This window comes from Neofelis nebulosa, chromosome X (genome assembly GCF_028018385.1).
Source record: "Neofelis nebulosa isolate mNeoNeb1 chromosome X, mNeoNeb1.pri, whole genome shotgun sequence".
NCBI lineage: Eukaryota > Metazoa > Chordata > Mammalia > Carnivora > Felidae > Neofelis > Neofelis nebulosa.
The window spans coordinates 127233321-127300713 of NC_080800.1; the positions used below are offsets into that span (position 1 = coordinate 127233321).

At 53.5% G+C, this 67393-nt stretch overlaps 7 protein-coding genes and 1 pseudogene across 12 annotated transcripts in view; 4 read left to right on the forward strand and 4 right to left on the reverse strand.

Moving 5' to 3' along the window:
- Positions 1-64, forward strand: part of LOC131502561 (EKC/KEOPS complex subunit LAGE3-like) — a 1589-nt gene extending 1525 nt beyond the window's left edge. For all 3 annotated transcript variants that reach the window (XM_058713374.1, XM_058713376.1, XM_058713375.1), the window contains exon 3: positions 1-64. This exon is cut by the window's left edge and continues 269 nt beyond it. The gene's annotated coding sequence lies outside the window, so the exon portion shown is untranslated.
- An 8571-nt stretch (positions 65-8635) lies between these two features.
- Positions 8636-10038, forward strand: LOC131502802 (cancer/testis antigen 1-like). Its single transcript, XM_058713823.1, has 3 exons — positions 8636-9015; positions 9342-9470; positions 9721-10038. Exons 1-3 carry the CDS (start codon positions 8753-8755, stop codon positions 9857-9859), a joined length of 531 nt encoding a protein of 176 aa, XP_058569806.1. The 5' UTR covers positions 8636-8752; the 3' UTR covers positions 9860-10038.
- A 1436-nt stretch (positions 10039-11474) lies between these two features.
- Positions 11475-12184, reverse strand: LOC131502911 (cytochrome c oxidase subunit 4 isoform 1, mitochondrial-like; annotated as a pseudogene).
- Positions 12185-18843: 6659 nt separating this feature from the next.
- On the reverse strand, positions 18844-20239 carry LOC131502207 (cancer/testis antigen 1-like). Its single transcript, XM_058712836.1, has 3 exons — positions 19861-20239; positions 19412-19540; positions 18844-19161 (listed from the first exon to the last, which is right to left on the reverse strand). Exons 1-3 carry the CDS (start codon positions 20121-20123, stop codon positions 19023-19025), a joined length of 531 nt encoding a protein of 176 aa, XP_058568819.1. The 5' UTR covers positions 20124-20239; the 3' UTR covers positions 18844-19022.
- Positions 20240-28876: 8637 nt separating this feature from the next.
- Positions 28877-30470, reverse strand: LOC131502569 (EKC/KEOPS complex subunit LAGE3-like). Of its 3 annotated transcripts, none has more exons than XM_058713395.1 (3): positions 29841-30470; positions 29407-29550; positions 28877-29209 (listed from the first exon to the last, which is right to left on the reverse strand). In XM_058713395.1, exons 1-3 carry the CDS (start codon positions 30218-30220, stop codon positions 29065-29067), a joined length of 669 nt encoding a protein of 222 aa, XP_058569378.1. In that variant the 5' UTR covers positions 30221-30470; the 3' UTR covers positions 28877-29064. The 3 variants fall into 3 exon arrangements, with proteins under 3 accessions (XP_058569378.1, XP_058569379.1, XP_058569380.1); XM_058713396.1 differs by having other exon boundaries at positions 29407-29547; positions 29841-30237; XM_058713397.1 differs by having other exon boundaries at positions 29422-29550; positions 29841-30237.
- Positions 30471-35963: 5493 nt separating this feature from the next.
- LOC131502488 (olfactory receptor 3A3-like) lies at positions 35964-44010 on the forward strand. The gene is given in 3 exon segments (XM_058713260.1): positions 35964-36670; positions 42240-42663; positions 42665-44010. Coding segments are annotated over 2 exon segments (993 nt in total). The 5' UTR covers positions 35964-36670; positions 42240-42399; the 3' UTR covers positions 43394-44010.
- A 3551-nt stretch (positions 44011-47561) lies between these two features.
- On the reverse strand, positions 47562-48947 carry LOC131502340 (cancer/testis antigen 1-like). 2 transcript variants are annotated; one of them, XM_058713065.1, is made up of 3 exons: positions 48563-48947; positions 48098-48203; positions 47562-47861 (listed from the first exon to the last, which is right to left on the reverse strand). In XM_058713065.1, the coding sequence occupies exons 1-3, from the start codon at positions 48850-48852 to the stop codon at positions 47805-47807; spliced, it is 453 nt and encodes a 150-aa protein (XP_058569048.1). In that variant the 5' UTR covers positions 48853-48947; the 3' UTR covers positions 47562-47804. The 2 variants fall into 2 exon arrangements, with proteins under 2 accessions (XP_058569048.1, XP_058569047.1); XM_058713064.1 differs by having other exon boundaries at positions 48075-48203; positions 48563-48938.
- A 3211-nt stretch (positions 48948-52158) lies between these two features.
- On the forward strand, positions 52159-53796 carry LOC131502183 (EKC/KEOPS complex subunit LAGE3-like). The gene is made up of 3 exons (XM_058712784.1): positions 52159-52485; positions 52799-52927; positions 53198-53796. The coding sequence occupies exons 1-3, from the start codon at positions 52226-52228 to the stop codon at positions 53334-53336; spliced, it is 528 nt and encodes a 175-aa protein (XP_058568767.1). The 5' UTR covers positions 52159-52225; the 3' UTR covers positions 53337-53796.
- Positions 53797-67393: the final 13597 nt, after the last annotated feature.

Genomic DNA, 67393 nt, shown 5'->3' on the forward strand with positions numbered 1-67393 from the left:
CCCTGCGCCTGGAGGGACGGGCGCTTACGTGTTTGTTACTGCACAACATGAAACTGAGCGACTCTTTTGTGTCCGAGTTTCTTCTCAGTTCCTGCGCCTCCACATTTTCTTACCTGTGTTCTGGTGTTGGAAGGGAGGTTCTGGGAATCGTAGTCCAGCAGCCCAAGCTTATCCAAGACGACTCAGGGAGAGGAAAATCGGGTCCTGTATTCAGCGGTAAAGACTGCTGACGTTTTGGAATACGTTCTTAGTTGTATTTACCCATTAAATGGATAACAACGTATAATGTATGCATTTTCCAGTTTAGCGTTAACTTTTCTCCGGATCCTTTTTTGTTTTGTTTTGTTTTTGTTTTTCCCCGTTGAACGTACTAGCTTTCCCACTCCCTAAGAACCCTTCAAAAACTGTTATCCAGGAGACACACAAATGTATTATTACATAATGTTGAGCAGTCCGGTCGTTCTCAGCTTTGCCCCTGTTATGGGTCGTGTGAGTCAATGGGATTCTTGAACAGAAGTCTTTGCGCGAACAGTTACTTCCTTCAGATCGTTTCCAAGAGGTAGAATTCCCGCGTTCTATAGCTTCTCGGCACACGAGTGCTCTCCAGAAAAGGCGCCCCGCCGCCACAAGTCTGGTCTCCCCGCACCACCAACCAGTAGGGTGGCTTCCTACCGAAGTAGAAGACTCCTTTTGTACCAGGGAAATAAGCACGGAAACACTAGAGTAGGAGTTTTGGGGCTTACTGGCCTTGTTTCCCATGAGCAAGGGAGTGGTGCCACAAGTGGCTACGGGTTTGGGGGCGGGGTGGGGGGTGGTTAGCTCCCTCTGAATAGCTTGTGTCTTGGAACCTCGCTAAACAGGAGTGCTAGCCTCACGAGGGTTCCCTCGGAGTTTCTACATGCATGGTCATGATCTCTGTAAGCAAACACGGTTTTGGTTCCTTCCTTTCCGGCCTTTCCGGGGCTACGGGGGCGGGGGGAAGGAACAGGCTGACACTGGACAGATGGGAAGCAAGAGCAGGAAGGCACATCGCAGAGAACCAAATCCTGGATCCAGCCATGCCTGAAGACAGAACTACCCGCCCCCCGCCCCCGCCACGATCGTTCAGTTACACACATCCAGAAACTCTCCCTTTGCTTAAGCCAACATGAATCCTTTTTTTCTTCTTTCTTTCTTTCTTTCTTTCTTTCTTTCTTTCTTTCTCTTTTTCTTTGAATGCTTTTATTTAGTTTTGAGAGCAAGACAGAGACAGCGTGAGCGGGGAAGGGGCAGAGAGACAGAGAGGGAGACACAGAATCTGAGGCAGACTGCAGGCTCTGAGCTGTCAGCACAGAGCTCGACGCAGGGCTCAAACCCACGAACTGTGAGATCGTGACCTGAGCCGAAGTCAGACCTTCAACCGACTGAGCCACCCAGGCACCCCCGTCGTGAATACTTTTTATTGCTTTTCTTTTTGTCTTTCTTCACTTGCAATAGAAAAGTCTTGTCCTTTGGGGCGCCTGGGTGGCTCAGTCGGTTAAGCGTCCGACTTCGGCTCAGGTCACGATCTCGCGGTCCGTGAGTTCGAGCCCCACGTCGGGCTCTGTGCTGACTGCTCAGAGCCTGGAGCCCGTTTCAGATTCTGTGTCTCCCTCTCTCTCTGCCCCTCCCCCGTTCATGCTCTGTCTCTCTCTGTCTCAAAAATAAATAAATGTTAAAAAAAATTTTTTTTTTAAAAAAAGAAAAGTCTTGTCCTTTATTGAATTGAGGAACCGTAGGTTTTCTTGTCACTTCACCTGAGAACGTGGCTCTCCTTTCTTTTAACAGAGAAACTGGGCTCTTTAAGTTCACAAAGGCATTGGCTCCTAGCTGGTAGGCCTTCAAGCCGTATGGTGGTAGAGTCTTCTGTGGGTAAGAGTCCAGAGAGGGAGGGGAGGGGCTGCAAGGGGCAGCTGGAGGAAAGGGACAAAGAGAAGGGGCACTGGGACCCACCCTTTCCGGATAGGGCTCCCAAGACTGGCCCGGAATTGTGGGGCCAGATCGTCAAGAGACCGGAACTTAGTGTGAGCCTCCCTCCCTCTCCCAGCAAAGCCCAGAGTTAGGCCACCGCCCTGGCCCCACAGACGGACTGCTGAAGGTGCCGGGCGGCCTTAACACGTCAGTCAGGTCACAAAACAAGTCGATTCCAACGCGTCCCCGGGCTCCCCTCCCAGAGACTAAGCCAGAGCCCTTCCCCGAGGCCCGCCGAGTCAGATGTGTTCCGGCCCGCATCTTCCACGGCCTCCTTCCCTCCCCTCTCCACCTTGCTCACTCGGATCCAGCCACACTGGCCTCCTCCCTTCTCTGAAACACACCAGGCCCAGGCCTGCCTCGGGACCCCTGCACTGCCTCTTCCCTGCCTGGAACTCTCTTCCCCCGGGGTTCCATCTGGCCCACTCAAATAGCATTCCTGGCCGCTCTCCTTAAGGTTGCGTCCCACGCTCTCCCCACCTGCATTACTTTCACAGGTGTCGGGGGGTAAGAAGCAGGTGGGCCCGTCAGCATGGAGGTGCACCTGCGGCAGCAAAGGGTCGTGGGACACGAAGGAAGGAGTTTGGGTGCCGTCGATGACCCTAGGGAGTCTTGAACGGAGCGGGACGGGATGCAACTTACGTCTTATCAGGTTCCCAGTGCCTGCTGCGCTGGGAAGGGGACGAGGGCAGGCAGGACAGAAGTGGGGAGACTGGCACGCAGGCGAGAGACCCCCAGGCTGCGGCCAGTGGAGGTGGGGAGAAGGGAACGGGTTCCGATTGGATCTTGACGGGAGAGCCACCGGGGTTTGCTGACACGGATCGGATCGGACGTGGCCCTGGACCTCCTCAGATGCGCGGGACCCCTGCAACGGGTCACCCTTCCTCCCACCAAGGGAGCCCAGCTCCTCCAGAGTCCTACAGCCTCCCCACCTGCTTCCCTGCTCGCCGACCACCCACCTGCCACACACTGCCACCGTTTTCCCGACGTTTAATTCAGAAACAAGGTTCCAGGAACAACGACAAAGAAGCTCATGCCAAAACAGAGGGGACAGCTGGGTTTCCGGGACCACGCGCCGGGGCCAGATTCCTCGGAGGGGGAAGAGGGAACAGAGGGGTAAGGCACTGCCGCCTCGGCCACTCGGGGCGGGCGCAGGACAGGGCAGCGGGGGTGAGGGGTCCGGGCCGAGCGGGCACCACGCCGAGGAAGCTGGGCGCTCGGGCCTGGAGAAGGAGACTTCCAGAGCCCCCAGGCCCACGTGGGGCCCTGGCACGAACCCGCTCATAGCTCCCCAGGTGCTGGGGACAGGGCGCCCGAGAAAGGTACGGTCCGACCCCCGAGAAGTCCGGAGGGGATGCCGGGACCCAGCCGCGGGGAGACCCCTGGGCGCAGCCACAGTCTGGGGATGGCTTCGCCGCATCACCCTGGGCGGCCCCCTCCTCGCCATCAAGTGCTGCTGGTGTCGGGGGCCCCTGCTCGGACCCGGCGGGGCCGGCCACGGCCAGGGGCAGGTGCCAGAGGCGAGGCTGAGGCTGACCGTGCCACCAAGGAGCCAGGACGACCCAAGGACAGAAGGGGCGTGAGGTTGTCCACATCCCAGAGAAGGGGCACGTGGTGACAGACGGACACGGTGAGGTGCAGATAAATTAAATCAATAGGTGGTTGGGGGTATAAACAGGAAGAGGGGGCAGGGGCTGGCACGACCCGGGGGCACGAGGGTAGGAGGGCGGGGATATTGCTGCTGCCAGGGTCAGGACCCTTGGTCCTGTCACCACCGCCCCCACGCAGGGCCCAAAGAAAGGCACTAATGAGGGGGCCCGGGTGTGCGCAGGGCACGAGAGACCGGTGACCACCCCATCCCCGCCCCCGTGCCACCCGATCCAGGGCTCGGCCCCGAGGTCACCTCAGGCCTGGGACGCCCCCTCCTCACCGGTTCCGCCACCCTTAGCTGTTGCCGCACACGAGGCTGATGGTCTGTTCCAGGTTTTGCCGCAACTTAGGCTTCCGACAGGAGGCGTCTCGGTCCAGAGCGGTGAGGACCTGGGGGAGGAGGGCCCCCCCGGAGCCGGGCTGGCGAGGAGGGGCCGCTCCCTCCCTTGCCAAGCCGTCCTCCCCTGCCTGAGCTCTTCTGTCCCTCCTGCGTCCACGCGCCCCGCTCTCTGCGGGTCCCCGGCACGTGGGAAGGGCTGCAGCCCCCCACCTCTGCACACGCTGCGACTTGGCCACCCCGAAGCCACCGCCTTCTCTGCTCGGCGGCCACAGTGCGGCCCTTCCCGGGAGTGGTTTGGACCCGCTGTCCCCAAACGCCCCGTCCCCTCCTGGCCCACACCCCACACCCCATCTCCCCAACCCCTCCTGAACCCCAACCCCGCACCTCATCTCCCCGACCCCTACTGACCCGGAATCTGCACCCAACCTCCAGGTCCCCTCCTGACCCCCACCCCGCACCTAATTCCCCAACCTCTCCTGATCCGGAATCTGGACCCAACCTCCAGGTCCCCTCCTGTACCCCACCCCGCACCCAATGTCGCCATCCCCTCCGGACCCCCATCTGCACCCCGCACCCGATCACCTTGTCCCATCCTGACCCCCACCCGCCACCCGAATTTCCCGGCCCCTCCTGACCCACTCTGCATCCAATCTCCACGTCCCCTCCTGACCCCCACCCCGAACCCCAAATCCCCATCCACTCCCGATCCGGAATCTGCACCCAACCTCCAGATCCCACCTGACCCCCACCCTGCACCCAATCTCGCCATCCCCTCCTGACTCCCACTGACACCCCGCACCCGATCACCTGGTCCCTTCCTTTCCCCCACCCGACACCCGAATTTCCCGGTCTGTCCTGACCCCACCCCGCACCCAAGCCCCATCCCCTCCTGAACCCCAACCCCACACCTGATCTCCCTATCTGCTACTGACTTGGAATCTGCACCCAACCTCTGCGTTCCCTCCTGACCCCCACTCCTGCCAAGCACCCGATCACTTCGTTCTCTCTTGTCCCCCACCGCCACCCTGCACCTGACTTCCCCGTCCCCTCCTGACTCTTACCCTGAACCCGATCTCCCTCTCACCCCCCGACCCCCACGCCACACCCGACCTCCCCATCCAATCCTGATCCCCACCCCTACCTGGCACCCGATCTCCATGACTCCTCCTCACACCCACCCCTCCACCCACCTTGCTGGACACTCGTGACTCCCACTCCACACCTGATATTCCTGTGTCCTCCTGACCCCCACCCTACCCCCCATCCAACCTCCTCCATCCTCTTGACCCCCACTGCCCACTCAACCTCCCCGCCCCACCTGTCCCCCACCCCACACCAAAACTCGTCATCCCCTCCTGACCCCAACCGCCACCCCGCACCCGATCACCTCGTCCCCTCCTGACCCCGATCCCATACCGCACCCGATGTCCCCATCCTTTCCTGACACCCACCCCGCACCAGACCTCCTTGTCTTCTCCTGACTCCCACCCAACCGAAACCCGAATTTCCCGGCCCCTCCTGACACCACCCCGCACCCAACCTCCCATCCCCTCCTGACCCCCACCCTGCACCCCAATTCCCCATTGACTCCTGACCCAGAATCTGCATCCATCCTCCACTTCCCCTCCTGACCCCTGCTCCTACCAAGCACCCGATCACTTTGTCCCCTCGTGTCCCCACTGCCAACCCGCACCCGACTTCCCCATCCCCTCCTGACACCCACCCCGCACCAGACCTCCTTGCCCTCCCTTGAGCCTTTTGATCCCTTCCTCTATACTAAAACGAGGTAGGTCCAGCATTTCTAACCTGTTCATGGTGAGCCGCCTTTAGGTCCATGTTGCAGCCAAACAAACAAACAAACAAACAAACCTTTAGAGACCTTTCTAATTCCTGGAGATGCAATATTAAATGAAGGATGTCTGCTTAGCGAGCCCACATCAATAAATTTGGCCCGATCCAACTTTATGTCCCTTCCACCATTGTCCCACACCCTCAGTATCTATTCCCACACGTGTTCCCCAGATTTCTGTCTGTATAAATTAGAAAAGTCAAGTCATTCTTTTGGAGTGGAACATACCTCCTCATGTGTCACCCTTTGTAACTTGCCTGTAGGGGCCTGCTGGGACTTGAGTCTACTTATAGGTCTAGAAGCAAAAAGGGGTGGTGGGGGTAGGTCCTGAAGAGAATCAGCATTATCTTGCATGGCAACTGCCTCGGGGAGGCCATTATGGTTTCCTTGGGCAATGTGTGGTTAGTCCCCTCAGAGGCGGGTGGAGAGGCCTATACCACTGTCAGCTAGGAGGCTGCTGCCACTGGGGGTAAATAGGCCACTTCTTCTGGGGATGGGGAGGCCATTTCCACTGGTAAAGAAGACTCATCAGAATTTAGGGGCCCAGTGGGGCACCTGGGTGGCTCAGTTGGTTAAGCGTCCGACTTCGGCTCAGGTCATGATCTCGCAGTCCGTGGGTTTGAGCCCCTCATCAGGCTCCGTGCTGACAGCTCAGAGCCTGGAGCCTGCTCCGGATTCTGTCTCCCTCTCTCTCTGCCCCTCCCCCGCTCACACTCTGTCATTCTCTCCCAAAAATAAATAAATAAATAAATAAATAAACAAACAAACATTAAAAAAAAAAAGAATTTAGGGGCTCAATGCCCCCAGCTTCAGCAGTGTCTTCATGTAGTCTCCATCTCAACTTAGAGGATCCCATTGTTTCCCAATCAATGGCCTCAGTTTCACAGCAGGCACGCTTCAAGTCTGGGAGTTCAACTTGCATTATAGTTCAGTTAGTTGCACTTAGGTTCTGCATTTGAATTTTCAGCAGTTTTGGCTCTGTGGCTACAGAACGTTAGGATTTCTTAAAGGGCACACATAGAAGCCCCTAGGCCAGTGATGTGGTGTTTGAGCTGGGAATTCAAATCTCTGAGCTCATCCTTCCATTTAACCACGTTCCCAAACCACATTAGGAGCTACCAACCAATGTCATTATATTTGTTAGTTTTCCAAAGAGGTTCAAAAGTATCATAGAAGAGTCACCCAGCTCCTTGTTTCTTATAAGTAGTTGATTAGGAGTAGCCAGTGCATGTATTTTGCATATCTCTATCAGCTTATGTCACAGGCTACCAGTGTTCTCTTTGCTACCAGAAACAGTCATGAGCATCTTTAAATCTAATCAGATTGGAGCCAATTCCAGAAACCTCGGAACCAATTCCGAGAACCCATCCTTAAAATTCTGTTCCTCTAGAACCACTCCTGGTACCAAATCTGTATTAGTCAGGGTTTTCCAGAGAAGCCAAGCCAACAGATAATTCATTCATTCAGATTAGATGATAGATAGATAGATGATAGATAGATAGATAGATAGATAGATAGGATAGATGAGAATGGAAGCTGAGTGGTCCCATGACCTGCTGCGGGCAAGCTGAGCGGGAGACCCGGCAAAGCTGATGGTGTAATTCAGCCTGAGTCTGAAGGTCTGAGAACCAAGGGAGCTGGTAGCAGTGTAAATGCCAGTCCCAGGGGGCAGGACAAGGTGAGATGTGATGTCACAGCTCAACAGTGAGGCAGAGGAAAGGCCTGGGGAAGAGACCAAATTCCTCCTTCATTCCTCCACTTTTTGTTTCATTCGGGCTCTCAGTGGATTGGACGATGCCTGCTCAACATTGGGGGTCTACTTTACTGAGTCCACAGAGTCAAACGCTCATCCCATCCGGAAGTACCCTTGCAGACACACCCAGAAATAACGTTCTGTCAGGGTACCCTATGCCCAGGCAAGCTGATACATAGAATTAGCCATCGAACCCAGTGAATGAGCTGCTTTTAGGAGCGTGACCTCAGCATGCATATAGTCACCACTCTTTGACACAGGTGACTGCCCAGTGGGACTGTGTACTGCACAGAGTATCTGCCTTTCTCTGTATAGAATGGGGGCCAAAACCATAAGTGACAAAGAAACCATCTATAACCGACTATGTCAAAATGTAAACGTTTTGTTCTGCAAACAGTACCAATCAAGAAAGTGAGAAGACAACCCATAAAATGGGCGAATGTATTTTAAAATCACGTTTGATAAGGGACTTCTATCCAGAACATATCAATAGCTCTTGCAACCGAGGAATGCCGTTATTCTTAGAAACGGGAAAGTTTGAGATTGGCAGACACTTTGTAAAACGATCCAACTTCCCTCAGCTTGCCACCCTCCACCCGCCATGTATCGATGGGGCAATTTAGACGCACCGAGGGACCGCAGGGATACCGGCAGATTCTTTCCCTCAGTGCACACTTCTCCAAGTCCTAACCATGGTGGCCAGTGTCCCCACAAAGCTAAGGCAGCCACGTCTTGACCGCATTACCCGTGCCACATTTGCCCCTTTTTCTGTCCCCCTTTGTTTGGCGTCACTCCACCTTCCGCCAACCCCACGCTCCTGCTCTAACCCTCCGTCCAGAATAGGAGGGGCCTGTTTGCCCAGGCGCGCGAGGGAGACTGAGTTGCGTCGCGTACTAGGGGCGGGGCTTCGTCAGGGAGCCCTGGCTCTCCAGCGCTGCCGACGACGACGACGGCGGGGTCTCCCTGGCGGCCCGTGGGCAGTCGGGCCAGCTTGGCGGGAACCAATCCCATGCCAGAAACCTCACCAGAGGTCTGTCTGCGCAGGCGCCCTGGGTATCCCCAGCAGCCTTGCGCACGGAGGGGCGGAGCTTCGTGAAGCAGTCCCAGCGCCTCAGCGGTCGGCGGGGCGCGCGGTTTAGCGGCGGCCTCTGAGCGGGCGGGTGTGGGGGCCATGCAGGCCCCGGGCGACGGCGCGGACGGCGCGGACGGCGCGGACGGCGCGCAGATCCTGGACGACGGCGCCGGTGGTGCGACGGGTAGTGCTGGCTCGTCCAGTGGCCCCGGAAATCCCGGAGGCCGGGACGGCACCGCGAGGTCGGGCACCGTGGCTGGGGAAGCTCCCCAGGTCGAGGGGGCATGGCCCGGCCCAAGGCAGGGGGAAGAGGCTTCGGCCTCGGCCTCCGGGGAAGCCTCAGAAAAGCAAGTGTTGGAATTGTATCCTTTCCAAGGAGCTCCCGAGGTCGGGGGGCAGTGGGGAATGGCCGGGAGGGGAGGCAGGTGGGGGCCCCGGTGGATGGGCGGGAGAGGTGTCGGGGACTTGCGGGGGCACAGAAGGGAGGTGGGGGTGGGGGTGGGGGTGGGGGGGCCGAGGGAGGCTGGAGGAGGCAGCTGGGGGTGCCGTGATGCACGTTTCCCGAAGGGGCGGCCGAGGTGGTCTTGGGTGGCCCTAAGGGCGGTCCGGGGGAAGGCGGGCCTCCGATGGGCAAGGAAGCCTCCTCCATGAGGTCCACCCAGATATGCCTTAACCGAATGTCCACCAGTGCCCTCACGGTGCCTTTCCTGTGTTACGTGGATGCGGAGCTGACCTACCAGTACCTGACCTCGAGTGCCGAATGCTACCACGAAGCGGTTCACACGGAGCTCACGGTGATTGGCAGTGACTTGTTTATGTAAGTTCTAGAAGGGGCTGGCGGGAGGCAGTGGGGAGCTGAGGTAACCTCTGCCCGACGGCCACTTCGGTTGGAGATGTGCAGACACCAAGGGCTTGGTCTAAGGAGGCACATGGGGCCCCGGGTCTGTGGCAGCCTCAGGGGTTGCTCTAAGGGAGACACGGAGGAGTAACCTTGAGGGGGGAGATTGGAGTGAGGAGGGCCAGGAGTTCTCAAATCTAAAGTGATTTCCTTTTCCCCTTACTTTTAGCCGACTAACTGCTGAAGACCCTGTCCTCCTGCAGATTTCCACCGCCTCCTTGCTCAACCAGCTTTCCATGGTGGTGCAGACCATGCAGCACTTGGTGCCCGCGATTTTTTCTAGGCCTCGGCCTGGAAAAGGGGGCTGAGTCCATGACAGTATCCAGTGGAAGGCCATGTGCCCTTCCCCAGGGGCATGACCTTTGCAGTAGTTGCCGCTTTATTTCTGGGGCTTAGTTATTTGCCTGTACTGGCCCGTGGGTGCTCTGTGCCCACTTGTTTTGATTGCTGCTTAAAGAATACAGATAATAAAACTGAGTTAATGTTCCGTATCTGAGTTTCTTTTCAGCACCCAGATTTTCTTCCACGTGTCCTCAGGTTGGAGGGGAGGTTCTGGTTCTAGTACTCTAGTACAAGGCAATCGAATACAATTGACGAAATGAAAGGAAATTAAGATTGCTTGGGTCCTGTCATTCAACATTGACAACTGTCAGGATTTCAGAATACTCTCGTAGCTTTAGGGTTGTAGGAATACGTTAAATGTGTAACAGTCGTAGCAAGGAGTAAGCTTCTTCAAGTTTAGCCTCAGTTTTTTTTTTTTCCCTGAAACATTTTTGGGCTTTCCCTCTGTCTAAAACTTCTTCAAAAATATCTTATTGCATGGATACGTACAAGATGTATTATGATGCATTTGTTCAACACTTCAGTTTTTCGCAAGTTTTTTCCTATTACACATAATGTTTTGGTGGGATTCTTGCATATAAGTCTCTGCGTGAATGGCTGTTTTCTTAAGATGGATTCCAAGAGGCAGATCTATCATACAGAATGGCTCTCCAGAAAATGTGCCAGAATTCTGGCACCAGCAGAATGGTGGTTTCCCCGCATCCCTGTCGTGGCTGGATCTGTTTTCTGCCACAAGAAGAAACTCAGTTTGGGTGCAGCCACTCTGGAAAACAGTGTGGAGGTTCCTCAGAAAATTAAAAATAGACCTACCCTATGACCCAGCGGTAGCACTGCTAGGAATTTACCCAAGGGATACGGGAATACTGATGCATAGGGGCCGTTGTACCCCAATGTTTATAGCAGCACTCTCAACAATAGCCAAAGTATGGAAAGAGCCTAAATGTCCATCAACTGATGAATGGATAAAGAAATTGTGGTTTGTGTACACAATGGAGTACTACGTGGCTCCATTGAGAAAGAATGAAAACTGGCCTTTTGTAGCAACGTGGATGGAACTGGAGAGTGTGATGCTAAGTGAAATAAGCCATACAGAGAAAGACAGATACCATATGGTTTCACTCTTATGTGGATCCTGAGAAACGTAACAGAAACCCATGGGGGAGGGGAAGGAAAAAAAAAAAGAGGTTAGGGTGGGAGGGAGCCAAAGCATAAGAGACTCTTCAAAACTGAGAACAAACTGAGGGTTGATGGGGGTGGGAGGGAGAGGAGGGTAGGTGATGGGTATTGAAGAGGGCATCTTTTGGGATGAGCACTGGGTGTTGCATGGAAACCAATTAGACAATAAATTTCATATATTAAAAAAAAACCTCAATTTGCATGAGCAAAGAACTTAGAAACACTAGAATAAGAACGTTGTGCTTTCCTGGCCTTGTTTCAAATCAGAGAAGACAAGTGCTGGGACAATTGGTCGGTCGGGGTGAGTGAGGCAGAGAGAGGCAGTGTAGCATAGTTTGGGGAAATATTTTTTGTCACGTAAACTGCTCACCTGTTAGCATCGGTGCTGCGACACAACAGTTCCCAGCAAGTACACCGAGCTGCGTGGAGGTTGCAGGACAAGGCGAGGCTCAGATGGCCGAGTGGCGGGCTACTGTTTCTTCCACGCGTTTTTGTCGTAGTCCCGCTTGACTGAGAAGCCCTGGATCGGGCTGGCCTTCCAAGTCGAGCATCCTCTCGGTCTGCTTGGCCACCCACTCCTCTTCAGAGGTTGCGGGATGGGGCCGTACACGCAGTGCTTCTCCCAGATCAGAACGAGAGCAGCGGCTGATGGAGAGCATGGTGGTGCCTACAACCGTCTTCTGCTTGTTTGTGCTCCTGTTCGTTTCAGCCAAGCTCTCGTTGAACTGGATGTGGCGCGATTCAGCTTTTTCGTCAGTGGAGAGGATGCTGCAGGAAGGCCTCTTCTCTTTCACGGCCTTCTGGCTGGCGGACGTTGTCGATGTGGGCCACGGCAGGCAGGGGATAGTCACGCCATTCGACATAACTCGAGAGAGCGTAGTTTTCACTCTTCATGACGCTTCCACGTGCTCCAACACTGAGGTGGAAATTCCTCACTTGCCAATTAGGCGAACCACTCTGGTAGCCAGAATTCTGCCACTAGTGCCTGCTGTGCTTGTGGTGACCACCCTGGGAAAATAGAATGAAATCAAAATCTTCTGTGTGCAGGCGCTACGCTACGCTCCCGACCCACATCGTCATGTGTAATTCTCAGGACAGCCTGGTGAGCTGGGTACTGTCGTCTCTACACCGGTTCTAGGTGAAGAATGGAGGCCGACAGAGGCCGGGTCTGTTTGATTCAAGCACCTACTGTCTTAGCCACCCTATCCCTCCAACCTCAGCACAGTTGAGTGGAGCCACCAGGAGACTGGGAGAGTGTTTTTCCTTCTTCCGGCTCCAGGGAACATCCATGTGACTAATGAAAAACGCAGAAATGGGCAAATGCAGGCAAAGTAGGTAAGAATTGAGGAGAACACGGGGCGCCTGGGTGACTCAGTCTGTTAAGCGGCTGACTTTGGCTCAGGTCACGATCTCACAGTTAGTGAGTTCCAGCACCTTGTCGGGCTCTGTGCTGACAGCTCAGAGGCTGGAGCCTGCTTCAGATTCTATGTCTCCCTCTGCCTCTCTGCCCCTCCCCTGCTCACGCTCTGTCTCTCTGTCTCTCTGTCTCTCTCTCTCAAAAATAAATAAACATTTTTAAAAAATTAGAAAGAATTGAGGAGAACATAAGGTTGATAAGAATCCCAATCCTGGCTTTGCAGTGGCTTCTCTATACTCCCAGGTCCTTTTGTACCTTGAAATCTTCATTTGGCCCTCTTTGAAATGGAGGGCACAATGGGGGTACCTGTTTCCCTCTTCCCCCTGCCCTCTTCCCTCGACTATGAAGAGGGCTCTTCTCAGGCATTTTTCCTAGCTGAGAAAAAAAATAGAACCAAATCATCTGCCAACCCAGAAAAAGTCTCCACAATTGTGGAAGCAAAACAGTTTTCTCATTGAGTAGGCATTGCACCAGAATGTGATGCGCATCACAGGCAATCTGCTAAGAGATTCCAAAGACAGGGAGCTTTCACCCTTTTGTATAGGTAAGCGGGTAGAGCTCATCACGTGTTCTCAACATCCACCACAAGTAGACCTCAAGTAAGAGGACGTGACGCCACCAGGCCCCGCACATAGTTCATCCTCAATTTCCCTGGGAACTGGGGTGGCCGTGTGTATTAGGTCGTGGCTGTTTCAGACGGCGCGTTTGTGTTCCCTCCCCCACATTAATATGCTGAAGCCCTAGACCCCGGTGTGGCTGTATTCGGAGATGGGACCTTTGAGGAAGTAAGTTTAAATGAGGTCACAAGAATGGGGCTCTGGTCCAATAAGACTGGTGTCCTTATAAGAGAGACACCAGAGAGCACCCCCCTCTTCCTCTCCCTCCCTCCCCGCCCCTACTCCCCCGCTCTCTCCTCACCTGCACTGAGGAGAGGCCGTGTGAGGACAGAGGAGAAGGTGGACCTCTACAAGCAAGGAAGCAAATTCTCACCAGAAGCTGAATTTGCTGGCACCTTGATCATGGACTTCTAGCATCCAGAACTGTGAGAAAATAAATTTCTGTTGTGTAAGCCACCCAGTGTGAGGTACTTTGCTATAGCAGCTTGAGCAGACTAATACAATTAATCGGCTTTATCCAAGGAAAAAATAAGCTTTTTCATATCTTTATGACAGGAGCTAGTTTTGCAGCTTGGAGCAAGGTGCCTACTGAAGTTAGGCTTCTACCCTCCCACAGCAACTGAAGATCAGGACACAATCTTGCTTGATGTTTACGTTCCAAAGAGATGTTTCCCAGGTCCTTGAAGAACACATTCCTGGGTTATAAAGATGGCAAGGGGCTCTTTTAGCCTTTTTTTCCTTAAATTTATTTATTTATTTATTTATTTATTTATTTATTCATTCATTCATTCAGAGAAGGAGTGGGGGAGGGGCAGAGAAAAAGGGAGACAGAGGATCTGAAGCGTGCTTTGTGCTGACAGCAACAGAGCCCGATGCAGGGCTCAAAGTCATGAGCCATGAGATCATGACCTGAGCTGAAGTCGGATACTCAAGCACTGAGCCACCCAGGCGCCTCTACCCTTTAAAAATACTACCTATTTTCAAAGAAACAAAGAAAGAACTTACAAGTCGTGTAAAGTAAATGCTTTAAGGAAGGGGAGGGGACCATCTCTTCCCATATTTTCAACAGGGAGAATGAAGCCTTTTACTTTATTCTTTTTTAATAAGCTCTATGCCCAATGTGGGGCTCTAACTCATGACCCCGAGATCAAAAGTCACATGTTCTATGGACTGAGCCAGCCAGGTGCCCCTAAGCCTCTTATTTTTTTTTTATTTTTTATTTTTTAATATATGAAATTTACTGTCAAATTGGTTTCCATACAACACCCAGTGCTCATCCCAAAAGGTGCCCTCCTCAAAACCCATCACCCACCCTGCCTTCCCTCCCACCCCCCATCAACCCTCAGTTTGTTCTCAGTTTTTAACAGTCTCTTATGCTTTGGCTCTCTCCCACTCTAACCTCTTTTTTTTTTTTTTCCCTTCCCCTCCCCCATGGGTTTCTGTTACGTTTCTCAGGATCCACATAAGAGTGAAACCATATGATATCTGTCTTTCTCTGTATGGCTTATTTCACTTAGCATCACACTCTCCAGTTCCATCCACGTTGCTACAAAAGGCCATATTTCATGTTTTCTCATTGCCACGTAGTATTCCATTGTGTATACAAACCACTGACACTCCCACTGACACCCCGCACCTGATCACCCGGTCCCTTCCTTTCCCCCACCCGACACCCGAATTTCCCGGCCCTTCCTGACCCACCCTGCATCCAACCTCCACGTCCCCTCCTGACCCCCACCCCGCACCCCAAATCCCCATCCACTCCCGATCCGGAATCTGCGCCCAGCCTCCGGGTCCCACCTGACCCCCACTCTGCACCCAACCTCCCATCCCCTCCTGACCCTCACCCCATACCCGACCTCCCTGTCCCGTCCTGACCCCTACTCCTCACCTGACCTCCTCATCCACTCTTGACCCCCAACCCTACCGAGCACCCGATCTCCCTGACTCCTCCTGACCCCCACCCCCCACCCAACTTCCTGGTCCCCTCCCGACTCCCACCCCGCACCTGACATTCCTGTGTCCTCCTGACACACGCCCCCACCCCGCACCCGACTTCCTTATCCCCTCCAGACCTCCAGCCCGCACCCTTTGCCAAATCTTCCCGTCTCCTCCTGACCCCCACCCTGCACCCCGTACCCCATCTCCTCATCGCCTCCTGACTCCACCTCACACCTGGTCTCCCCATCCTCTCTGGAACCACACCTCACATCCCATGTCCCTGTCCCCTCCCAAGTCCCACCCTGCACCTGACTTCCTCGACCCCTCCTGACCCGCGCCCCACACCGACCCTGTCTTTGCAGGTCTTCAGGATCTCGCTGTCAAACACAGTGAGCATTCTAGGGCCTCATCGCCCTTGACCATCAGCAGCACCCCGGGGAGAGGATCACTCTCTCCTCCCTCCTGACCACCTCCTTCCTGCCCCCAGTGTGTGTGTGGGTGTATGTGTGCGGGTGGGTGTGTGTGTGGGTGGGTGGGTAGGTGTGTGTGCGGGCGCGCACGTCTCACTCCTGTTCCAGGAGGCCACCCTGCAGTCTTAGGGTCCCTCCCTCCCCTCCTCAGTCTCTGCCGCCGGCTCCCTCTCTGCTCTGCCACCTCGGAGTGTCCCAGGACCCCAGGGCTCGGTGCGTGGGCCACTTGTCCCCCTATACCGGCTCTCGGCTGCCCGTGGCCAGCTCGTGCAGGCTCGGGGCTCTCTGGGCCTTGTCCTGGGCCCCAGATTTGTATCGTCATCGCAGACATTTGCCCACACTGCAGACTCCTGTATCCAGCTGCCAAGTAGACATCTCTATTCAGATTTGAGTAAGATAACTCAAATTTAACACGCAAAAAATGATGTCCACTCTTGCACTCTTGTTATGTTTAACCATAACAATAATAGTACTGAGTGAAATAGCCTAAGGGAAGCTACAGAAACCTGTAAAGAAGCCTTAAATATGCATTGGTCCACTGTTGTTAATAAATACTTGTGTTTTTTTTTTAACTTGTTGAGAATATCAAAGTTTTGTTATAATTGGAAAATACCTTTCCTTGCCATTTCTTCATTTTATCTTTGCTCCTGGTCTTTTGGTATAGAGTGGCTTAAAACCTTTTTGTTTACGTGATCCATTGTTTCAGTATAATTTGCGGTTTGCATTTCCTATGAAAGGCCTTCCTCAGTATAAAATTACAAAAATATTCACTGAGAACATCTTCTGGTACTTTAAAACTTTAACATCCTGGGAGGTAATTTTCGTGAGAAAGAACATTGGTATGTAAGTTTGTTTTCTTTCCAAAAAGTTTTAGTCAAGGTGTCCCAAACCACTTAGCGAATAATCTGTATTTCTCCCTTGAGGTGAAATGTCATCTTCAGCAAATTCTAAACCCCCCTTCAGTTTAATCTTGCACTTTTGTTGTTCCAGCTAATTTAGGTTGGGTGGGACAGGATGGCCTGTCTAGGGCAATGATCTGAAGGACATGGTCTGGAACATTGGGAGTGAAGGGAGGAAAGAGAGAGGAGGGGAGAGGAAAAGGAGGAGGAGGAGGAGGGGGAGAGTGAGTAGAAGAGAAGGGAGGGAGGAAGAGAGGAAAAAGGACAGAGGAGACATAGAGAAACTCTCCCAAGCAGAGGAAATTGGTTTCTTCTGGAATGCCAGGAGGCAAGCTCACAGAAGTGTCAGCCGGGTGACATTTCAGAGGGATTTGTGGTTCTCCAAGTCTTCCCAACAATGTCAGATATCCTCGTGACCACTGTGAGGAAGCCACTCTTTGGTGCTCTTGCATTAAGGACAGAGACGCGGGGAGGTTGGAGACCCAGCTACCATTGCAATGGCAATGTAACAACAACTCTCAGGACCTTTTCTGAGGTGGGTTTTCTTGTCGTCTCCACACTTTGGCTGCCTGTGCTAAGGGACCCCACCAGCAAGGTCAGAGAGAGGCCGGAAGGTTCCTTCTGGGTCTGGACGCAATCATGTCAAGATTGGAGTAGTGGTTCCCAGGCTCTGGGTTACCCGAGACCATCAGACGTGACTGTGTACCACGTGGTCACCTTTAAAAATGGCTTCCCGGCAGCGTGTACCCAAACTCTACCTAGAGTTTGCCTTCGGAGAACACATGGTCCAGGTTGAGCACTGGTGACAGTTGGGTTCTCTGCTTCCCTGTCCTGCGATGTGAATGGGAGTCTGTTGGCCTCCCCCAGTTTCACCCAGTAAGTCATTGCGGATCACCCAAATCACCCCGCATTTCCTGAGTCTGTTGCTTGAAACCCACTGACCGTTCTCATCTGTATGAGTTGGAGTACTTTGGTTCTAAGAGACAAAACGCAGCTCTAAGTGGGAAGGGAAGTGCTCATTGGTGAGACGCCCACGTATACACAGAGGGTCCTGCTGGAGTGTGCAGCACACCACTGATCAGCACAAGTGTGTGAGCAAACCATGTGAAGCCAGAGAAAGAACCATCTTAAAGGAGGAAAGGTAATTGTGCCGACCCCGCAAGCAGGACAGAGACTGGTGGCTATCCCCACTGGCAGGGAGGACAGACCTCATAATTCTGGAGGCCTTGGGCAGGGCACTCAGAAGGGTCTTGCCTCAGTAGTGTAGCGGGAAAAACGAATCCTCCACTGAGCTGTTCTGGTCCCACGCAGCAAATCTTCAAAAGCCAAGACTCAAAAGGAGCAATCTTTTCCCACTCACTTAACAGCATCCCTGAGCAAAGCTCATGACTATGTTTAGGAATACAAAGACATCCAAGGACACCTGGGTGGCTCAGTTGGTTGAGCGTCTGACTCTCGATTTTGGCTCAGGTCATGGCTCCAGGGTCGTGGGTTCGAGCCCGGAGTCGGGTTCTGTGCTGAGCGTGGAGCCTGCTCAAGATTCTCTCTCTCACCCTCTGCCCCTCTCCCCCGCTCTCTCTGTCTCCAAAATAAAAAGAGAAAATTCTAACCTTTAACACAGGAATACAAAAACATCCAGAACCCAAGGAAAAATCACACTGTCTGGCATCCAGCCCAACATTACCAGGCATGCAGAGAAGCAGGAGGATCCAACCCGTGAGGAGAAGACAAATCAAGCAATAACAGGCATCCAGATTGGCAAGAAAGAAGAAAAACCGCCCTCATTCTCAGACGTGATTACGTATATAGAAAATCTAGTGGCGGGGCGCCTGGGTGGCGCAGTCGGTTAAGCGTCCGACTTCAGCCAGGTCACGATCTCGCGGTCTGTGAGTTCGAGCCCCGCGTCAGGCTCTGGGCTGATGGCTCGGAGCCTGGAGCCTGTTTCCAATTCTGTGTGTCTCCCTCTCTCTCTGCCCCTTCCCCGTTCATGCTCTGTCTCTCTCTGTCCCAAAAATAAAAAAAAATAAAAAACGTTGAAAAAAAAAATTAAAAAAAAAAAAAAAAAGAAAATCTAGTGGCGTCTACAAAAGAGCTATCAGACTAATCAGGGACCTTAGCAAGTTTTCAGGATTCAGCATATTTTAGAGAGAGCTACTTTAAGAACATGTACACATTAAAAATAAGAGGTTTGGGGAAGATGGCGGCGTAGGAGGACGCTGGGCTCACCGCGCGTCCTGCTGATCACTCAGATTCCACCTACACCTGCCTAAAGAACCCAGAAAACCGCCAGAGGATTAGCAGAACGGAGTCTCCGGAGCCGAGCGCAGACGAGCGGCCCACGGAAGAGGGTAGGAAGGGCGGCGAGGCGGTGCGCGCTCCACGGACTGGCGGGAGGGAGCCGGGGCGGTGCTGAAAAGAAACTCAGATACGGAACATTAACTCAGTTTTATTATCTGTATTCTTTAAGCAGCAATCAAAACAAGTGGGCACAGAGCACCCACGGGCCAGTACAGGCAAATAACTAAGCCCCAGAAATAAAGCGGCAACTACTGCAAAGGTCATGCCCCTGGGGAAGGGCACATGGCCTTCCACTGGATACTGTCATGGACTCAGCCCCCTTTTCCAGGCCGAGGCCTAGAAAAAATCGCGGGCACCAAGTGCTGCATGGTCTGCACCACCATGGAAAGCTGGTTGAGCAAGGAGGCGGTGGAAATCTGCAGGAGGACAGGGTCTTCAGCAGTTAGTCGGCTAAAAGTAAGGGGAAAAGGAAATCACTTTAGATTTGAGAACTCCTGGCCCTCCTCACTCCAATCTCCCCCCTCAAGGTTACTCCTCCGTGTCTCCCTTAGAGCAACCCCTGAGGCTGCCACAGACCCGGGGCCCCATGTGCCTCCTTAGACCAAGCCCTTGGTGTCTGCACGTCTCCAACCGAAGTGGCCGTCGGGCAGAGGTTACCTCAGCTCCCCACTGCCTCCCGCCAGCCCCTTCTAGAACTTACATAAACAAGTCACTGCCAATCACCGTGAGCTCCGTGTGAACCGCTTCGTGGTAGCATTCGGCACTCGAGGTCAGGTACTGGTAGGTCAGCTCCGCATCCACGTAACACAGGAAAGGCACCGTGAGGGCACTGGTGGACATTCGGTTAAGGCATATCTGGGTGGACCTCATGGAGGAGGCTTCCTTGCCCATCGGAGGCCCGCCTTCCCCCGGACCGCCCTTAGGGCCACCCAAGACCACCTCGGCCGCCCCTTCGGGAAACGTGCATCACGGCACCCCCAGCTGCCTCCTCCAGCCTCCCTCGGCCCCCCCACCCCCACCCCCACCTCCCTTCTGTGCCCCCGCAAGTCCCCGACACCTCTCCCGCCCATCCACCGGGGCCCCCACCTGCCTCCCCTCCCGGCCATTCCCCACTGCCCCCCGACCTCGGGAGCTCCTTGGAAAGGATACAATTCCAACACTTGCTTTTCTGAGGCTTCCCCGGAGGCCGAGGCCGAAGCCTCTTCCCCCTGCCTTGGGCCGGGCCATGCCCCCTCGACCTGGGGAGCTTCCCCAGCCACGGTGCCCGACCTCGCGGTGCCGTCCCGGCCTCCGGGATTTCCGGGGCCACTGGACGAGCCAGCACTACCCGTCGCACCACCGGCGCCGTCGTCCAGGATCTGCGCGCCGTCCGCGCCGTCCGCGCCGTCCGCGCCGTCGCCCGGGGCCTGCATGGCCCCCACACCCGCCCGCTCAGAGGCCGCCGCTAAACCGCGCGCCCCGCCGACCGCTGAGGCGCTGGGACTGCTTCACGAAGCTCCGCCCCTCCGTGCGCAAGGCTGCTGGGGATACCCAGGGCGCCTGCGCAGACAGACCTCTGGTGAGGTTTCTGGCATGGGATTGGTTCCCGCCAAGCTGGCCCGACTGCCCACGGGCCGCCAGGGAGACCCCGCCGTCGTCGTCGTCGGCAGCGCTGGAGAGCCAGGGCTCCCTGACGAAGCCCCGCCCCTAGTACGCGACGCAACTCAGTCTCCCTCGCGCGCCTGGGCAAACAGGCCCCTCCTATTCTGGACGGAGGGTTAGAGCAGGAGCGTGGGGTTGGCGGAAGGTGGAGTGACGCCAAACAAAGGGGGACAGAAAAAGGGGCAAATGTGGCACGGGTAATGCGGTCAAGACGTGGCTGCCTTAGCTTTGTGGGGACACTGGCCACCATGGTTAGGACTTGGAGAAGTGTGCACTGAGGGAAAGAATCTGCCGGTATCCCTGCGGTCCCTCGGTGCGTCTAAATTGCCCCATCGATACATGGCGGGTGGAGGGTGGCAAGCTGAGGGAAGTTGGATCGTTTTACAAAGTGTCTGCCAATCTCAAACTTTCCCGTTTCTAAGAATAACGGCATTCCTCGGTTGCAAGAGCTATTGATATGTTCTGGATAGAAGTCCCTTATCAAACGTGATTTTAAAATACATTCGCCCATTTTATGGGTTGTCTTCTCACTTTCTTGATTGGTACTGTTTGCAGAACAAAACGTTTACATTTTGACATAGTCGGTTATAGATGGTTTCTTTGTCACTTATGGTTTTGGCCCCCATTCTATACAGAGAAAGGCAGATACTCTGTGCAGTACACAGTCCCACTGGGCAGTCACCTGTGTCAAAGAGTGGTGACTATATGCATGCTGAGGTCACGCTCCTAAAAGCAGCTCATTCACTGGGTTCGATGGCTAATTCTATGTATCAGCTTGCCTGGGCATAGGGTACCCTGACAGAACGTTATTTCTGGGTGTGTCTGCAAGGGTACTTCCGGATGGGATGAGCGTTTGACTCTGTGGACTCAGTAAAGTAGACCCCCAATGTTGAGCAGGCATCGTCCAATCCACTGAGAGCCCGAATGAAACAAAAAGTGGAGGAATGAAGGAGGAATTTGGTCTCTTCCCCAGGCCTTTCCTCTGCCTCACTGTTGAGCTGTGACATCACATCTCACCTTGTCCTGCCCCCTGGGACTGGCATTTACACTGCTACCAGCTCCCTTGGTTCTCAGACCTTCAGACTCAGGCTGAATTACACCATCAGCTTTGCCGGGTCTCCCGCTCAGCTTGCCCGCAGCAGGTCATGGGACCACTCAGCTTCCATTCTCATCTATCCTATCTATCTATCTATCTATCTATCTATCATCTATCTATCTATCTATCATCTATCTATCTATCTATCTATCTATCATCTAATCTGAATGAATGAATTATCTGTTGGCTTGGCTTCTCTGGAAAACCCTGACTAATACAGATTTGGTACCAGGAGTGGTTCTAGAGGAACAGAATTTTAAGGATGGGTTCTCGGAATTGGTTCCGAGGTTTCTGGAATTGGCTCCAATCTGATTAGATTTAAAGATGCTCATGACTGTTTCTGGTAGCAAAGAGAACACTGGTAGCCTGTGACATAAGCTGATAGAGATATGCAAAATACATGCACTGGCTACTCCTAATCAACTACTTATAAGAAACAAGGAGCTGGGTGACTCTTCTATGATACTTTTGAACCTCTTTGGAAAACTAACAAATATAATGACATTGGTTGGTAGCTCCTAATGTGGTTTGGGAACGTGGTTAAATGGAAGGATGAGCTCAGAGATTTGAATTCCCAGCTCAAACACCACATCACTGGCCTAGGGGCTTCTATGTGTGCCCTTTAAGAAATCCTAACGTTCTGTAGCCACAGAGCCAAAACTGCTGAAAATTCAAATGCAGAACCTAAGTGCAACTAACTGAACTATAATGCAAGTTGAACTCCCAGACTTGAAGCGTGCCTGCTGTGAAACTGAGGCCATTGATTGGGAAACAATGGGATCCTCTAAGTTGAGATGGAGACTACATGAAGACACTGCTGAAGCTGGGGGCATTGAGCCCCTAAATTCTTTTTTTTTTTTTTTTAATGTTTGTTTGTTTGTTTGTTTGTTTATTTATTTATTTATTTATTTATTTATTTATTTTTGGGAGAGAATGACAGAGTGTGAGCGGGGGAGGGGCAGAGAGAGAGGGAGACAGAATCCGGAGCAGGCTCCAGGCTCTGAGCTGTCAGCACGGAGCCTGATGAGGGGCTCAAACCCACGGACTGCGAGATCATGACCTGAGCCGAAGTCGGACGCTTAACCAACTGAGCCACCCAGGTGCCCCACTGGGCCCCTAAATTCTGATGAGTCTTCTTTACCAGTGGAAATGGCCTCCCCATCCCCAGAAGAAGTGGCCTATTTACCCCCAGTGGCAGCAGCCTCCTAGCTGACAGTGGTATAGGCCTCTCCACCCGCCTCTGAGGGGACTAACCACACATTGCCCAAGGAAACCATAATGGCCTCCCCGAGGCAGTTGCCATGCAAGATAATGCTGATTCTCTTCAGGACCTACCCCCACCACCCCTTTTTGCTTCTAGACCTATAAGTAGACTCAAGTCCCAGCAGGCCCCTACAGGCAAGTTACAAAGGGTGACACATGAGGAGGTATGTTCCACTCCAAAAGAATGACTTGACTTTTCTAATTTATACAGACAGAAATCTGGGGAACACGTGTGGGAATAGATACTGAGGGTGTGGGACAATGGTGGAAGGGACATAAAGTTGGATCGGGCCAAATTTATTGATGTGGGCTCGCTAAGCAGACATCCTTCATTTAATATTGCATCTCCAGGAATTAGAAAGGTCTCTAAAGGTTTGTTTGTTTGTTTGTTTGTTTGGCTGCAACATGGACCTAAAGGCGGCTCACCATGAACAGGTTAGAAATGCTGGACCTACCTCGTTTTAGTATAGAGGAAGGGATCAAAAGGCTCAAGGGAGGGCAAGGAGGTCTGGTGCGGGGTGGGTGTCAGGAGGGGATGGGGAAGTCGGGTGCGGGTTGGCAGTGGGGACACGAGGGGACAAAGTGATCGGGTGCTTGGTAGGAGCAGGGGTCAGGAGGGGAAGTGGAGGATGGATGCAGATTCTGGGTCAGGAGTCAATGGGGAATTGGGGTGCAGGGTGGGGGTCAGGAGGGGATGGGAGGTTGGGTGCGGGGTGGTGTCAGGAGGGGCCGGGAAATTCGGGTTTCGGTTGGGTGGGAGTCAGGAGAAGACAAGGAGGTCTGGTGCGGGGTGGGTGTCAGGAAAGGATGGGGACATCGGGTGCGGTATGGGATCGGGGTCAGGAGGGGACGAGGTGATCGGGTGCGGGGTGGCGGTTGGGGTCAGGAGGGGATGACGAGTTTTGGTGTGGGGTGGGGGACAGGTGGGGCGGGGAGGTTGAGTGGGCAGTGGGGGTCAAGAGGATGGAGGAGGTTGGATGGGGGGTAGGGTGGGGGTCAGGAGGACACAGGAATATCAGGTGTGGAGTGGGAGTCACGAGTGTCCAGCAAGGTGGGTGGAGGGGTGGGTGTGAGGAGGAGTCATGGAGATCGGGTGCCAGGTAGGGGTGGGGATCAGGATTGGATGGGGAGGTCGGGTGTGGCGTGGGGGTCGGGGGGTGAGAGGGAGATCGGGTTCAGGGTAAGAGTCAGGAGGGGACGGGGAAGTCAGGTGCAGGGTGGCGGTGGGGGACAAGAGAGAACGAAGTGATCGGGTGCTTGGCAGGAGTGGGGGTCAGGAGGGGACGCAGAGGTTGGGTGCAGATTCCAAGTCAGTAGCAGATAGGGAGATCAGGTGTGGGGTTGGGGTTCAGGAGGGGATGGGGCTTGGGTGCGGGGTGGGGTCAGGACAGACCGGGAAATTCGGGTGTCGGGTGGGGGAAAGGAAGGGACCAGGTGATCGGGTGCGGGGTGTCAGTGGGAGTCAGGAGGGGATGGCGAGATTGGGTGCAGGGTGGGGGTCAGGTGGGATCTGGAGGTTGGGTGCAGATTCCGGATCGGGAGTGGATGGGGATTTGGGGTTCGGGGTGGGGGTCAGGAGGGGACGTGGAGATTGGATGCAGAGTGGGTCAGGAGGGGCCGGGAAATTCGGGTGGCGGGTGGGGGTCAGGATGGGACAAGGTGATCGGGTGCGGGGTGCAGATGGGGGTCCGGAGGGGATGGCGACATTGGGTGCGGGGTGGGGTACAGGAGGGGACCTGGAGGTTGGGTCCAGATTCCGGATCAGGAGAGGTTGGGGAATTAGGTGCGGGGTGGGGGTCAGGAGGGGACCTGGAGGTTGGGTGCAGATTCCGGGTCAGTAGGGGTCGGGGAGATGAGGTGCGGGGTTGGGGTTCAGGAGGGGTTGGGGAGATGGGGTGTGGGGTGTGGGCCAGGAGGGGACGGGGCGTTTGGGGACAGCGGGTCCAAACCACTCCCGGGAAGGGCCGCACTGTGGCCGCCGAGCAGAGAAGGCGGTGGCTTCGGGGTGGCCAAGTCGCAGCGTGTGCAGAGGTGGGGGGCTGCAGCCCTTCCCACGTGCCGGGGACCCGCAGAGAGCGGGGCGCGTGGACGCAGGAGGGACAGAAGAGCTCAGGCAGGGGAGGACGGCTTGGCAAGGGAGGGAGCGGCCCCTCCTCGCCAGCCCGGCTCCGGGGGGGCCCTCCTCCCCCAGGTCCTCACCGCTCTGGACCGAGACGCCTCCTGTCGGAAGCCTAAGTTGCGGCAAAACCTGGAACAGACCATCAGCCTCGTGTGCGGCAACAGCTAAGGGTGGCGGAACCGGTGAGGAGGGGGCGTCCCAGGCCTGAGGTGACCTCGGGGCCGAGCCCTGGATCGGGTGGCACGGGGGCGGGGATGGGGTGGTCACCGGTCTCTCGTGCCCTGCGCACACCCGGGCCCCCTCATTAGTGCCTTTCTTTGGGCCCTGCGTGGGGGCGGTGGTGACAGGACCAAGGGTCCTGACCCTGGCAGCAGCAATATCCCCGCCCTCCTACCCTCGTGCCCCCGGGTCGTGCCAGCCCCTGCCCCCTCTTCCTGTTTATACCCCCAACCACCTATTGATTTAATTTATCTGCACCTCACCGTGTCCGTCTGTCACCACGTGCCCCTTCTCTGGGATGTGGACAACCTCACGCCCCTTCTGTCCTTGGGTCGTCCTGGCTCCTTGGTGGCACGGTCAGCCTCAGCCTCGCCTCTGGCACCTGCCCCTGGCCGTGGCCGGCCCCGCCGGGTCCGAGCAGGGGCCCCCGACACCAGCAGCACTTGATGGCGAGGAGGGGGCCGCCCAGGGTGATGCGGCGAAGCCATCCCCAGACTGTGGCTGCGCCCAGGGGTCTCCCCGCGGCTGGGTCCCGGCATCCCCTCCGGACTTCTCGGGGGTCGGACCGTACCTTTCTCGGGCGCCCTGTCCCCAGCACCTGGGGAGCTATGAGCGGGTTCGTGCCAGGGCCCCACGTGGGCCTGGGGGCTCTGGAAGTCTCCTTCTCCAGGCCCGAGCGCCCAGCTTCCTCGGCGTGGTGCCCGCTCGGCCCGGACCCCTCACCCCCGCTGCCCTGTCCTGCGCCCGCCCCGAGTGGCCGAGGCGGCAGTGCCTTACCCCTCTGTTCCCTCTTCCCCCTCCGAGGAATCTGGCCCCGGCGCGTGGTCCCGGAAACCCAGCTGTCCCCTCTGTTTTGGCATGAGCTTCTTTGTCGTTGTTCCTGGAACCTTGTTTCTGAATTAAACGTCGGGAAAACGGTGGCAGTGTGTGGCAGGTGGGTGGTCGGCGAGCAGGGAAGCAGGTGGGGAGGCTGTTGGACTCTGGAGGAGCTGGGCTCCCTTGGTGGGAGGAAGGGTGACCCGTTGCAGGGGTCCCGCGCATCTGAGGAGGTCCAGGGCCACGTCCGATCCGATCCGTGTCAGCAAACCCCGGTGGCTCTCCCGTCAAGATCCAATCGGAACCCGTTCCCTTCTCCCCACCTCCACTGGCCGCAGCCTGGGGGTCTCTCGCCTGCGTGCCAGTCTCCCCACTTCTGTCCTGCCTGCCCTCGTCCCCTTCCCAGCGCAGCAGGCACTGGGAACCTGATAAGACGTAAGTTGCATCCCGTCCCGCTCCGTTCAAGACTCCCTAGGGTCATCGACGGCACCCAAACTCCTTCCTTCGTGTCCCACGACCCTTTGCTGCCGCAGGTGCACCTCCATGCTGACGGGCCCACCTGCTTCTTACCCCCCGACACCTGTGAAAGTAATGCAGGTGGGGAGAGCGTGGGACGCAACCTTAAGGAGAGCGGCCAGGAATGCTATTTGAGTGGGCCAGATGGAACCCCGGGGGAAGAGAGTTCCAGGCAGGGAAGAGGCAGTGCAGGGGTCCCGAGGCAGGCCTGGGCCTGGTGTGTTTCAGAGAAGGGAGGAGGCCAGTGTGGCTGGATCCGAGTGAGCAAGGTGGAGAGGGGAGGGAAGGAGGCCGTGGAAGATGCGGGCCGGAACACATCTGACTCGGCGGGCCTCGGGGCAGGGCCCTGGCTTAGTCTCTGGGAGGGGAGCCCGGGGACGCGTTGGAATCGACTTGTTTTGTGACCTGACTGACGTGTTAAGGCCGCCCGGCACCTTCAGCAGTCCGTCTGTGGGGCCAGGGCGGTGGCCTAACTCTGGGCTTTGCTGGGAGAGGGAGGGAGGCTCACACTAAGTTCCGGTCTCTTGACGATCTGGCCCCACAATTCCGGGCCAGTCTTGGGAGCCCTATCCGGAAAGGGTGGGTCCCAGTGCCCCTTCTCTTTGTCCCTTTCCTCCAGCTGCCCCTTGCAGCCCCTCCCCTCCCTCTCTGGACTCTTACCCACAGAAGACTCTACCACCATACGGCTTGAAGGCCTACCAGCTAGGAGCCAATGCCTTTGTGAACTTAAAGAGCCCAGTTTCTCTGTTAAAAGAAAGGAGAGCCACGTTCTCAGGTGAAGTGACAAGAAAACCTACGGTTCCTCAATTCAATAAAGGACAAGACTTTTCTTTTTTTAAAAAAAAAAATTTTTTTTAACATTTATTTATTTTTGAGACAGAGAGAGACAGAGCATGAACGGGGGAGGGGCAGAGAGAGAGGGAGACACAGAATCTGAAACGGGCTCCAGGCTCTGAGCAGTCAGCACAGAGCCCGACGCGGGGCTCGAACTCACGGACCGCGAGATCGTGACCTGAGCCGAAGTCGGACGCTTAACCGACTGAGCCACCCAGGCGCCCCAAAGGACAAGACTTTTCTATTGCAAGTGAAGAAAGACAAAAAGAAAAGCAATAAAAAGTATTCACGACGGGGGTGCCTGGGTGGCTCAGTCGGTTGAAGGTCTGACTTCGGCTCAGGTCACGATCTCACAGTTCGTGGGTTTGAGCCCTGCGTCGAGCTCTGTGCTGACAGCTCAGAGCCTGCAGTCTGCCTCAGATTCTGTGTCTCCCTCTCTGTCTCTCTGCCCCTTCCCCGCTCACGCTGTCTCTGTCTTGCTCTCAAAACTAAATAAAAGCATTCAAAGAAAAAGAGAAAGAAAGAAAGAAAGAAAGAAAGAAAGAAAGAAAGAAAGAAAGAAGAAAAAAAGGATTCATGTTGGCTTAAGCAAAGGGAGAGTTTCTGGATGTGTGTAACTGAACGATCGTGGCGGGGGCGGGGGGCGGGTAGTTCTGTCTTCAGGCATGGCTGGATCCAGGATTTGGTTCTCTGCGATGTGCCTTCCTGCTCTTGCTTCCCATCTGTCCAGTGTCAGCCTGTTCCTTCCCCCCGCCCCCGTAGCCCCGGAAAGGCCGGAAAGGAAGGAACCAAAACCGTGTTTGCTTACAGAGATCATGACCATGCATGTAGAAACTCCGAGGGAACCCTCGTGAGGCTAGCACTCCTGTTTAGCGAGGTTCCAAGACACAAGCTATTCAGAGGGAGCTAACCACCCCCCACCCCGCCCCCAAACCCGTAGCCACTTGTGGCACCACTCCCTTGCTCATGGGAAACAAGGCCAGTAAGCCCCAAAACTCCTACTCTAGTGTTTCTGTGCTTATTTCCCTGGTACAAAAGGAGTCTTCTACTTCGGTAGGAAGCCACCCTACTGGTTGGTGGTGCGGGGAGACCAGACTTGTGGCGGCGGGGCGCCTTTTCTGGAGAGCACTCGTGTGCCGAGAAGCTATAGAACGCGGGAATTCTACCTCTTGGAAACGATCTGAAGGAAGTAACTGTTCGCGCAAAGACTTCTGTTCAAGAATCCCATTGACTCACACGACCCATAACAGGGGCAAAGCTGAGAACGACCCGACTGCTCAACATTATGTAATAATGCATTTGTGTGTCTCCTGGATAACAGTTTTTGAAGGGTTCTTAGGGAGTGGGAAAGCTAGTACGTTCAACGGGGAAAAACAAAAACAAAACAAAACAAAAAAGGATCCGGAGAAAAGTTAACGCTAAACTGGAAAATGCATACATTATACGTTGTTATCCATTTAATGGGTAAATACAACTAAGAACGTATTCCAAAACGTCAGCAGTCTTTACCGCTGAATACAGGACCCGATTTTCCTCTCCCTGAGTCGTCTTGGATAAGCTTGGGCTGCTGGACTACGATTCCCAGAACCTCCCTTCCAACACCAGAACACAGGTAAGAAAATGTGGAGGCGCAGGAACTGAGAAGAAACTCGGACACAAAAGAGTCGCTCAGTTTCATGTTGTGCAGTAACAAACACGTAAGCGCCCGTCCCTCCAGGCGCAGGGAAGGAACTGAAGTGGGCCAAGAGCCACCGAGGCCCAGACCTGCAGGACGTTAGACCCCCGATAATAAAGTGGCGAGGACGCCAAGTGTCAACGCCCTGTGCCTTGCCCAGTGAGGGCTGCCAGGTTAGGCCTCGGCCCCCTTTCCCGGGCCTAGGCGTCGCGGAGGCCGGGACCCCAAGGCGCGAATGTTTCGTATCACCAGGGGAAGCCGGTCCAGGAAGGAGTTGACGGAAACTCGGAAGAAGATGGGGTTTTCAGTAGTCCATCTCCTAAAAGTGAGGGAAGAGGGAAATCCGGTTAAAGGGGAGAGCTGCTGTGGAGGTGCAGGGCACCAGCCCCTTCCCCCACACAACCCCCCACCCCCCGCCTCCCACCTAACGCGTGTGTCGGGGCCTCCACGACGGCACCGGAAGGCAGAGATGCGACCACGGCACCCGCCGCCACCGCCCACCCGTCCCGCGCATACTCTTGGAGGACGCACACGGCCAGGGCGCTGCCCCTCACGCAGAGCTCCTTCTGAGCCAACCCTCGGTGGCGTTGGACGTGTGTAGTCAGGGACCTGCGGGCCATCTCTGCCTCCAGGGGCGACCGGAAAGACACAGTGAGCCTGCTGGGAGGCACCCGGTTAAGGCACAACGGGCTCCCGGAGTTCCCATGGCCTGAAGCCTCCCGACCACTCAGAGGCCCGCTTCTACCCCCCGGGACACTCGCGCTCCCTCCCGCCACCTCTGCCCACCCTGAGCCGCTTCCCCCACCCTGGGGGCCCGCGGCCACCGGCTGTCCCTGTCCCGCCAGGCTGCCCACCCCCGCCCCCGTCCGTCCCGTCCCCGGGCTGCCGCCCTGCTCCCCAGCCACCCCGCCACGGCCCCTGCCCAGACAGAGGCTCCACGGAAAGGATACAACTCCAGCAGTCTTGAGGAGGTCACTGCCGCCGGCGTTGCGTCTCCACCAGGGGCCAGGGCCCTCGGGGCCCGTTCGGCCAGGGGAGGGGCGCAGGCCCCCTCGACCACTGCTCCCTTGCTGCCAGGGCCACCCTCGCCATCGTGGCGGCTGCAGTTGCCCTGGCAACCGGGACCTCGGGGGCTAAGCTGGGGGTCGTGGCCGTCCGTGCCTCCGTCGGAGGCCTGTGGGGCTGCCCCCGCGTCCTCCGCGCCACCCTCGGGAGCCCGCGTGACCGCCGCGCCGTCCGCGCCGTCCTCGTCAGGGGCCTGCGTGACCGCCACTTCCTCCGCGCCGTCGTCCGGGGCCGGAGAGGCCGCTTCGTCGTCCGGGGCCCTCATGGCCGCCGCACCGGCCTCCTCAGAGCCCACCGCTACGCTGCGCCCAGTGTCGGCGGACCGCTGAGACCCCCGGCAGGCCTCGCGAAGCCCGGCCCCTCGGCGCGCAAGGCTGTCGGGGATGGCCAGGGCGCCTGCGCAGACAGACCCCGCGGAGCTGGTTCCCACCGAGCCGGCCTCGCTGTGTTGGCCCAGAGCCTGGATCCGGTGGACGCTGACCCGGAGGAGATGGAGGCTGGTTCCGGAAGCTTCGCCCCTCGACGCGTGACGTCACTGTCGGTCTCCTGCGTCCCCGAGAGCATTCCGGTGAGGCCACTGGCACCTGACTGTTTCCCCGCCCGGCCCGCCCCTCCCCCCAAGCGTGTGTCTGCGCAGGCGCCAGCCGGGCGCACGTGCGAGCAGCCAACTGACCGCCGCCCACCCGGGTCCTGGGCATCGAGGCGTGGGCCGCGCTCAGGCGCTTCTGGGCAGCACCGTGCCTGTCCCTGTCTGTGGGCTCCCCGTACGCCTCGGGTCTGCGTGTGCCGGGACCCGTCCACGAGGGCGGGCGGGGGGGTGGGGGGCCGAAGCAGGATGCTGAGCAGGGGCCACTCCCAGGCCCTGCCTGTCCTCAGGGAGCACGCCCCGCGCGCGGCCCCTAGGGGAGCTGGAATGGACGGGCCTCACTCCCTCACCACTTTTCGGTCCCGGGCACCGTCAGTCCCCTAGTGCCTGCCAGCCTGGGGGAGGGTACACCGCCGAGGGCGTGACCGGCCTCCGGCCTGGGGCTCCCAGACTCCCGCCTCCCACACCGCAATGGCTGCGGGCTTGGGCCGGGGGCCCGGGGGCCCAGGGGGGCCCAGCTGGCCCCGAGGGCAGCGGCACGGGGGAGCACCGCCCCGGCGACAGCTCCCCCGTCGCTTTGGCCTCTGCTGCGGCAGCCCTGACGGGCTGTCCCTCCCCCAGGAACAAAGTCTTGTGGCTCTCGGGGGGCGGGGGGGGGGGCCTGGAGTTGCCAGGGTCCCTCAGCTGGGAGGTGACCCTGTGTCTGCCGGCCTTCTGGGGGCTGGCCTACTTCTGTGTCTGCAAGGAGGTCAAGTCAAGAGGAAAGGTACAGGTGGAGGCGGGCGGGTCGGGGTGGGTGATGATGGCAGGGGTGGGGACAGCATGTCCGGTGGGGAGAAGGGGTGTCTCCGCCCAGGGGCGAGGTGACCGGGCCAGGCCATGAGGCGGGGGCAGGTCCTTGAACCCAGCCCGGTGGATTTCCCACGCGTGCCTGGGTAGTCCTCCGCAACCTCCAAACTCCAGCCCAGCCGCTTTCCGTTCTGAGGGGACAGGCCCAGGCGACAGCCAGCTGAACTTGCCTGTGTCGGGTATTCCCGCCCCAATTTCCCTCTCTTCCTCACTCACTACTTCCTCACTCTCTGCTTTGCGGCCAGCCTGGGGGGACCCGGCCCGTGGCCCTCCCTTGCCTACCTGTCCTGCTCTGCTGAGGGTGGGAGGGAGGCAGAGGTCTTCTCGGTCACCTCGCTGTCGCCTCTGTCTCTGGCCGGCCCAGTCCACTCCGCCCTGCCCAGGACCCTGCCCCTGTGCAGAGAACCAGAGGAGGCACGGGACCTGCCTCCAGGCCGATGTCCTGCTCCCCACCCGGGGAACGTCCTGCCTCCGCCCTCCCTCTACAGCTGACCTGTCCTTGCGGGGGCGGCCGATGGCCAGCTGAGTACCCCGCTTCCTTCGGGAGGAGCCCAGGCTCTGAGGAGTAGAAGGGGGGGCTGCAGGCTGGCCTCCCGCTTGACCTCGGAGCGGACCGTACCACAGTGGGGGGAGTGTGGCCCGCCTGCCCCCCTGCTGAGGCTGGGGGCCCCTAAGTGGGGAGGCGGGGCCGCAGGGCCCCTTCTGAGCAGGTCCCCCCCCCCCCCCCCGCCCCAGATCGTTTACTTCACGGCTACCTTCCCCTGCGTGGTCCTCGTCGTGCTGTTGGTGCGGGGAGTGCTGCTGCCCGGCGCCCTGGATGGCATCATCTACTCTCTCAAGCCTGACTTGTGGAAGCACTCGCTGGGTCGTGAGTGCCGGCATCCCGTGGGGCGTAGAGATCACGCACACAAGGACGTCAAAGAATTGAAAACGCTGAAGGTCATGTAAAGTCACTGTGAACGTTTTGGGGGAGAAATACACAAAAAAGAAGTGGGGACCACCCTCAATGCCACCACACAGAGATACGAGGTATTTACACTTCAGGCTACCGTTGCCGGATTTCCGTGCACATATACAGTAGCTTCCTAAGTTGGGATTTTAGTGATTTCCCTTTTGCATCGTGGTTTTTCCTATGCGACCGCATCCCTGTTCTCCATGGCCACTAACTACTTTAGCTCCAGTCGCCATCCCTTCCCTCCTTGCCTCCTACTGGCAGGCTTGCCCCCCGGCGGGAGCCCCTTCGTGACCTTCCCAGACCGCCGATCTGATCCGCACCTGTGCTCAGTCGCCCCCTCCAAAGGCCGCTTTGGTGTGTCTACCTGTACCGGGGAAGGGGACGGGGTGCGGGGCCGTGTCCGTCTGGGCTGTGGCCCATCTCCCTCCACGAACCGCTGCGAGGTCGTGGAGCCCCACGTGCTGGGGACACTGAGCCCAAGGAAGAGACAGGGCCCTCTGGACAACAGGCCGTGGTGTGTGGCGGCCTCCCACGAGGTCTGGGGAGGGGCTAGGGGTGTGGGAGGGGGTGGAGCTGAGGTAGGACTGGTTTGCGTGGGTGCAGTGGGGTCACACGTCACAGCGCGTGGCGACGATTGGTGAGGGAGCAGCTGCTGGAGAGGCAGCAGCTGCTGGAGAGGCGGCCGAGGGCGGGGTTTATAGACGTGCATGTGTTGAAAGATCCTTGTTTTCCGGCTGCAGGTTCCTCCTGCCCGTGCCTGGAGATGAGAGCTGCCTGCCCCGTAGACAGTGACAAAGAACAGGGCAGACAGAGACAGTCCGACGCTCAGGCTGAGGCGCTCTTTGGTGACATTGCTCATTGAAATGCTTCCACCAGCCACAGGCCGCTCTAGACACTGGCCACCTTCTTGCTGTGACACCCGCCTCCAGGACAAGGCAGCTGTGCCTTTACTTTCCTCACTTGTCCTGAGGACCTATTCGGAGACGCTCAGGTACAGATTCATAACTATAGAGTCGCGGCGTTCTCCACAGCTCAGTCACGTGCTCAGAGGCTTTAGGAGTTGGGCCATGGCAGTCTGTTTGGGCATGGACACTGGGGACCATGAGCCGCACCACCGTGTGGGGAGTAGTGTCAGGCAGAGGCTTCCTGGCTAACGCAGCTGGCGGGCCGTCGAAGGCTCGTGGCACGGCTGGTTCAGGCAGACGCGTCCACTCGGGTGCCCATTTGGGCAGACGCACTAGGGTGTCGTGGCACTCTAAGGGGTGGAGCTTCATAAGTGAGAACTGATTGGCTACAGAAGGGACTGCTTGGTGGGAACCAATCACAGGTCAGGAGGCATGACCAGTGGTCCGTGTGGACAGTTGCTCTGGGCATCCGGAATTGCATTGTGGAGTAAAGGGGTGAAGCATTGTGAGAGAGCGCTTTGTCCTTCAGTGATGCCTTGAGAGGGTGGGAGGATTCAAAGTTGGGCCTCAGGTGGCTGGTGGAGGCCCCGTGAGGGCAGCAGACGAAGGCACAGGTGCCGTGGGCGTGGTGGTGGGCGCAGCAGGTGGTGGCCAGTGTGTGCCAGGTGGACCTCGTGGTGTCAGTGGCCCCAGAGTCCCTGGTGGTTCGGGTGGTGCCTGTGACCCTGGCCGTCCCAGCAACCCCGGAGGCCTGAGCAATCCGGAAAGAACCAGCATTGTGGGAGAGGTAGGTGCCGCCTCTGGTGGCGCTCTCCAAATGGAGCGGGCATCCTACACACCAGGTCCTGGTGGAGATGCCGCACCTGGCACTAGAGGTCCTGGTAACCGACTGCTCCAGTTGTATCCTATTCAAGGAGTCCCAGCGGGCTGGACGGCAGGGGGATGGGCTGGAGGTGGTTTGGCGCGCGGCGGGGTGGGGTGTGGGGGGAGACTTGGGGAAGTGGAGTTGCAAGGGGAGCAGGAGGGAGCTCCGGGCACCTGGAGGGTATCGGCTCGGGTTTGGCCTGTGCTGACAGAGGATGCGGAGTGCGGTGGACCGCCTGATGGGACTGAAGCGGTAGGGACAATGCTATCCAGGGTGGCCTGGCTGTATAGGGTGGGAGGTTGTGGACAGCCTGAGGGTCAGCCTGGGGTGGGGAAGGCAGGCCTCACTGACGAGGAGGCCTGAGGCACAGGCAAAATTAGTACTGTGGATGGTGCCTTAACCCAGTCTCCACCAGCACCCTCACTATACCTTTCCCATCGGCCATGGATGCAGAGATTGCCCACAGGTTCCTGACTCCAAACGAGGAGCTCCAGGAGCCAGTCCGGGAGGAGCTCAATGTGAACGGCAGCATCCTGACTGTGTTAGTTCTAGAACGGTCCAGGGAGAGGGTGGTGGCAGGTGACCAGGGACAAGGTCAATTCCGGGGGAGCTGTAATGGAGACCAGGGAAACAGGAAAGGAGTGAGTCGAAGGAAGGAGTGTGGTGCTCTAGGATCGTTGCTGTGTGAAGGGGCGGAGCGGGGAATGTGCCCCACCTGCCCTCTGACTTGACTTATTTTTTCCTACCTTGTAGCCGCTTCACTGCCGATGACCCTGGCCAGCTCCAAATGTCCATCACCTCCTGTCTTGGCCAGCTTTCCCTAGTGATACGGACCATGCAGATCATCATGCCCCCCTTTTTTACAAAGCCGCAGCAGTGAAAAGGTGGCTGGACCCAACTCTGTGTCCCCCCCACATGACAGTGATTCCTGCAGCAGCTGCCGTTTTCTTACCGAGACCGCATCTTTTGCCTATACTGGCCCTTGGGTGCTTCAGATCCACATTTTTTTTTTTTTTTTTTTTTTTTTTTTTTTTTGGTGATTAAATGGTAACTGCTACTATTCTATGTCTGGGTTTATTTTTAGCATCTACGCCTTCTCCTATTCTCGCCTTTGTTCTCAGGTAGGGGGAGAGATTCTGACATTCAGATACTCAAGTACTAGAAGGCAATTGAAGAAGACAAGTTAGGCGATGGGAGAAAAAAATTATGTCCCGTTATTCAGGACATTAACTACTGTCAACATGTTAGAATTTTTGTTTTAGTTTTATACTTGCATGTACATAGTCATGTATAATACCTGCGGAGTAAGGCTTTGTGGCTTATCGGCCTTGATTCAGATCTGTGGAGAAGAGCGCTGGGACAGCTGGCTAGGTCGGCCCCACTGCCCATTCTATACTCCCGTGTCATCAGAGGCCTCATTCCCTGAGGTTCCGAACCCACAATTCTCAGAGCTCCTTGTGGTTGGCTCTCACTTCACTTGTATCATCCTTCCCCAAAGTGTTTTTCCAGTTTATTACGCTGCTGCTTGCTTCCCTAAAGTCCTGACAAGGGCCCTTGAGGAAAACAAAAAGGGGAAGAGGTCTCCCTGAGGCAGGGAGGGGACATGAAGTACATTACCCTTTGCCTTCCCCTCCAAGACTCTCTTATTTAGCACAACAGTGGGGCCACGTACAAGGCACCCGAGTGGCTGAGGAGGGGAATGGGCGACGCCCCGGTGCACGAGGGGAGTCTCTAAAATGGAGAGAGGAGGAACAGAGCCTTGCCTGAGGGAGAATTAGCACTGCCAGCAGAGAGAGACTGAGCTGTGGAGAACGCCGCGACTCTATAGTTATGAATCTGTACCTGAGCGTCTCCGAATAGGTCCTCAGGACAAGTGAGGAAAGTAAAGGCACAGCTGCCTTGTCCTGGAGGCGGGTGTCACAGCAAGAAGGTGGCCAGTGTCTAGAGCGGCCTGTGGCTGGTGGAAGCATTTCAATGAGCAATGTCACCAAAGAGCGCCTCAGCCTGAGCGTCGGACTGTCTCTGTCTGCCCTGTTCTTTGTCACTGTCTACGGGGCAGGCAGCTCTCATCTCCAGGCACGGGCAGGAGGAACCTGCAGCCGGAAAACAAGGATCTTTCAACACATGCACGTCTATAAACGAAGCACCGCATTGTTAGAATGAAAGATAAAAACCATATGATCATCTCCCTAGGTGCAGAAAACGCATTTGACAAAATAGAACGTATTTCCATGATAAAAACCCTCCACGAATGGGGGCAGAGAAGTTGTATAGCTCAATACCACAAAGCCCACATATGACAAAACCCACAGCTGACATCATACGCAACAGTGAGAGGTTGAAAGCTTTCCCTCTAGAATCAAGAACAAGGCAAGGCTGGTCAGAGACGTACCGGGTTAAATTTCAATCCTCGACGTTGAAATGTGTTGAGAATTGGTCCGTGGCTCAGAAAATGCTTTATCTTGGCGAACATACTTGTACTTGAAAAGAATGTGTAGTGGACACACGTGTGGAATTCAGATCTCCTGTTTTGTGTTCTAAAGACATCGGTCAAGGTAGGTGATACCACTGATCGTATGTTCTATGTTGGGGGACAACAAACTTTTCACATAAAAGAGGCCCCGGGCTGGATTTGGCCAGGAGGCGGTAGTTTGCCAATCCCTGCTCTATTTCTTTTAACGGACTGTGTTGTCTCTCTCTCTCTCGCTTGCTGAGGGAGGATGTTAAAATCTCCAACCGTGATTTTGGACTTGTCCCTTTCACCTATTAATCCTAAAAATTCTTGCATCGCGCGCGCGCGTGTGTGCGTGTGTGTGTGTGCGTGTGTGTGCATGTGTGTGTGTGTGCGTGTGTGTTAAGTTTATTTATTTTGAGAGAGGGGGAGAGAGAGAGAGAGAGCCAGCGGGGGAGGGGCAGAGACAGAGGGGGACAGAGGATCCAAAGCAGGCTCGGTGCCGACGGGCAGAGAGCCTGACGCTGGGCTGGAACTCACCAACGGTGACATCATGACCTGAGCCGAAGTCAGACGCTTACCGACGGAGTCACCCAGGCGCCCCGTGTATTTTGAAGGTGTGTCATTAGGCACGAACATATTTATGATCATTTTCTCTTCCAGATGGATTCATTGCTGCTGTTACTAGTATGAAATGCATCCCTTCATCTTTGGTAACACAGTTTTCCTCGAAGTCTGATTTCTCTAATATCGCTATAACCACATCAGGCTTCTTTGCTCACTATTTATTCGTAAGTCCTTTTCCATCCTCTTACTTCTAACCTATTGGTGTCTTTGTATCTTGAATGTGGCTCACGTAGACAGCGTGTAGTGTGGTCACTTAAAAAAAGCACCCTTCTAACGATGTCTGCTTTTAAATTGGATTGTTTGGCAAATTCACATTTAATACGATTACCGATATGGTCGGATTTCAGTCTGCCATTTTGCTATTCAGTTTTTGTTTGTCCCTTCTCTTTTTTTGTTTTTGCTCAGCTTATTTGAGGCAAAATGCACGTATGGGAAGTTGCACACATTTAAGGGTACGGTTTCATGAGTTACGACAAAGGTGTCCACAACCAAAGCCGAGATACAGAACATTCCCATCGCTCTCACAGCCGCCCTTGTGCCTCCGTGCAGACAATGTCCTCCTCTACAGTCTGCCCCCACACAGCAAATTCAGCTTAGATTTTGCCTTTTCTGGAATTTCCGGGAATCACACAGTATGTCCATCCTTCTTTGTTGCTGACCGGTATTCCATTGCGTGCATGTACCGTAATTTAGGCTTAACCACTCACCCGCTATTGGACGTTTGGCTTGTTTCCAAACTGCGGTTATTGTTAATCAAGTTGATACGAAGATTCACGTACAAGTCTTTGCACACACATATATTTTTAATTCCCTTGTGTAAATAGCAGAAGTGGGGTTTCTGGGTCACATGGTAAGCGTAAGTGTGACTGTATAAGAAACGGAAGCACTGTTTTCCGATGTGATCATGCCAATTTACAGTCCCGCCAGTGACATGTGAACTTTCCATTCTGTCTGTATCCTCTTTTAGTCATCCTTATGTCTTCCGACTTTATTCCTCTTTTGCAAGTTCGAGCTGCCTATTCCAGGTTCTTTGCATTTGGATATACACTTTGGAATCAGCTTGTCCATTTCTGCAGTATCACGATTTTTACCGGGTTTGCAATGAATTTCTAGAATGGTGTGGTGGGAGTGTACATCTTAAGAATACAGGGCCTTGGGGCACCTGGGTGGCTCAGTCGATTAAGCGTCTGACTCTTGATTTCGGCTCAGGTCATGATCTCACGGTTTGTGAGACCGGGCCCAGAGTCGGGGTGTGCACTGACGGCTCGGAGCCTGCTTGGGATATTCCCTCTCTCTCTCTCTCTCCCTCCCTCTCTCGCTCCCTCTCTCTCTCTCTGCCCCTCCCCTGCTCGTGCTCTCTCTGTCTCTTCCAAAATAAATAAATAAACGCTAAAAGAAAAAAGAATACAGGATCTTCCGCTCCACGCATAGGATGCGTTTCTCCATTTTTGTAAGCTTTCTTTCACTTATCAACAGTTTTTAGTGTTCACCGTAAAGGTTTTGCACATATGTTATTACATGTGTCCCCAAATACTTCATGTTTGGGGATGCTATTATAAATGGTAGTGATTTTTTAAAATGTCACTCTTCTTTTCTTTGTACATCACTTAGGGTTTTCTACGTAAACAAACATGTCATCTCTGAATAAGGATAATCCCATTTCTTTATTCCTCTTTCTTGCCTAGTGCACCGCCTCGGATTTCCAGGACAGTGTTGAATGGAAGTGGTGAACGTCCATACCTTGTTTCTCAAACTTTGCAGGCGAGGGAGTGGGGGCGGTGATTCTATCTTTCACCATTAAGTATCATGTTAGCTGTAGGATTTTTGTAGGTTCCCTTTATCAGATTAAGAACGTTTCCCTCTAGTCCTAGTTTTCCGAGAGTTCTTGTCATGAGTGGTTGTTGGATATTGTCTGATGCTTTTTTTCTGCGTCTATTGAAATGATCACATGTTTTTTCTCCTTTATTTTCTTAATATGACAGATGACACTGATTGACTTTTTTGTTTTTAATGAAAACCAATTCTTGGGATAAACCCCACTTGGCCACGATGGTATCATCCTCTTTGTATGTTGCTGGGTTGAATTTGCTAATATCGAATCAAGTTCTTTTGTGTGTGTGACTTCATGAAGGATATTGCTCTGTGGTTTTCTTTTCTTGCAATGTCTTCATCTGGTTTTGGGGTTGTGTAATGCTGGCCTCATAAGATGATTTGGGAAATGTTTCTCCTCCTTTGCTTTCTGAAAGCATTTGTGTAGGATTGGTGATAGTTCTCCTTTAAGTATTTGGTGGTGGCCACTAGTAACGCCACGGGGCCCTGGAGTTTTCGGCTCCATTGCCTTCATAGATGTAGGGATATTCGGGTCTTCTATTTCTTCTTGAGTCAGTTTTGGTAGTTTGTGTCATTCAAGGAATTTGTCCATTTCATCTAAATTGGGAAACTTACCCACAAATATTGTTCCTAATATTCCCTGGTTACACTTTATTTTTCAAAATCAGTTTTATTGGTATTTTTAGAAAAAACATTTTTTTAACGTGTATTTATTTTTGAGACAGAGAGAGACAGAGCATGAACGGGGGAGGGTCAGAGAGAGGGAGACACAGAATGTGAAACAGGCTCCAGGCTCTGAGCTGTCAGCACAGAGCCCGACGCGGGGCTCGAACTCACGGACCGCGAGATCATGACCTGAGCCGAAGTCGGCCGCTCAACCGACTGAGCCACCCAGGCGCCCCTGGTATTTTTTTTTAAAGAAGCTTTCAGGGGCACCTGGGTGGCTCAGTCGGTTGAGCGTCCGACTTTGGCTCAGGTCACGATCTGGCAGTTGGTGAGTTCAGGCCCCACATGGGGCTCGCTGCTGTCAGCACAGTTCACTTCAGATCCTCTGTCCCCCTCTCCGTGCCCCTCCCCCACATGCACTCTCTCAAAAATGAATAAAACCTTTAAAAAGTGGGGGAGAGGGCGCCTGAGTGGCTCAGTCGGTTAAGGGTCTTACTTCGGCTCAGGTCATGATCTCACAGTCCGTCCGTCGGTTCGAGCCCCGCATCGGACTCTGTGCTGCCGGCTCAGGGCCTGGAGCCTGGAGCCTGTTGCGGATTCTGTGTCCCCCCTCTCTCTTTGCTCCTCCCCCACTCGCGCCCTGTCTCTCTCTGTGTCAAAAATAAACATTAAAACAGAAAAGAAAGACAGGGGAAAAAAGGCTTTCAGCTTCATGGATTTTCCTCTATTGTTTGTCCATTTAACGTTTTATTCATATCTGCTCTTAGCTTCATTATTTCTTTCCTACTGTGTATTTAGGTTTTGATTTTATGTCTTCTTCACAAAGTGGCCCCTCTATCGTTAGCAAACGTCCTCCATCCCATCGTATTCCTTGTCCTGAAGTCGGTTCTGCCTGCTCTTAATATAGCTACTCAAACTTTCTTATTAGAAGACTTGCATGGTGTATCTTTGCCCATCTTTTTACTTTTACCATCTCTGTGTCTTCGTAGAGCGCATTTCTTATGCGTAGCATATAGTTTTGCTTTGCCTTTTTATCCAGGCTGGCAATCTCCGTGTTTTAGTTGCCACGTTTAGACCATTTAGAATAAACTTAACGAGGGACATCGTTGAGTTTAAATCTACCATCCTGCTATTTATTTTCTATTTGCCCCATGTGTTCTGTGTTCCCCTCCCTGTCTTTTCGTGACTCCTTTCAGATTGAGTAATTTCTGGAAGTTCACTTTATCTCCGCTAGAGAAGTGTACATATTAAACCTAGGGTTCTAGGGATCCTAATATGTGTTTTACCTCATTATAGACCACCTTCAAGTAATTTCAAATCACTTCGCACGTAACGTAAGAACATTACAGCAGTACCCTTCCAACTACCCACTCGTGTCCTTTGTGCTATTGTTGTCATACCTTTTATTTCTATAGCAGTTATACACCCCACACCGTGTTGTCAATATTTTTGCTTTAGGTGGTTTGTGACGATTGAGAGACATTTTGAAGGGAGAAAAAATGTTTACATTTACCCACATACTTTCCAATTCTGGAACCCTCTTCATTACTTCATGTAGGTCCAAGTTCCCACGTGGTATCATCCTTGCTTGTGGAGAACAGCCTTTAACATTTGTTGTAGTGCAGGTTTTCCACTGACAACGAGTTAATCTCAGCTTTTATATGTCTGAAAAGGTCTTTATTTTGCTTCCTTTTTTCATTGAGGTAAAATCGAGATAACCTAAAATAAACCATCTGAGAGTGAACAGTCGAGTGGCATTTAGCACATTCCCACGTAAAAGGGTTGCCGAGCAGGGCTGGCACAATGAAGAGAGCAGCTGGGGAAATCGGACAAGCTAGCCTTGGATAGGAGGGCAGGGCTCTCTTCCACCGAGGCAGGGAATAGGCAAGGGCGTTTGCTGCTGTGGGCCAGTCCGAAGATGTGATACGGGGCACGGAGCTGACAGACTTCTTGCCCGATGGTCAGAGAGGAGAGGAGAGGAGAGGAGAGGAGAGGAGAGGAGAGGAGAGGAGGGAGAGCGTATCACAGAGGGCCTGGTAGGTCGCCGGGGGGACTTTGGCTTTGACGCTGAGTGAGATGGGAGGCACTGAAAGGTTCAGAGCGGGAGGAGGAGGGACCTGACTAGTGTCCTATCACTGCTCCTGAGTTGGGGCTCTGCTGGGTTGGTGAGGCTGAAATAAGGGGACCACTGCAGATAATGACGAGGTCTAGGGTCCTTATTCAGGTAGAAGCTTCTGAGGGACTGACTTTGATATCCTTACGGGAGGTGCATGCACCGTGGCTTCAAGGTCTGTGCACCTTGTCTTGGTGTGGGGTTACCGATTCCATTCTACTGGCCTCTACCTTACCGCTGGCCTCCTGAACCTAGCCTCACTCCCCCAATTCTGAGTCTTATGTTCTTAAGCTTGAAGCCTGTGTCTTTTTGTTGTTGTTGTTGTTGTTGTTGTTGTTGTTGTTGTTGTCTCTGGACCTTCCCTCACCCCTGCTGCCTTGTGCAAATTGGAACTCCACACTTGGATCCTCATCTGACTCTGAGTTGGACTCTACAGGTGCAGGTTTCTGCGCATGGTTCCGGGCAGCTGGGGAATGAGACCCGAGTGTCGCTGTTCCTTCTGGAAGGGCTGGCCGACGCAGAGGAGTTGAGGCCCTTGCTCTTTGTGATCCTTCTGCTGGTCCACAGCGTGGCTGGGCATTGCCAGCCTTACCGTGATGGACTCCCGACTCCACGCTCCCATGTACGACTTCTTAGTCAACCTCTCACTGCTGGACACTGCCTATATCTCCAGCACGGGGCCTCAGGTGCTGGAACACCTGCTGGCAGCAGTGCGGACCGTGCCCTATCGTGCTTGTCTTCCCCAGATCTTCTTTCTCCACTTCCTGGCTCCCTGGGAGTGCTTCCTGCTCACAGCCATGGCCTATGACCGCTATGCAGCCATCGGCCGGCCACCGCACCACCTAGTCCTCATGGGCCGACGGACGGACCCGGGCAGGAATGGCTTCCACCTCCCACCTGCTTGCCTTGGCCGATGCGTTCGCCCACACCGTCCTTGCAGCTCCACTGAGGTTCTGCGGGCCTCGCCTCATCACCCACTTCTCCTGTGGCCTCCCTCCACTGACCAGACTCTCTTGCTCAAGCACGTGGGCCAGCGAACTTGCCCTGTTCGTCTTCAGTTTCGTGGTGGCTCTTGCACCCCGTGCCCCGGTTGCGATCGCCTGTGTACGTGTTGTGGCTGCGATTCTCAGGATTCACTCCGCTGAGGGCCGAAGAAAAGCCTTTTCCACCTGTGGTGCTCACACCACCGTGGTCTGCATTTTCTACATCGCTTCAGTCCTCTGCTACATCCTCCCCAGCTCTGCGTGCTCTGGCTTGCGGGACCGGGTGCTCTCTGTGCTGTACGTGGTCCTCACCCCCATGCTCAACCCCGTCATCTACAGCATGCGAAACAAGGAGGTGAAGAGGGCTTTGTTCAAGGCCCTCGGGAAAGAAAGTGCCTCCTGGGCACTGGTCACATCAAATCAACGAGGAGTGTCCCCGGCTCAGGAGTTTCTCACATCCGAATGTGCTCCCAGTGCTAGGTGCCTGTCAGTCTCCACCTGCTCCGCACCCCACCCTCGTCGCACACTGGATGCCATAGGGATCCCTCCCTGTACAATGTATTACACGAAGGCACCAATTTTGCTGTGGACCAGAGCCGGGCTGTGACGTTTGCATTGGACATGGCAAGGGGCACGGCCCTCGTACACACTCTAGAGCCCCTCATCCCACGACACGCACTCAGCAGCCGTAGTGTAATGATTGATGAGGACATGACTGCCCGAATCAGCACGGCCGACGTCAGGTTCTCCTTCCAATGCCCTGGGCGCAGGTATGCACCTGCCTGGGTGGCGCCTGAAGCTCTGCAGAAGAAGCCTGAAGATACAAACAGACGCTGAGCAGACATGGGGAGTTTTGCAGTGCTTCTGTGGGAACTGGCGACACGGGAGGTACCCTTTGCTGACCTCTCCAACACGGAGATTGGAATGAAGGTGGCACTGGAAGGCCTTCGGCCTACCGTCCCACCGGGCATTTCCCCCCATGTGTGTAAGCTCATGAAGATCTTCTCCAGGGTGGGGCTGGCACATGCCAGTGCTTTGGGGGTGAATCCAATCACGCAGGAGTTTGAAATTTCATGCACGTGATCCATTTGGTGAATCCTATTTTGGGTGCCAGGTTTCCCCCCATTTTCAGCAACGATCAAATATTTCTGTTGCTCTCTTTTTTTTTCTTTCCTTATTCTAAAACACTGTTTTCTATTTATGGAAGTAAAACATGGTCATTGCCTAGGTTGTGCAGTTACAGAAACTTACAAAGTGACCAAAAAAGAAAAAAATGCCCTCTATAACCTCACCACCGCGAGAGAACCTCACTGTACACATTTTGATGGTTTATTTCAGGTTTCTTTTTGCGCTACAAATGTATGTGCACGGGCGCCTGGGTGGCTCAGCCGGTTGAGCGTCCGACTTCGGCTCAGGTCCTGATCTTGCGGTTCGTGAGTTCGGGTCCCGCGTCGGGCTCTGGTGCTGACAGCTCAGAGCCTGGAGCCTTGCTTTGGATTCTGTGTCCCCCTCTCTCTCCGCCCCACCCCTGCTGTGCTCTGTCTCTCTGTCTCTCTCTGTCTTTCAAAAAAAATGAATATACTTAAAAAAAATTTTTAAAAACCAAATGTACGTGCATGCACATTTAAAGTAGGAAAGCAAAACTGGAATCATAGTGCACTTACAGCTCCGAATGCTTAGATATTTAAATTTTTTTCCACTATAATGTATGCTTATTATAAAATCATTCATGCCTTACACAAAGGTGTGTTGTTAGAAAGTAAAAATTTCCCATAAACTCAGTGTCTGCAGTAACCATTATGACCAGTTTTACGTGTGTCCTCCCAGACTTTTTCCTAGGATATAGTCATCTGCGTTTATAACGGTTTTTCTTTTGCTTGTTTGCATACATAGGATCATACCGATCAAGTAGACAGTTGGTTAGACATGAGCCAGAGGCAAAGGCGGTGTTAAATAGGTGACACATTAGAAGCCTGAGGGCACAATGTCCTGACTTTGCGGCTGTTAACATCCTGGTCCTATGGCTTCCAACACCCCCAGGTTGACAGACCAAGGGCCACAGGTGCAGAACAGGGGCTCTCCTCTTCAACCTTGGCCTCAGGGTAACCTACAGCTTCATTACAATAGATTTACATCGTTTTGTTTTCAACTCTCCCCGCCCAAGGGAAGATGGCCATGGACTCTTCTGGCCAGAACCTCGTGGGTGGGGCCAGAAAAACTCCCCCTCCCAACCGGTAGGAGGAGTTGCGCACATGATGGGAAGCACCCTCAGTGGGAGACCCCCCCCCCCTAGCTGTGACCCACCCGGAACCTATGCAAACATACAGAGAGAAGACACCCCCAAACCCAGACACCTCTGGGCCTGTCCGCTCTGCCACCTGGAGAGTGCACTGTCCTTAATAAACTGCTTTGTGCTTGCTACTTTCCTTCTGGCTGTCCTTATTTGAGCGCAGATCCTCATGGAAACGTTCCGTGGGGGATCCAAGAGTGGAAGCTTCCATTCACGCTGTGTAGACGCTCCCACTGGTAAACAATACCCTGTACCAAATTGGCTGTTTATAATCCTTATTCCAGGAATCCCATGGTCCCGTCATTTGTACAATCTTCTACTGGGCTGTTTGTGTCTTTTACGGATTTATTTGCTAGGAGTCACTTGTGTTTTGAAGATACTCACTTTAGTTTGCCATTTGGGTTACTAATGTCTTCCTAACTTGTCTTTCCGTTTTATTTATGATGTTTTCTTCCATAACAGAGCTTAACACCTTTGTGTAATTAGACACTGGTGTTGGTTTATTTGTGGTTGTGGCTGTTTGCTTCTGGATTTTGCATCCTGCTTTGTTTACTGTTTGACTTAAGAATAAGGTCAAGACCGGCTTTCTTTTTCTTCTGACTCGAGTAACCCAAATAATTTCACCATTGTTCTTTACATACTCTTTCAAGTTGGGTTGGACTCTGGCTTCTGGCTCTTCATTTTACATCTCTTTCTCCAGGCACAGCTCTGGCTTGGTCCCTTAGAACACTGCTTGTGTCCTGGCTGAGAAACCTTACGCTCCCATGAGGACATGGGACTTGTGCTCGACTTTGGACATCAACTTTGCAGCCACCCATCTGGGCCTTTCTCCCCGTATCCTTCACTCTCCTACATAGTAGAATAATGCTCCCTCAGCCGCTAACCAGGTAATATGCCATAATTACAGAAACCTGGATCAGTAGGTCATGGGGGAATGTACAGTTCCTACAAGATTGTGAACTCAATAACCTGAAAACTCTATCACCACTGAAACTAGGGTTGTGTATATTTAAACATATATAGAAATATATTTCAATTTCTTTTATTTCTTTTGAGAGAACGCGCACACATGCACGTGAGCGGGGTGGGGGGGAAGCAGAAAGAGAGAGAGAGAGAGAGAGAGAGAGAGAGAGAGAATCTCAAGATGGCTCCATGTTCAGGACAGGGCCCTATGCAGGGCTCGATGCCAAGAACTGTGAGATCATGACCTGAGCCAAAATCAAGAGTCAGACGCTTCACCAACTGAGCCACCCAGGTGCCCCTGTACAATCTTTTTAAACAAAACATTCATAGTAGTATTATTTACAATAGGTTTTTCTTAACGAAAGAAGAAAACCCCAAATGTTCCAGTATCCCCAGTGCAACAGTCCTCTAATCCACTGATGCCCTAACCTCTCTCTCATCTCGTTCTTGTCCTCATGTTTCTCCCTGCACCCTTCGAAGGGCAATCCAAGCTGAGCCAATCAAATCTCTCTGTCGGCCGGTCTGTCTGTCTTCCTCTGTCTCTGTCTGTCCCTTCTCCCACACCAATCCCAACTTTCTCTACTGTATCCTTCAGGCCGTTTCCTCAGAGAGGCCATCCCAGATCACCTAGCCCAAATTTGCTGGAGAAACAAATGTGCAAGAAGAAATGAAGATGCAGGTTTAGACCCTGGTGAAGACGACACTTCAATTCAGTGGAGACATATGGATTAGTCAATAAATGACATTGAGACACCTGAGGAACCTTGGGGGGAAGGGGACAAAATTAGACCAATGTCATCTTTCACACCACAATAAATTCCTTGTGTGCTAACATTTCAAAGTACTAGAAGATGGCATGAGGGACAAATTTTATAATTTTACAGTGGGGATGGCTTTCCCTTGGACATAAACTACAAAAATCATAATGACAATAACGTACCACTTGCATACATTAAAAAAAAAAAGAGGTTAGCGAGGGAGGGAGCCAAACATAAGAGACTCTTAAAAACTGAGAACAAACTGAGGGTTGATGGGGGGTGGGTGGGAGGGAGGGGAGGGTGGGTGATGGGTATTGAGGAGGGCCCGTCGGATGAGCACTGGGTGTTGTACGGAAGCCAATTTGACAATAAATCTCATACTTAAATACAAGAAAAAGTTAAAAACCCTCCAGTACAGAAAAGAACTATAAGCAAGAATTCAGTGAAGCAATGAGGAAGGAAAGTATTTTCAATTACTTTGGCCAAGATTTGGTATCTTTTGTATATAAAGAGCATTCACCGGTCAATAAGTAAAATATGACTCTTCCAATTGAAAAATTAATCAACGAGGGCCGCCTGGGTGGCTCAGTCAGTTAAGCATCCGAGTCGGTCTCGGCTCAGGTCATGATCTCACGGTTGGTGGGTTCAAGCACTGCGTCGGGCTCTGCACTCACAGCGCAGGAACTGCTTGGGTTCTCTCTCTCTCTCTCTCTCTCTCTGCCCTCTCCCCTTGCTCTGACACAGTAGCTGAAAATACACTCAGATGCGGAAAAGTAGTTTTATTTTCTGCTGTAAGAACGCCCCTCCTCCAGCAATAGGGAAAAACAAGGCCCAAAGTCCAATACAAACAATTAGACCCCCGTAATAAAGCGGCAACCAGCATCGGAATGGACGCCCTAGGGAAGGGAGGGACGCTAGGTTACAATTAGCCCCTTTTGCCTGGCTCCGGCAATCTGAAAAACGGGGGCACGAAGCGCTGCATGGTCCAAACCAACAGGGAAAGCTGGTCAAGACAGGAGGCGATGGAAATCTGGAGTTGGCCAGGCTCTTCGGCAGTCAGTCGGCTAAAAGTGAGGGAAAAAGAAAATCCAAATGAAATGTCATCACTCTTGCCCCTACCTCTCTGCCCCCCCTCAGGTGGCCGCAGGCTCAGGGTGCCACACCTACCTCTTTGGACCTAACCTTTGGTGTCTCCAATTCACTATTAGAATGACCCTCAGGAGATAGGCCCTAGCGACCTGACACCACCCCCCACGAGGGACCCGTCTGGAACTAACATAATTAGGACGTTGCCGAATACCGTGAACTCCTTCCGAACTGCCCCGACCTGGGGCTGGCCCTGTGTCGCCAGACACTGGTGGGCCACCTGTGCCTCCGTGGGTGACGGGAAAGGCATGGTGACATAGCTGGTAGCCATTCGGTTAAGGCATCATCGAAAACCGATCGCGTCGGTGCCTCAGGCGTCCTGACCACTCCGAGGCCTGCTTTCCCCACGGCCACTCTCCCCCCTCTCCATCCTCTCAGGTCCGCTCCCCTCCTTCCTGGTCCATCAGGCCGCCTCTCCCCGCCACCCCTCCCCCACCCCTCCCGGACACCCCCGGCCCATCCGCCCCCCCCACCCCCGGGCCGGTCCCTCTGGTGCCCCGGTCCCCCCTCCCCTCCTTGCCCTGGACCCCCAGGCTGAACCCCCTCCCCTCCGCTCCCCGCCCCGTCGCCTCCTCTAGGCCCATCGCCCCGGCCACCCGCCACTCGGCAAAGAGGATACAACTGCAGCGGCTGGCTCCCCGGCCCTCCGGCTGTGGGCCCGCCGTGCCCACCGGGTCCCGGCAAAGGGTGTCCGCCAAGCCCTGGCACGGCAGCTGCGCCCGGGACGGGAGCACATGGCGCCTGCGCGACCCGCGGGGCCGCACCGGCCGCGGCACACTCCTCTCCCTCACCACCTCCGCCGGGGCCCTCGTGGCCTCCGGGGCCATCTGGGACACCGGGGTCTCCCGGGCCACGCTGACCCTCGGGACCGCCGGCCCCACCGCCTGCGCCTCGATCTGTGGCCTCCATGGTTCCCTGGCCTGGACTTCAGCTGAACCGCCGAGGGAACGAACGAACGAAGGAACGAGGCTCCCTCGGGAAGCGGATGACGTCACCTGCGCTCCCCGCGCACCTGCGCAAACCGGCCCGAAGCTAATGCCCAGAATCCCCTCCTGTAGGCCACTGGCACGTGACTGTTTCCGGCCCGGCCCGCCCCTCCCCCCAAGCGTGTGTCTGCGCAGGCGCCAGCCGGGCGCACGTGCGAGCAGCCAACTGACCGCCGCCCGCCCGGGTCCCGGGCATCGAGGCGTGGGCCGCGCTCAGGCGCTTCTGGGCAGCACCGTGCCTGTCCCTGTCTGTGGGCTCCCCGTACGGCTCGGGTCGGCGTGTGCCGGAACCGTCCCCGGGGGCGGGCGGGAGGGGGGGGGGGCCGAAGCAGGATGCCGAGCAGGGGCCACTCCCAGGCCCTGCCTGTCCTCAGGGAGCACGCCCCGCGCGGCCCCTAGGGGAGCTGGAATGGACGGGCCTCGCTCCCTCACCACTTCTCGGTCCCGGGCACCGTCAGTCCCCTAGTGCCTGCCAGCCTGGGGGAGGGTACACCGCCAAGGGCGCGACCGGCCTCCGGCCTGGGGCTCCCGGGCTCCCGCCTCCCACACCGCAATGGCTGCGGGCTTGGGCCGGGGGCCCGGGGGCCCAGGGGGGCCCAGCTGGCCCCGAGGGCAGCGGCACGGGGGAGCACCGCCCCGGCGACAGCTCCCCCGTCGCTTTGGCCTCTGCTGCGGCAGCCCTGACGGGCTGTCCCTCCCCCAGGAACAAAGTCTTGTGGCTCTCGGTGGGCGGGGGGGGCCTGGAGGTGCCAGGGGCCCTCAACTGGGAGGTGACCCTGTGTCTGCCGGCCTGCTGGGTGCTGGCCTACTTCTGTGTCTGCAAGGAGGTCAAGTCAAGAGGAAAGGTACAGCTGGAGGCGGGCGGGTCGGGGTGGGTGATGATGGCAGGGGTGGGGGCGGCATGGCTGGTGGGGAGAAGGGGTGTCTCCGCCCGGGGGCGAGGTGACCGGGCCAGGGCCTGAGGCGGGGGCAGGTCCTTGAACCCAGCCCGGTGGATTTCCCACGCGTGCCTGGGTAGTCCTCCGCAACCTCCAAACTCAGCCCAGCCGCCTTCCGTCCTGAGGGGACAGGCCCAGGCGACAGCCAGCTGAACTTGCCTGTGTCGGGCATTCCTGCCCCAATTTCCCTCTCTTCCTCACTCACTACTTCCTCACTCTCTGCTTTGCGGCCAGCCTGGGGGGACCCGGCCCGTGGCCCTCCCTTGCCTACCTGTCCTGCTCTGCTGAGGGTGGGAGGGAGGCAGAGGTCTTCTCGGTCACCTCGCTGTCGCCTCTGTCTCTGGCCGGCCCAGTCCACTCCGCCCTGCCCAGGACCCTGCCCCTGTGCAGAGAACCAGAGGAGGCACGGGACCTGCCTCCAGGCCGATGTCCTGCTCCCCACCCGGGGAACGTCCTGCCTCCGCCCTCCCTCTACAGCTGACCTGTCCTTGCGGGGGCGGCCGATGGCCAGCTGAGCACCCCACTTCCTTCGGGAGGAGCCCAGGCTCTGAGGAGTAGAAGGGGGGGCTGCAGGCTGGCCTCCCGCTTGACCTCGGAGCGGACCGTACCACAGTGGGGGGAGTGTGGCCCGCCTGCCCCCCTGCTGAGGCCGCAGGGCCACTTCTGAGCAGGTCCCCCCCCCCCCCCCGCCCCAGATCGTGTACTTCACGGCCACCTTCCCCTGCGTGGTCCTCGTCGTGCTGTTGGTGCGGGGAGTGCTGCTGCCCGGCGCCCTGGATGGCATCATCTACTCTCTCAAGCCTGACTTGTGAAAGCACTCGCTGGGTAGTGAGTGCCGGCATCCCGTGGGGCGTAGAGATCACGCACACAAGGACGTCAAAGAATTGAAAACGCTGAAGGTCATGTAAAGTCACTGTGAACCTTTTGGGGGAGAAATACACAAAAAAGAAGTGGGGACCACCCTCAATGCCACCACACAGAGATACGAGGTATTTACACTTCAGGCTACCGTTGCCGGATTTCCGTGCACATATACAGTAGCTTCCTAAGTTGGGATTTTAGTGATTTCCCTTTTGCATCGTGGTTTTTCCTATGCGACCGCATCCCTGTTCTCCATGGCCACTAACTACTTTAGCTCCAGTCGCCATCCCTTCCCTCCTTGCCTCCTACTGGCAGGCTTGCCCCCCGGCGGGAGCCCCTTCGTGACCTTCCCAGACCGCCGATCTGATCCGCACCTGTGCTCAGTCGCCCCCTCCAAAGGCCGCTTTGGTGTGTCCAACTGTACCGGGGAAGGGGACGGGGTGCGGGGCCGTGTCCGTCTGGGCTGTGGCCCATCTCCCTCCACGAGGACTGGAGGTCCTGCTGCGAGGTCGTGGAGCCCCACGTGCTGGGGTCACTGAGCCCAAGGAAGAGACAGGGCCCTCTGGACAACAGGCCGTGGTGTGTGGCGGCCTCCCACGAGGTCTGGGGAGGGGCTAGGGGTGTGGGGAGGGGGTGGAGCTGAGGTAGGACTGGTTTGCGTGGGTGCAGTGGGGTCACACGTCACAGCGCGTGGCGACTATTGGTGAGGGAGCAGCTGCTGGCTAGGCTGCCAACGGCTGGGTCTCCAGGAGCCCAGGGCAGAGCTGGCTGCGGGGCAGGGGACGCGGGGACGGAGCTGGCTGTGGGGCAAGGGGCGCAGGAAGCAGTTCTGGGCCCAAGAGGAGCACAGGGGGGTCCGTTTGCGCAGGTGCTCCTGGGAGCCCGGTTGCTTTGGACGCTTGGGGGCGGAGCCTTAAGAGGGAGCCCTCATTGGCTAGGAGGACAAGGGTGGGGGGGGTAGTCTCTAGGGGCTCCTGGCAGAGCTGGCCGGGCGGGAACCAGGCAGGCGCCCAAGGGAATGGCCAGGAGGTGGGGGGTGGGGAAATGTTGGCCTTGGCGCTCCCGGGAGGCCGGGGTGACTTGCGTGGGCTTTATGAGGAAGCGCTCATAGTCTAGGTAGCCAGGGGGTCTCCCAGGGCCCAAGGGCGGAAAGGCCGGCTGGGCGGGCACCGGCCGCAGGCCTGGCGGCCTCACTAGGAACCCTAGGAGCCCGTTGGCGCAGGCGCCTGGGGGTGGCGTCGAGCTGTGATAGGCGGGGCTTCCGCAGCCAGGGTCCGAGAGAGCCTGGGACAGCGTCGCTTTAGCGGGAACCGGCCACGCGCCCGGCAGCCTCCCGACGGCCCGTTTGCGCGTGCGCGGGGAGGGCGGGGTCGGCGCGCGGGGCGGAGCTTCGGGAAGGAGCCGCAGCGCCTCAGCCGCGCGCCCAGTCGGCGGCCGACTGGGCGCGCGGCGGGACCTGTGTTCAGGGGACTGGACCTGAGGCGGAGCCTGACGACCATGGAGGCGGCAGACGCAGCCGCAGGCGGCGAGGCGGGCGGCGCCGACAACGCCCGGGACGGCCAGGGGGGCCAGGAGGGCCAGGAGGGCCAGGGAGGCGGCCGAGGCCGCCGCGGGCACGGTCATGGCCTCGGAGGCGCGGACGCGGAGGCCGCGGTCGCCGGCGAGGCTCCGCGTGTCCCGCGACCACGGCACGCCCCGGGGCCAGGCGGAGATGCCCTCTCCGCGGCCGGAAGGCCGGAAACCCGAACACACATATTGTATCCTAGCCGAGGGGACGGCGGGGCATGGGCAGGGGGCGGAAAGGGAGAGGAGCCGCGGTAACCTGCGGGGCGTGGGGCAAAGATCTGAGAGCAGGGTGGTCCAGGGGTGGCTGGAGAGAGGTGGGGGAGGAGGAAGGAAGGAGATCAGGGGGGAAACGGGTTCCCGGGGGCGGTGGGCGGACACGGGCCTGGTAACGGCGTGGCCGTGAGCCATTAGGGCCGGGAGTGGGTGGCCTCGTCAGGGTGGCCTGAGAAGGGGGCTCAGGCCCTAAGTGAGTAGTGGTGGTACCTTAACCGAATCTGCACCCAGCGCCCTCGGCGTGCCTTTCCCGTCCCAGTTGGAGGCGGAGATCGCCTGTGCGTCTTTCGCCCCATATCGGGAACCGTATGGATGCCTTGTGGAGCAGCAGCTCACGGTGTTCGGCAGCGTCCTGGCCATGTTAGTTCTGGAAGGGCCGGGGTCAGGGTGGCTGCAGGTGGCGGGTCCAGTCTCCATGGGGGGTGGGGGGGGGGCGCTCTCTGCTGGATCGTCGAGGGCTAGGTGCGGACCAGGGCCCGCAGGCTCTAACACCTGCACCTGTGGGTAGGGGGGGTCGCTCCTGGGGTCGGGGAAGGGTGCAAGGGATGGGTACCTGGGCGGGGAGGGGAGCTGAGCGAGGAAGGGGAGGATCCACCACCTCCAACTTGATTGCCTTTTCTCCTCTCTCAGCCGCTGGAGAGCTGAAAACCCTTTCCTCCTCCGAATTTCCATCATCAACTTTCTTGACCAGCTTTCCCTGGTGATTCGGACCATGCAGCGCTTCCGGTTCCCGGTTCCTGCTAAGCCTGCGCTGGCGAAAGGGGGCTAAGGTCTAGCCTCGTGTCCCCCGTCTGGCGTCTGGGCGGTCCGTCCTTCCCAGGGCAGTGATTCCTGCACTAGCTGCCACCTGAGGTTGGGGGCCTGCCTGGTCTTCCGAGGGCAATGAGGGCCCTTGGGCCCTCATGGTCCTCTTGTTTTGTTTGCCATTTAAATGTTTGCTACTGCAGAAAATAAAACTGAGCTTTGCTATTCCGTGTTCCTTCTCAGTTGTGGCACCCCCGGATAGTCTTCCCTTTGTCCTCAGGTGGGGGGGGGGGGCGGGGCGGCTTCTGGGATGTCGACGTGCAAGTCGCCGAAGGTGATAGAAGGCAGTCTGGGGACTGGCAGAACCCACGTGCGTCCTGTCCTTCGGTATCAAGGACTCTCAACATGTGGGAATATGCCCATCGTTTGCACGTTTCGCATTACTCCTGGTGTCTTTCATCTAATGTGAACTTTTTATCCAAACTCTTCAAGTATCACAGAAACCTCTTGAAACTCTTGTTGACACCCAAGGAACACCATTTTTCTTTATTTTTAACTTATTTAAAGATTTTAGTTTTAAGTAATCTTTACATCCATTGTGGGGCTCGAACTCACACCCTCGAGATCGAGAGTCGCTCACTCCGCCGACTGAGTCTGCCGGGCACCCCCAGGGAACACAGTTTAGAAGACTGATACGATTTTTGTTTAAAAGCATTCGAGTTAAAAACCTCACATCCTAGCGATGACCACAGTTAGTCGATTAGCATCTTGGCGAATATTATTCTAGGCGTCGTTCTATGAATACATGCATATGAGTATATACGTCTAAGTTTATGCAAAGACACACACACACACACACACACACACACAGACGCATGCAGGTACCCAATTTTACTTTAATGGTCATCACCCTGAACCCTTCCTAGATGAAGCAAAAGCAACTGGGATCTAATGAGTGTCAACTCCCCTGCTCCCGCTGTCTTCCCCCTACCCCTGCCCTTACTTTGAGTTCTGTCTTCTCTGTATGGTTCTTCTTTGCTTCTGGGGAAGCAAGAAGTAAGTTACACAGAGAGCTTCACCAACCCCAGCAACCCTTGGTGACTGTACATCCCTCGATCTCTTTTGCCCTCACTACCCCACGTTGGAAATCCCTCGAAAAGCACCATACACTTTTATTTCGGCCAATGACGAAGGTTGCATGCTTTCCCAGATTGCCTCTGCTCTAATACTGACAGACGTGTTTCCAACGCATGCTCACAGAAACCAGGAGCCATGGCGAGAGGCAGCATAAGTGTTGTAGTGTTGTCTCAGGATTCCTCCTCCTGGGGCTGTCACAGGTGCCTGGGCATCAGCCCCTCCTCAGTCTGTTCCTATCCGTGTACCTGGTCGCCGTGGTGGGGAACCTGCCCGTCAGCGTGGCCACCAGTGATGCCACACCCCGCCACCACACCCACCTCACATTCTTCATAGCCACACAGCTCTGCATCAACCTCTGCTTCGCCTCTACCGCTGTATCCAGAATGCTGGTCCAAGCGCTGGTCAAAGTCTGTGCATCGGACACACAGCAACCTTAAATTATTTCATGAATAGAAAACATTACAAATAGGGGAGCCCAGGTGGTTCAGTCGGTTAAGAATCCAATTCTTGATTTCGGCTCAGGTCACGACCTCACGGGGTTGGTGAGTTTGAGCCCCGCTTTGGGCTCTGCACTGACAGTACAGGGCCTGCTTGGGATTCTCTCTCTCCTCCTCTCCCTGCCCCTCCTGCACTCTCGACCTCTCAGAATAAAGAAATAAACTTCAAAGAAGAAAATATTGCAAATCGATGAACCAAGTATTTAACTCAAGAAAGTAGGGAAACCACAGCAGCAACACAGAAACAAAACAAAGAAGGGGGAGAAAACAAGTAACAAGAAAGCACTAAGCATTCCAACCCCATTTAGAATAGGTCAATGGAACCAAGATCTGAGTCTTTAAACAGACCAACAGTACAGGTACAGAAAAAAGGAAAAGGAAAACCAAATAGATGACATAACAAATGATAAGAATATGTAACAACAGATTTAAATAAATGGAGGAGAATGTTAAAATTCAAAGATACTCTGTATGGTTTTATGACAGTTACACAATTTATAGATGATGGGCAATTTTGTAGGAAAGAATGAAAAATAATCATGTTAACTCAAGAGGAGATAGAAAACCACACCGATCACTCAGTAAACAAAGAAATCGAATCAAAGATCTGCTTCGCCAGAAGGCAGTCCCGACACAGTCTATCAGGTTAGCATCACCACTGACGTACCGACGCCTTGAGCGCAAGTTGGTACACAAGGAGAAAAGTTTTTTTGAGTGATAAGGACACCCATTTTAAAGCAGTCTGGGCAATCTTGTACGTACTGCCGAGCACTAGGGGCATTCTGCTAACATCAGGAGTAAGAAAGGGATCCCCGCTACCACAAGTGTCATTTAACAGTTTGTCAAAATCCTAGCCAATACCAAAGCAGCAGATAGATGTAGCAAGTATCAGTATCAGAAAGGAAAGGACGGGACAAGGAGCACCTGGGTGGCTCAGTCAATAAAGCAACCAAGTCTTTATTTCAGCTCAGGTCATGATCTCACGGTTCACGAGAGCAAGCCCTGCATCCGTCTCTTTGCTGACAGCGTGGAGCCTGCTTGAGATTCTCTCTGTCTCTCTGTCCGTCTGTCTCTCTCTCTGCCCCAACCCTGTTCACACTCTCTGTCTCTCTCAAAATGAATAAATACAACTTTAAAAAAACTTTTTTAAGCAACAACCAACTGAGCCAACCAGGCGCCCCGAAATTATTTTTGATACAAAAAGAAAATACCTTAGTTTGAGGTAGCAGCATCTAAGGGTTGTTGTTGTTGTTGTTCTCCCTGAGAATGAGGAGCCGGTGGCTCAGTCGGTAAGAGTCCGATTTCGCCTTGGGTCATGATCTCATGGCTTGTGGGTGCGAACCCCACGTCGGGCTCTGTGCTGACAACTCAGAACCTGGAGCCTGCTTTGGATTCTGTGTCTCCCTCTCTCTCTGCCCCTTCTCTGCTCGCACTCTGCCTCTCTCTCTTTCTCTCAAAAATAAATAAACATGAATCAAAGATTTAAAAATGATAAAAAAGAATGTTTACTTTAAGGAAGGGTCGAAAAGTATATTATTTGTAACTATGATTGTTTTTCCTAGAAAATTCATAAGAATCAACTGAATATGAAAGCTAAAAGGAATATTCAATAAATTAATCAAAATCAGAAATGGAAAAATCACTAATATACCTCCATTCCAGGAAGAAAAGGTCCAACTGGAAGTGTCAATAGAAAACTATCCCACACTCAACGAGCACAAGAACGTAAAATTGCCTGAGGAAGAAAGGAGAGGAGCCTGTGGAGAAACAAACTGCAGAGCTCTGCTGAGGGACACAAATGAAAACATGGACAAAGGAAGAGACGTAACTTTTTTGGAGGACAAGATTCAGCATTACGAAGAAGTCAGTTCTCTTCAAATTAACCTATATATTCAAGGCAATTAGAGACCTAATAAAACATTAAACTTTTTTAACGCGTATTTATCTTTGAGAGAAAGAGAGAGGCAGAGCGTGAGTGTGGCAGGAGCAGAGAGAGAGGGAGACACAGAATCCGAAGCAGGCTCCAGGCTCTGAGCTGTCAGCACAGAGCCTGTCGCGAGGCTTGAACCCATGAACGGTGACATCATGACCTGAGCCGAAACCGGACCCTTGACCGACTGAGCCACCCAGGCGCCCCTAACACATGTTTTAATTGAGGAAAAAAGCTTCTACTGCTCATCTGGAAGAAGACTAAAGTGAGAAGAGCCACGAAATCTGTGAAAATGAACTGTGATCAGTGAGGATTACCCTACCAGTCATTAAAAGTAAAATAAGTTAAACAGAGGGGTATTGACAGATGAATCCACATCCAGCTTACAACTCATGAAACATAATAGAAAGTTCACAAACATACCTCGTTGTAGGTAAGAACACATCAGCAGGCAAGTATTATCTAATAAATGGTACTGAGAAAACTACAGAATTGTTCCAAGAGGCAAAAATAATGTCAGCTCTTCACAGCAAAATGATTCTTAGGTGGATAAAAGAGTTAGGTATAAAACATGAAACTATTTTTACTTTTAATGTATTACCTTTTTTGGAGAGAGAGACAGAGCGTGTGTGTGAGGGAGAGAGAGAGAGAAAGAGAAAGAGAGAGTATGGGTGAGGGGCAGAGGTACAGAGAGAGAATCCCAAGCAGGCTCCATGCGCACCGCAGAGCCTACCCAACACGGGGCTCGATCCCATAAGCCGGGGATCGTGACCTGAGCCAAAAGCGAGAGTCAGATGCCCAAGTGACTGAGCCGCCCAGGTGCGCCGAAACTATTTTACAAATATTACACTGATAATATACTCTCAAGATGAAGTGAAACTTCTTAATCAAAAAGGCATTGGAAGAGATCCCAAATGAAAAAGGATAGATGTATCGACATTAGAAAACCAGGACAACCTTTTGGGATGAGCACTGGGTGTTGTATGGGAACCAATTTGACAATAAATTTCATATATTGAAAAAAAATAAAAAAATAAATGGTTAAGTGGTTAAAAAAAAAAAAAAAGAAACCCAGGACAGTTGAAGAAAACATCTGCCATCTGTATAACAAAATATCAATATCCCTTTAATGTTTGTAAATGTTTATTTATTTTGAGAGAGAGAGACACACACAGAGACAGAGAGAGCGGGGGAAGGGCAGGGACAGAGGGAGAGAGAGAATCCCGAGCAGGCTCCATGCTGTGAGTGTGGAGCCCCAAGCAGGGCTCCATCTCGCGAACTGTGACATCATGACCTGAGCCGACATCAAGAGTCGGACGTTTGACTGACTGAACCGCTCAGGTGCCCCAAGATCCCCTTAATTTTTAAAAGCTTCTTGTATAAGTTTTAAGCATCCAACCTATGAAAATAGAAAACCATAATGAACCAAGACATGAGAAGACAAGTCACAGAAGGAGAAACACAATGACTAATAAAAATATGAAATAAATCAGTCTCGTTAATCAACACACATGAACTGAGACAATCAAACGACCACTTTCATTGATCAAAACAGCAATGTGATACAGTGAGTCTTCCTATACTGTGGGATGAAATGCAACCAATAAACCTTTCTGCCTGCAATTGCCAAAAACGTGGAGACTTAACAATCCTGGGTGCCCTGCAATAAACTCTCTGGGAGAAATTCCTACAAGTGTACTTTGGGCTCTAATAATATGAGCATTTACATTTTGATAGAGGATGTCGACATCATATAGGTATACAAATCTGCTTGCCCAGCAGCGTTGTAGGAGTGCTCGCCCTGCCCCACATCTGCACTGTGCGACGTGGTGGTCATGAACCACCCGCGCTGCTAAGCACACGAACTCTGCTGAGACGTTAAGTGTAAAATGCACACGGAATTCTGAAAACAGTATGATTAGAACACACAATAGCTCAATGCTTTGTTACTGACTACATGTTAAAATGATAGTATTTTGGATATGCTTGGGTTAAATAAAACATTTTGAAATTATTTTGTGCCAGCCTTCTTTTCGTCTCCCTTAATAGGTTTCCAAAGTTTTCCTCCGGCACGTTTTCTTAAGTTTATGCCTGAGTATGTCATAGCATTTACTCTTATTGTGAATGATGTTTCGTTGACCCTTACTAGTTATTGCCTTATTTATGAAGGCTCTTGTTTTTGCATATCCATTATATAGGGGGCCACTTTACTGAATTCTCTTATTTCTAATAGTTTCTCAGGTGGATCACCTCGTGTTTTTCAGGTAAGCAGTTACAGCATCTTCAAATGATGAGAAATTTACCTCCGTCTTTTAGACCTTTATACTTACATCTTTTTTTTACCTGTCTGACGTCACTGTCTACTCACACAATAGTGTAAAATGATAGTGGTGAGAAAGGGTATCTTTGCTTTGAGCCAGACTGGAGTGGGGATGCTTCTAGTGTTCTTTTGGATTTTGAGTTGTTGCTAGAGATATGTCATGTAAGGGAACAATTCCCTTCATCTGACTAGACCAAGGTGTTTAATAAAGCAAAAAGAACATTTGATTTTGTTAGACACGTCTATACCTGTGGAAAACCGGTGATATGATTTTTCACTTTGGAGCGATTAATATGGTGTACTATTTGCACTGATTTTCTAATAGGGAACCGTCCTTACATTCCTCCAAGAAATCCCCCTTAGTCAAATTTTAATTTCTTTTTATTGAAGTGTAGTTGACATATAACCTCATACTAGTTTCAGACGTACAAATACTAATTCAACGTTTATATACGTTAGGAAGTGATGGCGATGGTAAGTCTAGCTACCACCTGTCACCATACAAAGTTGTTACAGTACTATTAACTACATTCCCTAGGCTGCACATTGCGTCCCTGTGTCTTATTTATTTTATGACTGGAAGTTTTGTACCCCTTAATCCCCCTCCCCTACTTTGCCCATGCCCCCCCCCCCACCCTCCCTTCTGTCAACCACCAGATTACTCTCTGTATCTAAGACTCCATTCCTGTTTGGTTTGGTTTGGTTTTTTAGATTCCACATAAAAGTGAAATCATATGGTATTCGTCTTTGTGCGACTTATTTCACTTAGCAGAGTATCTTCTAGATCCACACATGTTGCCACAAATGCAAACAGAGCTCTTTTTTATCGCTGAGTAATATTTGTGTGTGTGTGTGTGTGCATGCGTGCATGCGAGTGTGTGTGCATGTGACAGTATGTGTGTGTGTGCGTGTGTGGCATCTGCTCTGTCATTTCATCGACTGGCGGACACTTAGCTCGTTTCCCTGTCTTGGCTATTATCGTAGATAACGCTTCGGTGAACACAGGGGCACATACAACTTTTTGAATTACTGTTTTCATTTTCTTCAGGCAAATACCCAGAAGTGGAATTGCCTGATTGTAAGCTAGTTCTATTTTTTATTTGAGAGAGAGTGAGAGAGAGACAGAGAGAGCAAGGGGCAGAGGGAGAGAAAGAATCTTCAGCAGGCTCTCCGCACAGTGCAGAGCCCGACTCGGGGCTCCCTCCCACGACCCGTGAGGTCACGACCAGAGCCAAAATCAAGAGTCAGAGGCTTAACTGACTGAGTCACCCAGGAGCCCCAAGGGAGTTCTGTTTTTAATTTCTGGAGGAACCTCCACACCATTTCCCATCGAAGCTGCACCATTTTGCATTTCCACCTCATATTTTAATTTTAAAATGAGCCACTGCATTCTGTTTGGCATTATTTCATTTACCAGGTGGTTTTTTTTGTTGTTGTTGTTGTTAATTTAACTAATGTGTTCTTGGAGAGGGAGAAAGCGGGAGCAGGGGAAGGGCAGAGAGAGGGAGACAGAGGAATCCCAAACAGGCTCCACACTACCAGCGCAGAGCCCGACGTGGGGCTTGAACTCACAAACAACGAGATCAGGACCTGAGCCAAAGTCGAACGCTTAACCGACTGAGCCGCCCTGGTGCCCCTAGCCGATTTGTATTCATGCTCCCCAGTAAGAATCATCCATAGTTTCCTATTTGGTACTATCTCTATTGGTATCAATCCTCTAGAACCAAAATGTGGAAGTTTTACTTTTTTATGCCTTCGAATACTAGAAATAGCACTGGCATCGTCTGCACCTTAAAGGTTTGCTTGCTTTCCCCTCTAATGTCAGTTGACCTAGTGCGTGTGTGTGTTTAAGTTTATTTATTTTCATAGAGAGAGCGCAAGCGTGAGGGGTGGAGCGGCAGAGAGAGGGAGAGACAGAATCCCAAGCAGTCTCCGCCTTGTCAGCACGGAACCTGCCATGGGGCTTGAACCCACGAACCATAAGATCATGATCTGAGCCGAAATCAAGAATTGGACACCTAACTGACTGAGTCACCCAGTTGCCCCTTGAATAAGAATTTTAAATAGCTGATTTGGTACATGGTATAATCCTGTTTATGCAAATAAAATATGTAGAAGCAACTTAACATATCCTAAGGAAAATTCTGGAAGAATATACTCACACTGTTCATGGTGGCTAGTGCAGGAACTGAGACCATTAGAAATCTTTGCCTCCTAACTTAGGCGTTTGTGTAAGGGCTGTATGTCTTTTAGAGTAAGCATACGCTATCCTTGTAAGAAAGATGAAAAGTTTAGACAAATCCAAAATTGTAAATACGTTATGATTCCAGTACTGTTTCCCTGCTTTAAATATGCATGTACATACAATTGTCATTTAAGAAGAAACCTGAGGGAAACCATTGAAATGTTCACAGTGGTTCTCTCCGGTGGTGACATTAGGGAGGGTATTTTTTGGTCATTTTCTAACTTTCTGTAATTTCTTCGACTTGTCCACTGACCACGTTTTGCTTCCATAGACTCTAAACAAAATCCAAAAAACCCCACAACATCTTATAACCAAAAATGCAATAAAATATTCCATCTTTGATGTAATGGGGGAAGAATCTGGCACCCAAAACAGGATTCACAAAATGGACCATCTACACTAATTTTCTCAAGGTAAGCGCTACACTCAACATGGGGCTTCAACGCTTGAGATCACGAATCACATGCTGTACTGACTAAGCTAGCCAGGTGCTCTCCCTCACCCTGGTCTACACTAAATTCCAAACTCCTCAGTAAGTGGATTCACCACAAAGCATCAGGCATGTGTCGGCTTCACTGTGAAGGAGTGCAGCTTGCATTTAATTTGACATATCCCAAATCCTCCGCTGTCTGCACCCTGAGCCACGCAGAGACCCACTGCAAGAGGCGGGCTTCACGGGGTGCCTGGGGGGCTCAGTCAGTTGAGCATCCGACTTCAGCTCAGGTCATGATCACGTAGTTCATGCATTCGAGCCCCGCGCACGGCTCTGTGCTGACACCTCTGAACCTAGAGCCTGCTTCGGATTCTGCGTCTCCCTCTCTCTCTGCCCTTCCCCTGCTCACACTCTGTCTCTGTCTCTGTCTCTCCCTCTCTGTCTCAAAAATAAATAACCATTAAAAATTTTATAATTTTTATTAGCTTATGCATAGAAAAGGACCGCGAGCCTAGCTAAAATGAAGCCATGGGGAGGAAAAGTATTTCCAATCATGATAAAGATTTGATACCCTGAACACTTAAAGGACACTTACCAGTCAGTGTGAAAAGTGTGACTGTCCTGAATAGAAAACAGGCAAGGATACGCATGGACAGTTCTCAGAAGAGATGCCACTGGCCAAATGTCTAATCGCATCACACTCAAAAGGAAACTGGAAGACACCAATATGGTTTTGGTCGCTATGCATTTGGTTTTACGAGGGTGTAAAAGACTGAACATATCCTGTCTGGGGTGGGACGCAGGGAAATGGACACTTTTATCTACAACCGACGCGAGCTTCTGGGGGTGCACTTTGGCAACATGCACCAAACACTTTAAAGAGGGCTTACCCTCTGACCTGACAAGTCCCCTTCTCAAAATCTATGGAACAGAAGCAAATGTACCGGGATATTCGTTTCAGCACCGCTTACAGGACTGAAAGAGGAGAAACAATGACAAGGTCTACCCGCATGGATGGGTTGGAGTAGCTGAAGAATACACGTTTGTGGATCGTGGTGCAGCTCCCACTGCCCACACCCTGCCCCCGCGTGTTCGCGTAGAGAAGCTTTACAAGCACAAACAGGTGTGTGTGTGTGTGTGGGGGGTGCTACGAGAATAAAGCCCCTCTGAAGAAGGAGAAGAGGCAGCAGGGGCAGCAGTGGAGGCAGAAGCGGCAGCCAGCGGGCCTGTTCCCTCTGTGGAGGGAGAGGAGGGGGAGATCCCTGGGGGATGAATGTCAGCTGAACCGATGGGACCCTTGAAGCCCAGGGTCTGGCGTGCACTGTACATCCCCTGTACAACAGACTCAAACAGATACAAGAGCTCTAAACTAAGATGACAGGTTTGCCAGAAATGGCCCTTTTCCTCCCCCCTTGATGTCCACCTGGAGGTGTCCACCCTGGCACTGACCCGCTGGGTCCCCAGTGCCAAGTCTGCCCAACCACACATCTCCTGTCATCTGGGCTTGATGTGGTAGGGTTGGCGAGTGTGGTCACAGCAGTCAGTTGCTCAGAGCCTGCCTATCCCTGTCTGGGTACTGTGGACACAGCTGGACCTGGGACCTGGCGTAGGGAGGGTCCCAGGTGACCTTACCAGGTGCCCCCTTCCTAGATGCCTTATTGAACTTCCTCGTGGACTCATGGCCTGCTTTGCCCCAGCCTACCTCCCTTCTACCCTGTGCTTTTCATATGGCTTCTGTCAGGGCCTTACCACTAACATGGAGACCTAGAAGCTAGGCCTTGGCATACCCTGGCCACGGGTCCTCATCCAGGGTCATCTGGAAGACCCAGCTTGGCCTGCTGTGCAGGGAACACAAGACCACTTCTGCTCATGACCCTGGCACCCTGGGACAGACCCCAAACCCTGCCATGTGCCACTAATGACCAGAGCCAGCTCAGCAGTCTGGTGCATGCACACGGACTTCTGTCCTCAGTGCCAATCTCACCCGGTTGCTCTGCCAGGAAAGCAGTTTTTCTCAGTCCCCAGTCCCTGAGGAAACACCTGCTGGTGTTCCCAGTGCAAGTGAAAAGCCACCACCCAGAATCCTTTCTTCACCTCCTTCCTGAGCTCCTCATATCCGTGCCCAAAGTCTCCTGTACTTGGAGCCCCCACACCACCCATAAGTCTCCCTCCGGCAGTATCCCAGGAAGGGCTGTTGTCCTACTCAAAGATACTCCAAACTCTTTTCCATTCTCATCTACTGCTGGGATGGAGAGCAGTCCACCCTCCCTCAGAGAGATCGTTCATCTACTATTCACACACAAAGGTCTCTGTACACTTGTAAACTTAATTGGAAGCTTCTGGCATGCAACAAAGGCCAGTGTCCTGCATAGAACAGGGTTAATGAGAGCATGATCTTCTCTGTGTGCATGTGCTGATATCTAGATACACATAATTACCTGTGTGCCACACACACACATGCACGCACTATGCATGCCAGTGAAACTAGAAGTGCACACCATTGACACAGCATCCAGCTTTGCCTGCATCGTACCAGCTGCCTCCAGATTTCTGTCATTCCCTGACCCAGGTCACCTCCTACCTGCAGACATCAACTCTATTCGATTCCTGTGGATACTCCTGAAAGTGCCCATGAATTCTCTGGCACCCCAGCTCCTAACCAACTCTTAGCTTGGGTTAGGCAAGCATTACCCATAGACAGCATGGGTGAATGGAATGGATAGAATGGCAGCTGTCTCTGCTGTGCTCTGTCTGGGACTGTGCCTGGCTTGGACAGCACCTTTGGACTCCAGACCAGTTCTCCTAGCTCGCCTGCAGCAGGAATCACACAGCTGCCCTATGCCTCCTGTCTCTCTCTTCTTCATGCTTGGTCAACAGTAGCCCCCCATCATGCTTCTTTTACCTAGTGCCCAATGAACCTTGGCATCCCTCTCCAAGCTCAGGGGCCTCAAACCCTCAAGTTTCCATAACACACATGAGGCACAGGTCTGTAGACCAAGGGAAATGGGGATGGCCTATTTCATTAGCGAGAAAAGGGAGACAGAATGTCCCCTGATTCCAGCAAAAGCAAACTTCCAAGACTTAAGTCCTCATAGCTAAGTATATACACCCAGCCTTTCCACATGACCCCATTGCCACCTGTGGGAACCAGCTGTCCTTTTCACCCACCTCTCAGCACGAAGATCCTGACAAGGAATCCAAGGAACTCCCTGGAGCCTTGACTCAAAAAAGCAAGAGAGTGGAAGCTGTGTGCATAAGATGGGGTGAAATCAGCAAGAAAAGGCCAGGAGCACTGTTGGAAGAATGAAAACTTCAGGGACTCCCAGGATCTTGGGGATTCTGGAAGCCCAGAATTCCCAGAAGTACTTGTTAGAGACAAATGGTGTAATTGCCCTTGGGAAGAAGAAATATGTTTATATTTTCCAGTGTCCTCTTTTCATCCCATTGGGCAAGCAGGGCTTTAAAATAAACTATATTTAGAAAAGGTGTTTCTCATTATAGGCACTGGTTTGAAAAGATGCTGAGAAATCCCCTGGAGCAGGCTCATCCTTCACCATCCAACAATGACAGGAAACACCCCTCTTTTTCATACTAACCCATTGGCTTGGTAGCCAGAACTTACTAAAGAAGAAGGAGGCCAATTTGTGTTTGTATCATAGTAGAGGACAGTTCATTTCTCTCTATTCTCCATTCATTTACCTCACCTCCATCCAGTGGTTTTCAAAGTGACTCACAGTCCAGCACCATCAGCATCATCAGCTGAATCTCAGTAAGAACAGTGATCTTTGTGGCATTTTAGCTTGTCTCATTTGTATCTCCTCCTCCCCAGCTCTGTAGCAGCCTTGAAAACCAAAAATCTACTATCATGATGAAAATCAGAAACCTAGAATCCACTGGATGGGATAGAATGGGATTGGAGATTCTTCAAAGTCCCATTCTGAGACAATCATAAGTATTTGCCTTACCTGGTGGTTCCCTGAAAGACACCACTCAAAAGCTGTCTTTATTTGATCTGAGTTGGAGCTCACTGTATTGGAATAGCCTTTCAGGGAGGAGGTGTGTCAGAAACAATCAGAAGCAATTGTTTAACATTGTGGCCATCTGGAGCAGTAGACAACAGTTGAGAAAAACAATTGGCTAACGAGAAAGCTTAAAAGGTAAAGCTGGGGAATGACACATCCATAGGTCACTTTTAAAAGTTCTGACATATTCCTGAGAATCCAAAAGGCCACAAACGTGCACAGAGCTATGTGCATGCCCAGAGCTGAACACAAAGTCAGGAAAGACCTGAGAAGGCCCTAAACTCTCAACTCTGGTTAAAGAAGAGGCCCTCTCTGCCAGATCCTGATCTCTGGCTAAGCAACTCTAACAAAGAAACCATAAAATATGCTAAGAAGATGGAAGTTAATTTCACAAACAGGTAAGGAGGAAAGCGGTCCCTGGCAGATGGGAAGCTCTACTCATTGAGATCATCCAGGGAACCTGACTGGTGAATTGACTGCGCATACCTAACATGTGACTTCCGTCTCTAGTTTCCAAAACAGTTCAGCTGTTCCAGCTGTTCGAACAGCTCCAGCTGTTGCTATTTCCCCACCAGTGAGAAGGAGCAGGGGGGAGGTAGGTGCAGCAGACAGGAAACAGAAGTTTAAGAAACATTATCCTTTTGGGGCGCCTGGGTGGCGCAGTCGGTTAAGCGTCCGACTTCAGCCAGGTCACGATCTCGCGGTCCGTGAGTTCGAGCCCCGCGTCAGGCTCTGGGCTGATGGCTCGGAGCCTGGAGCCTGTTTCCGATTCTGTGTCTCCCTCTCTCTCTGCCCCTCCCCCGTTCATGCTCTGTCTCTCTCTGTCCCAAAAATAAATAAAAAACGTGGAAAAAAAATAAAAAAATTAAAAAAAAGAAACATTATCCTTTTTATTTATTTATTTTTTTTTATTTTTTTATTTTTTTTTAAATTTTTTTTTTTCAACATTTTTTATTTATTTTTGGGACAGAGAGAGACAGAGCATGAACGGGGGAGGGGCAGAGAGAGAGGGAGACACAGAATCAGAAACAGGCTCCAGGCTCCGAGCCATCAGCCCAGAGCCTGACGCGGGGCTCGAACTCACGGACCGCGAGATCGTGACCTGGCTGAAGTCGGACGCCTAACCGACTGCGCCACCCAGGCGCCCTGAAACATTATCCTTTTTAAAGCATATGACCCAATAATTGCTCATGTCCATTTGGCAGAACTTAATCACATCCATGGCAGGCTACATAACTTGCAGGGCCCAGTGCAAAGTGAAATTGTGGGACCCCTTATTCAAACAGAAAAAAGTGCAGCTAAAGGTACTAAAATATAAACTGTTTTATTTTAGTTATCTTATCATCTGTAAAACATTGGAGTAATAATGAATCGTAGACTTATGAATTGGAAAAAATTGTTATAATTTTATATAACATAATAAAAAATAATGGCTTTGCTTGAGAAGATGTGCTTGATTCCTTAGGCTAAGGCTTTGATGCTTTCTCAAGTGGTTATT

Coding starts and splice junctions, on each gene's coding strand:
- LOC131502207 (XM_058712836.1), bottom strand. CDS start 20,123: ATGCAGGCCCCGGGCGACGGCGCGGACGGCGCGGACGGCGCGGACGGC. Junction 19,541..19,860: donor GAAAAGCAAGTGTTGGAATT/GTATCCTTTCCA, acceptor AATGTCCACCAG/TGCCCTCACGGTGCCTTTCC. Junction 19,162..19,411: donor ATTGGCAGTGACTTGTTTAT/GTAAGTTCTAGA, acceptor CCTTACTTTTAG/CCGACTAACTGCTGAAGACC.
- LOC131502340 (XM_058713064.1), bottom strand. CDS start 48,852: ATGGAGGCCACAGATCGAGGCGCAGGCGGTGGGGCCGGCGGTCCCGAG. Junction 48,204..48,562: donor GGGAGCCAGCCGCTGCAGTT/GTATCCTCTTTG, acceptor AATGGCTACCAG/CTATGTCACCATGCCTTTCC. Junction 47,862..48,074: donor TTCGGCAACGTCCTAATTAT/GTTAGTTCCAGA, acceptor CCTCACTTTTAG/CCGACTGACTGCCGAAGAGC.
- LOC131502802 (XM_058713823.1), top strand. CDS start 8,753: ATGCAGGCCCCGGGCGACGGCGCGGACGGCGCGGACGGCGCGGACGGC. Junction 9,016..9,341: donor GAAAAGCAAGTGTTGGAATT/GTATCCTTTCCA, acceptor AATGTCCACCAG/TGCCCTCACGGTGCCTTTCC. Junction 9,471..9,720: donor ATTGGCAGTGACTTGTTTAT/GTAAGTTCTAGA, acceptor CCTTACTTTTAG/CCGACTAACTGCTGAAGACC.
- LOC131502183 (XM_058712784.1), top strand. CDS start 52,226: ATGGAGGCGGCAGACGCAGCCGCAGGCGGCGAGGCGGGCGGCGCCGAC. Junction 52,486..52,798: donor GAAACCCGAACACACATATT/GTATCCTAGCCG, acceptor ATCTGCACCCAG/CGCCCTCGGCGTGCCTTTCC. Junction 52,928..53,197: donor TTCGGCAGCGTCCTGGCCAT/GTTAGTTCTGGA, acceptor CTCCTCTCTCAG/CCGCTGGAGAGCTGAAAACC.
- LOC131502569 (XM_058713395.1), bottom strand. CDS start 30,220: ATGAGGGCCCCGGACGACGAAGCGGCCTCTCCGGCCCCGGACGACGGC. Junction 29,551..29,840: donor TCCTCAAGACTGCTGGAGTT/GTATCCTTTCCG, acceptor GGTGCCTCCCAG/CAGGCTCACTGTGTCTTTCC. Junction 29,210..29,406: donor GCCGTGTGCGTCCTCCAAGA/GTATGCGCGGGA, acceptor CCTCACTTTTAG/GAGATGGACTACTGAAAACC.